Here is a 72089-nt window from a genome sequence, read left to right on the forward strand (position 1 = left end):
GTCGTAGCCTTTTCCAAGCGGTCCATCACCACTTGAGAGTTTGACTCTAAGATCACATCCCGTAGCCCATACCTCTTCCCCAGCTTGACGCCAAAGAGGACTGCCATACATTCTTCTATCTCGACAGTCCAGGCCTCTCTCACTTGTCTAGTTCCAGCAAAGATCACCTCGCCTTTTGCATTTCTTGTTACTGCCCCGAGTCCAACCCAATTCCCCTCGATAATAGTTGCGTCGCAGTTAATTTTGATCAGCTCACCTTGAGGTGGACGCCAAACCTTGCTGCTCTTCTTGCGCTTCTTGCACCTGCCTCCATATATACGAGAAGTGTACTTCTCATAATCAGAAACCAAACGCTGGACTCTCTCCAACACAATCAGGTGAGGGATTTCTTTGTTATTGAACACAAAGTCATTGCGCCTATTCCATATTTGCCATAGCAGCGCTGCCCCAATTTGTTTCTTCTTACTGTCAAGCTTTTCCCATGACAAAAACAAATCAAGGAAACTGAGTCCATCACGATGTTCTATCTGTACATTGCATCCACTCACATACCATAAATCCCGAACAGCAAAGCAGTCAAATAGAGCATGATCCACTGTTTCTTTTTCATTACACCAGGGGCATTTGTCATGATCGATCATATGACGATGTTTCAGAAGAGCTTTGACAGGGAGAGTTCCTGTGCAAACACGCCACAGGCAGTGGCGGATCCAGGATTTTCGAGATAGTGTGTCACCATCAATTATTGATCATTTGTGAAAGTACAATTTTTTTTTTCATGTCTTGTTCATAATTAATTTCAATCCAAAAATTATATATATATATATATATATATATATATATATATATATATATATATATATATATATATATATATATATATATATATATTTCACCAAATTGATTTCAATCCAAAAATAGGACACAAAAATTCATACCACAACCAAATACAGTACTTAAGAATTCAATTTTACAAGTCGAAAATACTACAAATAACATGTTATAAACAAATGGTACAATAAAATTATTATATTGAATTAACTTTATGATTTTTTAGTTAATTGATAAGCTTTATGGGGAAATATTAAAATTGGTTGTACAAATATAAGATATAAAAAGGGAAAAAAAATTATTAAAAAATTATACAAAAAAAAGTGAGATAACTTAAGAGACCAGTTATTAAATATAACTGGTCTCTTTAATGAAAAAAAAAGTAGCGCAAAAAATTGCGAAATGCAATAGCAGCATCAAAGAGACCTCTTATATAAATAACAGGTCTCTTTAATATTTAAAAAAAACCACAGCAAGTCTTTTGTAGCAATAGCAGCATTAAAGAGATTTCTTATCTTAATAAGAGGTCTCTTTGATATTGTTTGTTGTTACCAATAGCAGCATCAAAGAGACCACCTATCTATAATAAGGGGTCTCTTTGATATTTTATTTAAAAAAAAATACTGTGTCACCGGACCCACTATGACTAAAGGTGGGTCCGCCCCTGGCCACCAAATTTCCACCCACGCCTTATGGAACGCATCCAAGTCACAAGATTTCCCAATGAGATAAGCTGATTTAACAGAGTAAATTCCAACGTTAGTGAAAGCCCAAGACAGACTATCACAAGGAGCACGATTGCTAATGAGAATAGATAATATGCATTGCTTATCATACTCATTGACATTGGCGGACTTAGCCTTATGCCTGGTGGGTCAAATGACTCACCAGGGCCCAAAATATTTTTTAAGTTTTTTTTAAAAAAAAAAAAAATAAATTATTTTCTAAGTTTTTTTTTTAAAAAAAAAATACTAACTTTGAACCTTTTGTTAATGTTGTTGGGTTTTTGATGAAATGTGAACCTAATGCTTGTACAAATTTTAATCTTGTCAATTATTAGTTTGTTAATTATTAGAGAGCTAAGCTTGTCATGTTGTCAATTATTAGCTTGTTAATTATTAGTTTGTTAATTTTAGTCTTGTCAATTTTAAGCTTGTTAATTATTAGTTAGTACTGTAATCTTGTCAATTTTCTATTTGGATGATCTTTGTAAATAATTTTTCTTGGAAATTTTGGTAAATTTTTTCTTTTTACATATTTGGTTATCAATTGTGACTCACCAGTCGGAAATTCCTGGGTCCGCCACTGCTCATTGAAGGTCATATTTAGCAGCTCCATATTCCATTCATAGCAGCCAGGGAGCAGAAGATCATTGACAATAGTAATGTCATCCTTTCTAAGCGAAGTGATGAATCTTCCTTTATCTCCAACAATCCAAGGATTTTCCCACACATTAATATGAATCCCATTTCCCACTCTCCACAGCAACCCTTCCTTTACAAGCACCTTCGAACTCCAAATGCTTCTCCAAGAGTAACTACCATTCAAACCCAAAGACGACTCCAAAAAAGACGAGTGAGGAAAATACTTGCCTTTCATTACTCGGGAAAATAGAGAATCCGGCTCCTTAATTAATCTCCAAGCCTGCTTCCTCAATAGAGCTACATTAAAGACCTCCATGTCTTTGAATCCAAGACCCCCAAGACATTTCGGCTGGCACAAATGATCCCAACTTTTCCAGTGAACTTTCCCATGAGTAGTTGAATTACCCCACAAGAAATTCGAGGTGAGTGAGCGGATTTCTTTCAAAACCCCCGTAGGAATTTTATAGATGGCCATCAAGTAAGTGGGAATAGCTTGGATAACAGATTTTATCATGACCTCCTTCCCGGCTCTAGACAATAATTTCTCCTTCCACCCTTGAAGCTTCTTCCATATTCGATCCTTAAGGGCTGCAAACACTAGTTTTTTCGACCTTCCAATAATTGTGGGGACTCCAAGGTACTTACCATGCTCCTCGACTTTCCTCATATTTAACAAATTAATCAAATCTGATTGCTTCGAAGGACAAACACCTTTGCTAAAAGAGACTTCCGATTTTTCAAAATTGACTTTCTGTTCGGAAGCAGCTTCATACAAGTTGAGAATTTCAACAATTTTTGTGCATTCCTCTCGGTTGGCTCTAGCAAAGAGTAAGTTGTCATCTGCAAAAAATAAGTGAGAAATAGTCGGCCCTTTCCTACTAGCCTTAGCCCCATGTAATGTCTTCTCTTCAACTGCTCTGGAAATTAGGCTCGAAAAAGCATCCGCCACCATAATAAATAAATAGGGAGAGAGCGGATCGCCCTGTATGAGTCCCCTAGAAGGAACTACTTCTCCACAAACAGAACCATTAATGATGAACGAATAAGTGACTGTCGACACACAACCCATAATCAAATTCACCCAAGACTCGTTAAATTCCATCTTTAATAGCAGACTTTCAAGAAAGGACCACTCCACACGATCATAAGCTTTACTCATATCAAGCTTAAGAGCAATCGAACCTTTCCGGCCCTTACTCCTTTTTTTCATTATATGAAATAATTCAAGGGCAATCAGAGCATTATCCGTAATAAGTCTACCCGGAACAAAGGCAGATTGATTTTCAGAGATAACTCCCGGGAGAATAGACTTAAGCAGTAAAACAATTGCTTTCGACACCAACTTATAAATGACATTACATACTACTTGTATTAATGATGTCTTGGTGCAATGGTAAAGACCGAGTGAAATCGGTGTATAATTAGGGCCCGTTCTCTTACGTTGAAATTCAGTTCAGTTCAGTTCAATTCAGTTCAGTTCAGCTCAGTTCAGTTCAGTTCAGCTCAATTCAGTTCAGTTCAGTCAATGAGAACATGCCCTTAGAATTCGAATTTCTCCTCCTCATTTAGGGCAGGCTCTGTCAGCTTAATTTCAATTCAGTTCATTTAAGCTCTAATCAATCCAGTTCAGTTGTTTTCAGTAAATTGGAACAAATCCTAAAAATGATTTTATAACTTATTTGGAATCAAATAATGAGTTTTTTTTTTTTTTTTTTTTTTTTTAATGGTACATTCAAATTATGAGTTTATGTCATATGTATGAGTGTGCACTCCTCCTAGCAAGCTAGCAATCACAAAACCGATAGTAGCACACTAGATTTTTTGGAAATATTTTTTTTTCATCTCTTTATTATTGTCCCAATGGAATTTTGTTACTAAAAGAAAAAAGTTTTGTTTAGGTGGTGGTGAAAAAAAAAAAAAAATGAGACCGAAGCTGTGTAGGTCAAAGTGAAGTGATGGCGCCTAATGGACTTATAATACAATTATACGAATCAAACTTAAATGGAAACACAGAAAAGGAAATTAGAGTAACCTTTGAGAGATAAAGGGAATAAAAGATCAAGAGGCGCTTAGATGCAAATGCCTTATGTTAGTTGAGCTAGCAAATACATCTAGATTACAAGTTTATAACACATTACAACATTAGTTAACAAATCTACACAGTTGATCAATTTGATTAAGGGACCGTTTGTTTAGGGGTATTCAACAAAGGGAATGAGAATCAACTACCATGAATCCCTTTGTTAATGTTTGATAGACAAATTTAATCATTTCCTTTACCCCTCTCATTATCCTCTATCTTCATCCCCTCCCAAAGGGAATCACTCAAAACCCCAAACTCCTCTTCAGCCAACTACCTTGACCAATTTAAAAACACCAATTGACCACCAACACCACCACCCATCCACCAACACTTCCACCCAACCACCACCTAACCACCATAAAATCGCCGACGCCCTAACGCCATCACCTAGCCACCACCGAAACCACCTAAAACCACCATTCTCCACCGAAACCACCCAAGTCCACCTGGAAAAAAAAACTCATCTTCCCGAAACTACCCAACTCCATTCGAAATAACTCTCACCCATCACATGTCCACATTCACCATCCTTTACCCACGAAATCACCATACCCACCATGAAAACCACCCAAAACCCTAACTGTCAACAAAAAAACCCATAACCACCCATAAACAATCCTCAAACAGCCAAAAAAAATATATAACACTCTATTAACAAACACCTACTAGACCTATAAAAAAATCACTTAAAAAAGAGAGAGAAGAGGGGGGACATTGACATTTAGCAATGGAGTCGATGCAGTAGTAGACGAAGGAGGGGTGGCAGCGTTGCAGGAAAAGGGGAGTAGGTCGCCGATAGGGAGGGGTGGGAACCGACGAAGGGGGTGGGGGGGGGGGGGGCTCGGCGCCACTAGGGGGTGGGGGGAGATTGAAGTTGGTTGTTGGCAGTGTAGTTGGTACTTCCATCTTCATTCCATTCTTTTTAAGTAAAACTAACAACCTATGATAAATTAGGGAGCCGCTTTCCATTCTACCTCTTTCCCTTTATCTTAATCATTCATTTTCTCCTTTGTGAACCCAACAGCCCCTAAATATTTCAGGTTTTTGTTAATTTTTCAAACATGTATAAACTTTTGTTATTCTTCACAACTTAATGTTAGTGCATTGAAAGATCAAGACTCTGGCTAGAAATTAGGTAGTAACTGATTGATATAACTGGTTGTATTAGCTGGTTTGACTAGCTAATAGTGCGTAAGTGTCTAGTAAATACTCCGTACATGTTAATTGTTAGTTGCTTTAATATATTTAATAGCTAAAAATCTAATTGTTCAATAAACTAATTTTAAAAGGGTTTATGAACTTTTTAAGCTATTTACCAAACACACCCAAATTAGTTTTTTTAAATGGTCTAACCTTTTAATAGGACAAAATAAGGTAAAAACTCTTTAAAAAGTTCTTTACCAAATAAGGCGTAAAACCGAAACATCTAAACCTGCAAAAGGATAACATCACCACATAGTTCGACTACATAGCTACATTATTAAAAAAAAAAAAAAAAAAAAAAAAAAAAAAAAAAAAAAAAAAAAAAAAAAACAAATATGGTGGACACGTCAGCACCTTGGCAACTGATAAAATTTAATCCTCATTTTAACACACATTTTCTCTTTACCTCAAACTAGTCTATGAAACTATGAATACTCCTTCCGTCCATTTTTAAAGAACACTAACTAATTATTAACGCCAGTTAAAACTTAAAACTCATACTTACCATCCTCGTGTATAAACCAAGAACTCGACTCTATCATCATGTTAAACGAGTTGTAGCGTATCAAACAATACGAATTCATTAATTTTCGTTTTTGAAATAGCCAAAGATAATAAAGTTCAATGACAAACAAGCATGAGAGGTCACCTTCAAATTTACATTTAACTATGGCTAAAAAAAATCAGTAGACTATTCTTCAGATCTTACAAAGATATACTGAGTATAATTAAAGCAAGAACAATCAATTAAACAAATAAGAGCTTCAACTATACTCCCAACTTTTTATGCAGAACTTATCACACATGCGCAGGGTGCACACGTGCACAGTATCAACACACACGTGCAAAGATTAGAACAAAACACTGATAATGTACTTGTATGATAGCTGCTAAATCTCTGCAGATTCAATCAAATATTAAAAATTGATGATAAAACTAACATTTTATACAAATTCTAGAATATTTTGTAAGGGTACAGTCAAGTTACGTATTAAAAATACCCCGAGGTACACCTAGCTGTAGTTTTAAGGTGTAGGTATACCCGGGTGCACAATAAAGGTTTTATAACAACGTATACATCATGGACTCTTGTATAGACCACGAAGACGTATTGAGAACGACCCTATACTGTAAATCACAATCAGATGAAAATTCTCTCATGTATAGACCACAAAGAAAGCTGCTCCTTTGAGGAAAGACAGCCATTTTGTGTTAGCAATGATGGGAGAAATGGTGGTCCAATACCACACAGCTCAACAGTGGTGTTTAGGACCACAAAAACAAAGCTTTAAGATCACCACTAAGGAAACATGAAACCCTAACACGTACATGATCTACTTCAGTGAAAGCCTTCTTAATGATTCGAAAGCGATTTTTCGATCTGCCCTCAAACACCCCCCATACATACACAGAAAATTACAAACCGAAATTTTCACAAGATATATACAGTTTTTTTCTTTTGTAGTTTTGTATAACAAACTAACAAAGTGTTTACATGTGCAAGTATATTGTCGTCACGCCTATTAAGCTCCGTTTCTGGCGCTGAAAGCAATTCGGCCATTGTGTATAATTATTGAGTGGTTGTTTGGTGACAATAATGCATGAAGTGTAGCTTCTTGGGAAAAACTTTCACCAAATGATGAAGGAAGTTGCTTAACTATCGCCTTTCACGGATAGTAGAAATTCTTGTTTCCAATCAAATAAATTTTTTTGATGGAAAACCAAACAGATTTTGGCATTTCGGGAAGTGATACTTCCTATGCCTAACCAAACGACCACTAATCGAGTTTGGGAGCTACTTAAGTACAGTTTTGGAGCTGTTAAGTATATGTAAAGATTCCAACTTTCAGAAATAACCTTATTCCTTCTGATAAAAGGACAGAACAAGATCTGTATGTACAGAGAACATTTGTGTGTCGATAAATAGCTGCATACAAAAAAAAAAATCCGTAAATCAATAACCTCCCAGTACTTCACCAACGGTATGTTGATGTCAACTAGAAACCACCAAGTTAAGTTTAACAATTTCCCATTGAATCATCGAAGACTAAATTATCAAGGCCAGTGATTATGGGGACAATATTCTGATTTCTGAAACAATAAGCTATTATCTTCTTCTGCAGAAGTGTTAATGGTCCATGTTGGGCGTTATGAAGCAATGGTTGCTATTGGTTTCCCAGCAAAAGACCTTGAAAAGTAGTAGCTGGATGTGAAGAAGATAAAAAGGATCCAGCTTCAGAAATCAGAAGATATTTTGTGTTCTAAATTGTTGTTTGCCTTGATGCATAAAATTAGGAGGGCCCCAAAATGGAGCAGTTTGGCCCTCCAGGTTGGTAACACCAGACATGGTTTATGGCTGAATGGCCCGGGAAAATGAACAACTTGGATAAGGCTTGTGGTCTTTGTTCTTCTTGGACTGGGGTAGGCCAACCTAGAAATGAAACCCTCATCGAAAGGCAATTGGTATATCCTCTAATGGTTTGATTAATATGATTAATAATTTTTTAGTCTCAATGATATTGCAATCTACATGATCGATATCACATCTTCCTCCATCCCAAAGAGTTTTTCATTATTTCACAACCCCCCCCCCCCCCCCAAAAGATCTTAAATTTTCCCTGTAGCATAGACGTATTATTTCAGTTGTAAACTAAGGAGACATGTCATGGATTCACAGATAAAGGAATAGGTTTACTAGTCTTCTTGAAAGGCAAATAAATGTAATAAGGTGTCATTCAAATTCAAACTGCAGTATAATTCTGGCCTAGAGTAATGCAAAGTATACACTCGAAAGCTAGAGGAACAAACCTTCATAAAAGCTCGATCACGACTAGGAAATGAGTCGATGAAGCTCTCCTTTAGAAGAAGTGAAACCTGAGGATAAAAAAGACAATAAAATGACATCAAAATAAATATATATAGCTCAAAACTAAGTAAAAAAACAGGAAGAGAGAGAAAGAGGAGAGTTCTAACTCCAACAAGGTTACCAAGTGCATAAAACTTGGGAGTTCAAGCAAACAATCAAAGAAAAAAAACAGGAAGAATTATTCCTTTACATGGAAAATTAACCAACATTATTATCTCATCTAAAGTTCAACTTGGCAGAGAGCAATATGCCAGCACCTTATGTTGCAGATGTGTTATATGGTTCAAGATCATGAATTGATGAATATGAAAATCTTTATTAGATTAATATTCAAGTACCGGGTCAATTTACTTGCACTATTCAGTGACTGTAGAGTTTAGAGATATATATACCATTAACAAATATAATGGGATTTAAAAGAGTACTTGGTACCAGAGTAAGTATTCAAGAAATTATCAAGCCATTAAAAAAAAAAAAAAAAAAAAAAGAAAGATAAAAGATAAATAGGAGAAGTTATCTAGTCATTCGAGAAAGGAAGAGACTGGGTACTTATGCTCTAAGAGTTCAATATGACCCTAGCCTCACAACACAAAAATAAGATAAAGGACAGTGAGCCTACTTGCCTTCTGTGGTACATAGGACGGGTGCCCGAACAAGTCAGGCTAGTGCCTTAAGTGGGAAGTGGGGGTGGGGTAAAGGTCCAAATGCCTAATCACAGATCCTCCTACAGCCACGAAAATACACCGCAGGTACAAAAGACTAATTCAAAATAATCAGACTAGCAGATTCAGTCAGGCCTATCTTCTCATATACTATATCCTTAATTTTGCTAACAATGTTTTCTTTCTGGTGTGTATCTATTCGTCGTTAACTTCAATGTGCCCAAGTTTACGTATTATCAAAACACAGATTAATTTTCATGATGCAAATCTAATCATTCATTATTCACTAACTCAATAACACATGTATACCCGAACATTTTAAAACATATTTTTCATTGTTGACAATAGCAGGAGCATAAACACTTGAATTAATCAGCCAAAAAAGCACACACACACAAGTGTTCAGCCCAAATTAGACATACCTTATCGTCATTGGACTGAACATTAGTTATTGTATGAGAACGTAGATTAGAGCAAAGGGAATCTAAGTAATTCTTTAACACGTCCATGAATCCTTTGGCAGCTTCAGCCTAAAGTAGAAATGATTGGTACAACAGGTTAGAAAATAAAGAAAATATGACATAAAAACTAATCAAATAAACAGTAAGTTGGTACAGTGAGATGAAGCAAATACAGGCTACCCCCTTTCATATTATTAATAGAACAGTTTTGAAATCACTGGCTAGAACCAACATAACAGGATAATACAGATACCTGTACATCTGTATATTCATATATGGGTCGCCTTTTCCCCAAATAGCTTTCTCCAACAAGCTTAGCATGGTAGGGAGCCAACGATGCAAGTAATTCTCTTTGTTGCGGCAGTTGTTGCATCGATTGTGATTTCACCTATACTCACAAGAAATGAAATTTATAGCCAATTACTTCCAAGAAATTTACAGTGAAAATTTCATCAAGGTTTATCAAAAATACTGTAATAGTATTACACTAGCTGGAACTGAAATGTTATTAATGCAAGAGTATAACATCTTTTAAAACGTTGCATATAACAATGCAACCAAACTTGCGCATAGGGCTATCAGAATATTATACCTATACAAATCTCACATAATCGATTAACAAAGATGATGTCTCAACATGCTCATGATTCCAGTCCAAACTCAAAACTCCAAAGATAAGATTATCAAATTCAACAAAATTGAAGTTGAGCAATTTACACTTCTCAAAGTACTTTCTTCATGCAAGAAAACAAATAACCGAGGGAAGAGTCAACAGACCCTTGTACAGTATCATTTTGGAAGATGAAGAGATGGGTTAAAACAGGCTGGATTACTATCAATAAATCAGTACCATGGTCTAGCAAGGGGAAAAAAGGCTAAAGTTAAGACACTTAAATATACCTGATTCTTGCTGATGTCCACCAGGATGGCATTTGGCAACTTCGAGAGAACTTCTGAAGATTTACTCTGTACCCCAACCTACATATGCAAAGTTGCTAATTAGATGCTCATAACTGCATTATTACCAGTATGAAACAAGATATTACATGTATTAAGCATCAAAAGTGCTTGAACTTAGGGTTCAAAAGCTAAAATATGTAAAAATAACCTTACAGAATCACAACATAAGTACAAAGAAGCCCAGGTATATGACATATATCAATACGCTTTCCACAACAGACAAGCATACGGTGTAAACCCAAACAAGTCAAAAGAACTTTCCTACAGTATCACACCAGTAAAACTTGCTTCTTCCCATATACTGACTGAAACTCCTATACAAAAACTGATACTCCCTTCACTTTCTTTTGGTGTACCCATTAAAGGGTAGCAAGAAGAAAGGAAAAAAAAAAACAGTAGTAGACACAGACATAATAGCAAAAAGCTTGCCAAATAGAACAAAGAGAAAGAAAGACAAATAGAGGCTCTTTCTCTCAGGACGACAGTTGCTTAAATGTAAGAAAACACAAAAACAAAACTAAAGTCAGCTTCATTACCAAACAAAGCATAATATATAACCATAGAAAATCAAACTTACTATATATGGCACAGGGGCATCAAGAAATTCGAGCATATCATTAGGCAGAACCTGGCAATACATGACATAAGTTATCAAAAAACAAAAAAGAAAACCTCTTGGTAGCATATGTTTTTGAAAAACAATCACAGGAAAAAAAAAGGTACCGGCATCAACAAGCTTTGCCACTGATAAGGACGTATTAAAGGTATAAATGAGAGAACTGAGGCAGACAATATTCCCTGAATCAAGAAAAAAAAAAGGACCGTGGAGGTAAATAACAACATAAAATGAAAGCAAATGTGAACACATGGATCTCAGGATACATTAAACTAAATTTTATTCAGTTTCTTATAATTGGAAGACAGTTTCCCCCATCTACACAATTGAGAAAGAAACATAGAATCCTGCCCTTAAACATTGAAGATCAAAGTTCCACATGATAATCCCGAGCCTGTGCATCATTAGTAGTTGAATCACCAACTTTGTAGGAACGACGACTTAAATTTTCACAAGTTTCCTTATCAAAAGGTGGACTCAAATAAGGCTATAAAATGTGAGCTAATAAGTCTCCAAACCAAGGGATCCGTATTACACGTCTAGCTCAAGATAAGACATGGTATATAAAAGTATAGGCCTTGGCATCTCCATATCAAGTAAAAGATTCTTCTTGTTGATGCAAAGTAAACCTATCTTACGTAGTATTTACAATATGAGAGAGAGAGAGAGAGAGACCACAAAATTCATTAGCATTATACATACCAAATTAGAGCAAACGAATATGATTTGTTTCTCTAGCAGGGCTCCTGCGAACAATGTCAATATCTGCAAATATGACAAATCATTCAATCGATACCCTAAAAAATTTGTTAAAAGTCTAAGGATGCAATTAACAATAGTAAACAAAAATTATAATTAATTTACTATATGCTCCTACTATATGCGAGTTTTCAAGCCAATATAACACCGTTAGCTTTATGCCATATGAAGGCTTTACCCAACAACATCATATAACTAGTTGAGCAACTAGAAAGGCAAAGACGGGAGAGAGATAGAGACTAAAAAAAATGTTACTTCCTGGAATTTTTTATTTAAACACTGTTCAATAGGTACAATGTCTTATTTTTAGACCAAAAAGTGCAAGGGGGGGAAAAATCAAATTTCAAGCAACTCTTCTAAAGCTTGTGGTTCTTATATAATTATAACAAATGATAATAAAGAACAGGGAAAGTACGAGATTTAACTTCAATTTAGAAGAAACTTACATTCTCAAGTCTTAGATAACCACAAATACATGAAATGGTCACTACCGATAAAGATATAGCCTCCTCCTCAGCTATAAGCGCATTAAGTACCTATGAAAAGAGAACATTTTCAGATACTAAACTTGTTACGTGTACCAATCCAACAAAGAATAAGTAACCAAAAATCAAGATTCCTAATTACATAAAAATAAAAGCTTATCTCGAGTATACAAAAAGTAAATGGTAAAACATTCTATTCCTTCTGTCCTATTTTGCTCACATACCTTTTTCATCCATTCTTATTTAGTTTGTCCAATTCAAAAACAATGCCCCATTATTCTATTGTTACTTTCTCCTATTCCCACTACTAATAGTTACAGACTTAGATTCTCTCTCATTCAATAATCCACAAATAAATCATTATCTCCCTTCACAAAACCTTTTTGTGAAAGTATTTGATAGTATCATAGTGTGCTTACCTCCGTGACACATAGTTAAGAGTTTAAGGAGGTGGTGTTTAGTTTTCAATGTTATTCTGATAATAAAGCAGGATTAATGATTTAATGGGAGATAAAAAGTATATTTACCATCGAATGAGAGAGATTATCAGACCCTAGCTTCTAGTAATGGGAAAAGAGAAGTAATAAACTAGTGGACCAATGTTGAATTTAGAATTGGACAAACTTAGTTGGTAGGGATGATAAAGAAATGTGAGCATACTATATGGACAAAATGCGCCGGAAGGACTCGTGTTGGTTTGTGAGGACAGTTGTTGGCCCTTAATGCGCATTTCGTGACAATAGGCCCCTCCCTAATTTGTTTGGGGTCGGGGTGTTACAAATGGTATTGGAGCGACCCTGCGACCGCGTGCTGATCATGGATAATTAGGACCCGTTCTGTTCACCTTATTTTTGCTGAACTGAAATTATTTTTACTGAAACAAAATTATATTTGCTGAACTTCAATTATTTTTACTGTACTTAAATTAATTTTATTAAACTGAAATTATTTTTGCTGAACTGAAATTATTTTTACAGATTTTCTATTATAATTCTTTTTTAAGAAAACTGAATTTTACTGAACTGAACTTTTTTTTACTGAAAATGACTGAACTGAAATTATTTTTACTTAATATTATTTTTTTTAATGTAAAGAGAACAGGGCTTTATCCTATGTCAGTCGCCTAGCGGGGGAGAATTCTGGGGCTATTTAGCCATAACCAGACTGGATGTAACACTTTGGCTACCCAGTTGCCATTAGGCGTAATACTGGAGTCCCTAGCTTTCCAGGCACAACGAGGGCATTACCGTTCTCAAGTGGGGGTGTATGTAATACCCCTCATGATTGCTTTAAAGGAGTTTGATATACTACTCATATCAACAAGATGAATCTTCCTTTTAGAGAGCCTATATGCGAAGATACTCCATAGTTAAGTGTGCTTGGCTGGGAGTAGTCTTGAGATGGGTGACTTCCTGGGAAATTATCCCGAGGTGCACATGAGTGAGGACAAAATGCGCCGAAAGGACTCGTGTTGGTCTGTGAGGAGAGTTGTTGGCCCTTGATGCGCATTTCGTAACAATAGACCCCTCCCTAATTTGTTTGGGGTTGAGGTGTTACAAATGGTATAGGAAGAGCATATCTTTTGTAATGCCGGGAAAAATAAATCTTAACATGAAAAACAATAAATTATTACCTCAATTCTCTCAAGACTTGTCCTACATGATCTTAAATCAAGTGGGGAGCCACAAACATCTAGCGCTCTTTCACTAGGCCGATGAAACTCCAAAGGGTGCAAATAATCTAATGGATGAAAAGTAATGCTTGTACCCCTTGGCGGAAAATCCACCTTGTAATATTCACATATAATTTGCAAAGACCCGTGATTATTTGCCTGTAAGGATTTGGATCAATGCATTAGCAACAGTAATAATTACAACATAAGTTACAAGATGGATGCTAACAATTGTCCATATACGTGGGTAAATGACATACAGACCTTAGCCCATTCAAGTATGTCAATATGGCTGCTGAAATCTTCCTGGCCAGAGATAGATGTTTCTTTAATATCTGTCTCATCATTTTCACTTCTCAACTGCCTCTCTTCAGAAGGAGAACCCAGACTACATAGGGCAATTAAAACAAAGCATGCTCGAGTTTAATTCAAGGATCATGTAGCAATAATTATTATTTAATGGGAATCCTTTGCTATAGCTTTGGCAGAACTTGATTTGCATTTTACCCCTCACCACCCATTTTTCTCCTCTAAAAAAATGAAAAGAAATCAAAATAGAGATAAACACTCTCTATAACTACTATACCAAGATCTGACCCATGATTATCAACAGTAATCCATATCCACTGTCATTTCAGAGAGATGTGTTCCACTTGCTTTCCCCAATTTCTTCTTGTTGGGGTACTGTAGACAGGCATCAAAATATTTGATTACCTTTTCTTTGCTTGATTCATTTTTAATGCAGGCTTAAGGAATAGAAGTTGAAGAAATCACGACTTTGAGAGTGGAAGCGTTTAACTTTATCGGCTCATTGAACTTGGGATTTGGAATTTTTGGAGCTTTTTTTTTCCCCCCTTTTTTTTTCCAGTGTTTCATGAAGATAAATAACAGTGAGATGTGAGATGGAGAAAGAGAATCTAACAAAGTTTAACTTAATTTTATATCACTGTGTTTTTCATAAAATTTTCGTCAAATATCAATATATCATTGTCTAAACAGCCCAATCCTCTTTCCCTTAACAGCGTATAACATCCATTCATATTAAGGTCCTCCAAGATAAAAACACTTCAGGCATTAAAAGTGATGTTAACTCCGACATTATATTAGGAAATTTCGAAGACTAGTGAGTTCTTTTGTTTTTGTACTGGTTTGAGAAAATCTTTTAACGAAAAATATAAATCAAACAAGTGCGTAAGAGATTAGAATACGCCTCTTGCTCATTAAGGCACCTTCAAGGAGAGACTTTGAGCAGTTTGAGCCTTGTGCCTCAAGGGTATTTTTCGATAGAATTGATTCACTGCCTCAAAAGAAATATTTTCTGATATATTTGTGACTCTCATGTGCGACAAGAGTATACACTGCCTCAAGGGTATTTTTCGATAGAATTGATTCACTGCCTCAAAAGAAATATTTTCTGATATATTTGTGACTCTCATGTGCGACAAGAGTATACACTATACAGCATTACATTCAAAAACAAAGTAGATTAATAAATGCAGGAATCGATTCAATGTAATCAAAGGTATGTCCCAATTTAAGCACAAGAGTATGAACTAACACAAAAGTCAATTACATACCTGCACGAAGGTTCAGAACTCTCAAACTGCGGGTACCGAAGCAGTGGCCAAACAGCACCAGGTGCAGACTTTTCCATGGTTGGCTTGCTCAAAGATGAATTATCAAAATCGACATCATTTGCTTCAGAATTTTGCATGGTTACAGCTGGGTCTTTATCAGATGCAAGGGTATCTCTTTCAAAAGTTGTGGTTGTAAGAGAATCATCAGTATCATGACTATCATCCCTAAAAGAGGAGATTCCCTCGAGATCAGAGTTGGCTAGATCGCCAAGGGGACTTCCCACATCAGTCACTCTAGTAGAAACAGTAGTTCCACTAGAACTTGATTGAGGAGTTCCCACAGTTTCATTTGCCTCATCCTCTGAGACATGCTGTGTAGACATTCTTCCATTTTCTTCTAATCTTTCCATCGTTTTGATGGTATCTGGCACTTCCAGATCTAAGACACTGATACTTTTTGTTAAGCGTTCCAACCTTTCTTCCATGAATATGCTGCAGTAAAAACAAAATAAAAATACCATGATATCACTGATATGAGATCTACCAGCTGTATCTTAATCCTAACTATTACAAACAGCCAGCAGAATGTCCAAGAAACTAATACAAAAATTTCAGCATGCAGAAATCAATTGAGAGAAGGACGTGAGCTAACTATCGGTGGGTATCTCTGACAGACTTGTTGATGGCTCAAATTTCTTTCATCTTAACTAAAAGATTTAAGTTACTTAACTCCACCAGTTTACTTGGATCCCCATATCATCCATACAATGGCTCCATAAAGTTCTCAAACAGGGAAAAAAAAAGATGCCCAAGAAACGTGAAGTACATCCTACACTTTTAATAAGAGCGTTCTCGTACAAAAAATTAAAATTAAAAAAAATGTTATAATTGAAATAATTAATTTTATGAATTTCAGTATTGAGGCAGTAGTCGGAACCTGTAATAAGGCCTGGTTTAGTAGGTTGACTTTAGCAGAGCAGAATTTTTAAATGACTAATGCTATATATACTTTTATTTAGTCATTTAGATACGAAGTATATGATATTATGAACCCAACAACTAATAGGGATAGTTGACTAAGCTATCAATGTAGCCACATCATGGACCTTTTTCAACCCCAACTGCAAAAATCTGCTCCATAGATATCTGGAAACAAGTGTAATTGCTTTTTCCAGTTGTTGGACAGGGTATCTGAATGAGTGTACATGAGTTCCCATGAAAAAGTTGTAAAAGGTCAAATGGAAGGAGATTGCACTCAGTAAATACTAGACCAGGAAAACGGGTCAGTCGGGTTGGGTCTGGGTTAGGTCATTTCGGGTCAGCTAACATTCAGGTCGGGTCAATTCGGGTATGGGGTTGAGTTTGGGTCGGGTTTGTTCATGTCATGCCATTTTCGGGTCATATTCAAGTCGGTTCAAATCAGGTAGGGTCATGTTTGGGTGGTTCCATTTGTGGATCAAGCTCAAATCGATAATTTTATATTTTATTATTATTATAAAAAGAACTATCAACTCAGAGCTTGGCTATGCTTGGAGATGAACAATTTGAGTCATTTTTGTCACCAGACCTTTTTAGTTCAGTTATAAGGTAATTTTGGTTCAGAACATTTCGGGTATCAAGTATGTCGGGGTCAAACACTTCGAGTCAACTTTTGGTCGAGTCAATTTCGGTCTGGTCATTTCGGGTATTGGTTCGGGTACAATCAGGTTGGGTCAACATCAGGTCAAGTATGAGACGGGTCGGGTTGGTTTCGGGTCAATTTTGGGTTGATGTTTATGGGTCATTCGGGTCGGGTCATCGAGTCTAGTCAGGATTGCCAGGTCTAGTAAATACAGAAAATTATACAAGTGTTATAATAATAAAAGGAACAAGACAACATTAAGTGGACTACGACTTTCTAAAGAGCAGCTATTGTAAACATGACAACTAAACCAAATTTCACATAAGCCTGGACAGGGAAACACTTCCTTTAAAAAGCACCACAATGAGGAAAGAAAATACTCACTATCTCACATACTACGTATAATCTTCTGAACTAGGGATGACTTATACTTTATACAGAATAAAGGATTTACATTTCTAATTAACATGAGGATTATAGAGGTTACATTTCGTCTCATACTAGAATTATTTCCCGCTTTCAGAAAATATAGTTCTTTTTCTGCAAGGCCAGAACGTCCAATAAGTCCTAAATCATCCCCAAGAATTTGGGAAAAACATACAGACTTCTCAAACACTCATGAAAATTATACAATGAATGACCATAACTACATACTATCATGGCATATTTGGATGTAAATGCTCTTCACAAGGTCAGTGTAACGCAAGAAATAACCCTAAGTTTTACTTTTGGTCTTTGTTTTTGAGAAAGAGACATATATCAGGATGTTAAAAGGCCAGAATAACAGCACTTAATCATGTCAAGAATACCTAGAAATGCATCACTATAATTGATTAATTTCTCCTTTTACTGAAGAGTAGACACCTGCCAAGCATTCAGTTGCATACCTGATACTTCAATGATTAGTAAAGACCCAAAACACTCGTGTGTAAGGAAAAAAAATTAAGAAAAACTATATAAATCCATTATCATTCTACATCCTCTGTCAAGTTCATCCCGCTGGGGCAGCATATCCAGCAAAAAATAAGTAATAAGGAGGTCATAATGCTGGATCTTTGATACTTCATAAAGTATCATTCCATAAATAATAAAGCAGGGGTTAAGTTGTTCAATGTAAATGCAGGTGCCTTCTGTTTAAGGCTGTCACCCTACCCTACCCCTCTCCTAGTCTCCCCTCCCCCCAATACAAAAGAGAAAATTAAAACAAAAAACTCTGAATATATTTTTTTTTACCTACTTAAGTCTTCAAGTCGTCCTACTACAAGGATTTGTCAAAAATTCAAGTCACTAGGGAGATATCTATTGGAGTATCAAAAAATTCACAATTCATAGCAGGAAATTAGCCCCTCTATACACAACCGGTACAAAAGGTGCTTAAATTTAAATATGAAGTTGTGTGAGAATTGTGAAATGTTTCCATAATGGTAAAACCCAAGGCCTTACAGGTACAGCTATAGCTGGTCAAGTCGATCTAAAAAGTAAAAACCCGTAGCATATAATAAACTTCAATGAATGCAAGCAACAAAATTCATAACTCATAGTAAATTTAAGATTACATATAAACCAACCTTTTTAGTACACCAAAATGCAAGTCGAAGAAGGGTACCCGTGAAAGTATGCAATAACAGCGTTTTGTTGTAAATATATACCGTCCCAAACATGAGCTAACAGGTTGACTGTCAGAAAGCATAGAAATTAACCGTGAAGGCTTATCCACAAGTTCTTCCATCAAAATACAACATCCATACAAAGTTGAATTATCAGCACCCTGATAAACATAATCTGTGTAAGAAGCTGCCCAGCTTAAACTAATATACCAAAATACAATCTTGAATTCATTTTTGTTTATAAGAACACTTTTCTTATAGAAGGAAAAAAAAAAAAAAAAAAAAAAGAAAGAATAATTGTTTGTATCAACTATGCGAATAACATGGTCTTTAAGGTTGACAGTGAACAGATAGCTTCAATTAGTAGCTACAGAGACATTTTTGAAACCAATTTTTCTGTAAGATAAGAAACATTTGCTTAGAAAGGAAGAAATAGAATACATTTTGAAGACTAGAAGACCACATAATAGTAAACTAACTGAAAACATCACACCAAAACCTATCAAGGAAGCCTTTCTTATAACCATGAGGTCCATAGCTGTCAAAATAGATGTTCTGTTACAAGCTCTTTTTTTTTTGCTTATTTTTTTGCGTTAGAACGAACTGTTTAGCTCTACTCTAAGCAAAGGTAAACAGGAAAAATACTACTCAGTAAGAGCCTAGAATGAATAACTGCCATTTGCTATATGGTATTCCAAGGAAATATAATCTCAACCACATCACTATAACATTATATAGATTTTTTTAGCTTACTACCACCGTGATATTAGCAGGCAGCAGCTGCAAATCATCTGCATAGCTCCCCAAAACTATTCCATGACCGAATCAGAGATTTGCAGTTCTGTCATAATAATTTCCTATCCCCTTTGTACTCATGTCTCACTCTAAGTTGTACCCGTTTTTAGTGTGTAGGAACTAGGAAGAGGCTTCTTTATGGTTGTTTGCATCGAAAATGAACCAAACAGAGCATAAGAAAGTAGGCAACACATATAACATCAAATATGAATCCAATGGCAAACTACCTGCTGCAATCGAAACACAAAGGACAACTCACTTTGTTTGAGATGTTCCTGCAAAAAAAATGAATATTGTAATAACAGTTCCCCCTAAAATAACAAAATGCTTAAATCCACACACAAATGGAGATCAAAGAAAAGGAAAAATGAAAAGAAAAGAAAAGGTTGGATCTGATTTCAATTAGTAGCTACAGAGGCATTATAATCGAGCAGCTTTGCAGCTGGAAATCTTGAATGCAATGCTTTAAGTAATTCTCAGCTAAAATTAACCTCAAAGAGCTTTGATCTCGCCACATTCAAGCACAGGTGATGTGCTTTTTATTGACAACAATACTACAATGTCCCCTTTTTCTGTTGCAAAGTGGTAAACCAACCTGTATAAATTGTTTACAACCAACTAAACCCTGCCTAGCTGGAAGCCTAAAGCATTAGATTGAAGTCATTACAGGTGGATCCTCGTAAGAATCAAACAATGAAAGAGCCATTAGCAGTCATCTATATTCCATAACAACAATAAATAAAAGTTGTGGATTATAGAAAATCAAACATAAAAATAACAAGAGGAAAACCAAATTGGGCTTAATTAAAGCCAATATTGTATACAACCAAGCTTTATAAAGCTGCAGCTCCCACCGCTTTCTCTTTTCTTTCAACAATGCTCCAAATTAACCTCTAATGAGTAATGATAACAATCCCGTATAACCAAACATTACAATTGCCCAGCTCCCTCCGTGCCCATTATTTTCTTTCCAGCAGTTCTCCGCGCCCAATAAATATAGCACAGCACATTCCCCATCAGGTAGCCACTTCCCTCCACCACTCTCTCTACTCAGCTTAGCCACACGTTTCCTTTGCTCTCTTCCTAGTAAGCAAGCTCCATAACCTTTTCTTCTGTTTTCTCTTCCCTCTTCTGCCTTTCCTTCTCCCACTCTACCCCAATACCATTCAGCTCAGAAATGCATTATTTCTTAAGATTAGATCTTCACCACAACATACCCCACACCCCTGCTAGCCTTCTTCATGTACCCCCTTTTAATTTATCTCCTATTCTTATAAAACCCCATAATCCTCTTCTTATCTCTCCTATTTCCTTTCAAAGCTTTTTTAGCTATCCAAGTGCCAACTAAATCAATTAGGCGAAATATGTGCGTGCCTGATTGACCCTATAAATTTGAAAACTTGCAAAATTGCAAAACTTTGGGCAAAATGTACAAGCAGGTCACAGACTAGATATAATACTATTTATAAAACGATTTACAGAGCAAAAACTTACCATTGCCAGCATAAATGGCTGACAGCTTAAGGAGGGGATAGGGGATAGAAGAGGTACAATGGACAAAGAAGTTGCCATTAACATTTAAAAAACTCTTTACAAGAATGCCCAAATTGGCTCTCCTTTCTGATATTAAACTTGGTCCTAATTTCGTTAAAGAGAGAAAGAGCACATACTATTTCACCAAAATTGAGATCCAAGATATACACATCACAACGAAGTCAGCAAAATGACAAATACCTGTCCAAGAAGTATTTCATTTAACTCGCTCATTGAAGAACTTTTCTCAACAGCATGAACCTGTAAGCACATTCCAGAATCATGTGAAGACCCTTCCAGAGGGGACAAAAACAAAACAAAACACCGGTCATAACGACACAAATAGGAGTATGTTATTAAAAATTTGAAATAATTTCATAGGATAGGGTAGGGTTGGGGGGGAAGGGGGGGGGGGGTTGAGGCAAACATAATAAGAATTTACCGTTGTTCATTTATCAGTACCCAAAAAAAAAAAAAAAAAAAAAAAAAAAACTAAAACTTTAAGTCATGATTCCATGGTTCAAAAGCAACGAAAACAATAGAAGATAGAAATAAGTTAAGAGGCATTATGGAACTAAATCTGACACCAAAACTCTTTCACGAGGCTTCAGGTTCAGCCTGGTAAGATCTACAACAAATTGATCTCTTCAATATGAACTTTGGCACATGAAACAAGTTCTGATTACAGAAAAAACACTTATAGGACCTCAATGTACACAGAGTTCAAGATGGTTAAGGTTAGATGTTTTAAGTGACCTCCATTCTAAGTTTCTAACTTACCAAAAAACTACAACTGCCTATCTGAATCAAATTTTACAAATACGTAATTGGCTTATACACTAATAAATGTTTAGGCCTACGTATATCAATACTATAAATAAACAACATATATAATTAGCATCAAACTGTCAAATAATTTTATGTTTCCTGGTGATTACAGGGTCTACAAGAATAGGTAATAACACACTAACACAGGATAATCTTTGCACATAACGTGACACTAAAAAATTTTAGAGCACAATATGGTGGAATTATTCTTTGAGATTAAAATTAAGATTTCGCATAAAACACCAAAATTGCGGAACTTACCTCAACACCACCAGGGAAGCAAAATGATAAAAGATCCCTGTACTTGAGTGGTAACTGCTTTTCTGGAGGATAAACAAATAGAACCTGGGACCAGAGAAAATAGAAGATAAGGCAAAAGGGATGATGATCAACCACCTTTAAAGCAATTCACATGTGCGGGTATGCACCTGGGGCTCAAAGTTTGGCTCAACACGAGAATGATTATGACCACTTAAAGCAATTCGAAATTTCCCTGAACCTTCAGACTTCCTAGCAAGTAGTCTTTTTCTTAGTGACTGAGCATCAAAACTAGGAGGGAGCCCAACAACTACCATGCTCTCAAAAAGCTTTGATGGCTCTATAAAAGATCGATGATCCTGCACGTATAAACATCAAACCAGAATATTTAAAGGTTAATCATAACCAAAATTTTGATAGATGCCTTGTAATCACCTAAAGTTACTCATGAGCACCTTTTAAAATGATATTACCTAAATCATTTGAAAACATAGCCAAGAATAGGGAAATGCAAACATCACAAACGAAGGGCATGTATCAAAATGTGAGACAAAATTGCAGAACAGACACAGGAAGTCAGTAACTGATGCCCCTAGGCCCAAAACTCCAAATTAAACAAGACAAACACTTCTATAAACAAATCAAGTGGCATAATAAGCTATATATGTATGTCCTCAAGCGAATGACAAAAAAAAAAAATAAAAAAAAAAATAAATAAAAGCTACATTGATTCACAGGCTGAAGCTTAGAAGAATAGCATACCAAAGATTGCAACTGAAAGCTGGCCCATTGACGCTTTTGTTTAGTTAACACTTCTGGATTGTAAGTGAGAATTCTTTTGTCAGGGGTTTGTGATAAGCCCTTTAGTGCCTTTGATACCTGATTTTGTATTCTCTTTAATGGGGAGTTACTCCCACTATCATTTGAAGAGAACACTACAGATGGTCTTGGTGAACTGACTACAGTAGCAGCAGCTGCCACTGCTCTTGCAACATCTTCTGAAGACGGGAATGATAGTGAAGATCCCCATCCTTGGCTGCCTGAGGCTTCGGTCTCAGCCATAACAGCAATTTCCTCAGTAAATTCTTCACCTGACGATTAAAATATGAAGTAACTTCACTTAAAGCAGAAAAACATAAGATACAAGATAACATGTGTAGTCTGGACTTCAGGAGATTTAGAAAAAAGTCTGGTTGACTAAGACTGGCCACTGAATGCAAGTGATTGAAAGCTTGATTTACCCTCATAGATATAATCAACGGAAAACCTTAACAGAACAAGTAATGGATATCGGCATTTTCAAGCACTTTCAAACTAATGTCTATTACATAAGCCAAGAAGTGAGGTAGTGGTATCCATCTAGATACCTAGAATGCCCATAATTTTACTTTTTTGTGTATATAAATTCAAACAAGCTAAAGCACGCATCGCGTGCATATAGATCTAGTCTACTAATTGAAACAGCCTAAAAATATTGCATTTGCACATAAGTCACCTCGTCATAAAATTGTCTTGACAATTTCACTAGATTATTTTATATTTTCTTTGGTTAAGTACACAAGTCTTTAAGCCATAATCTAATTTTTTTTATATTTTAATTTTTTTATGTTGAGAAGAGTAACCTTACATTTTCTTCTCCAATTTTCATTTTTCTTTAACATTTTTAAACAAACTTATCCCAATGAGAACATCACACATTATATGAAAAATTTATATTTATCTTCATCTTAAAGGTTCAAAGGTTCCTCAAGGTCTTGAGAAAAGCAGCAAAATGTAAGGAATAGAAGAGCAGAGAGAGACTATAGTCCATTTCTTAGTTCTTGAATTTTTTCATGGTATTTTGAAAAGGCACAATGATGCCTTGAGGTTTCTGGTATTTTACTTCAATGTTACCCATATTATCGATTGAAGCATAAAAATCCAACCACATGAAAATTGTGCGGTGAACGATGAGACTATCCAAACAAACATTTCAAAAGCCTAGTAGCCTAAATGTTGAAGCTACTTGCATACATATATATATCTAGACCTTGTTGGGGAAGGTGAGGTGTGAAGTTCAGGGATGCTAAATCTATATATCTAATCAGACGATATATTTGAGTTGCACTTTCATGGTATAGTCTACCTAAATTCCATTGATCATAATCCAATAGAATCCTTTCCAGTATACACCCAACCGCACCCAAAAATAAGTGTATCCTCAGCAAGAATATACTGTCATTAGTCATTACAAATTTAGCACCCATTTGTAGCAATATCATCCAAGGAAGTCAGCATCCTCATTAACAATAACATCATACGGAAAAAGACAACGAGCTCAATCTAGTTGCTGTCCAGCGTCATCATATTTAGCAATACTCCAAATAAATGTTTGTCTACAACTGCAAAACTCCTAAGAACCTCAAACTAGTTCACCATAGGATAATCATGACTACTAAGTATAGCAAGAACATATTCTCTGATTCTCATAAACTTTCTCCTAAAATCAAACTTCCAAAACCAATAATAAGCTCAAATAAACTCGAATTTCACTTTTCAAGCTCCAAAGTACAAAATTCTACTAAAAGAAACAAAACATTCCATTTCCCACATGTCAAAAAGATTCAAGCTTCACAACCCAGAAATTAAAACTGTCTACATCATGAATTAATATAAGAACAAATATTCAAGATACCCACAAAAAAGCAGAAATACGCAGAAAAAGGCAGCTCATGTATATTCCAAAATTGACCCAAATTATAAAATTGATGAACAAAAACATGAAAATATGAAAACAAGTTGTTTGAAATAAAATCATCAAATTAAGAAATAATTGAAACTTATAATCATAATTATAATAGAAAGGTGGAAAATTGAATAATCACCTTGTTGTTCTTCTTCAGAACAGGGAGGGTTTTCGTGCAGCTGCTCCTCCTCAAGAGAAAGAACCACAAATGGAAAGAACATCATGATTAATGATGTCGGGATTATATATGAACACTATAATTTAATTTAATTTAATTGATTAATTTAATTTTATTAATGCCTCAATTGTCAAAGTACAAAGAAGAAATGAATTAGATTAATCCCGTCTAAAAAAAATTAATTTGATAAAAATTAATTAAATTAATCCCAAATTAATTATTGAAAAAAAAGGGGCTAAATTCGGGTGAAAAGGGTGATGTAGGGAAAAGGGGGAGAAATCCCGAAAACCTCTCTTTCTTTTTCTCTGGATATTAATTAAGATTTTGGATTAATTTTTAATTTCCAGAAATTATAAATTTTGATTTCTGAGTAAATGCTTAGCTTTTTTCTTTTTCTTTTTTTCATTAATTTTTATTTTATTGGCAACTCTTTTTTCCTTTATTGGTTTGATTTTACCTATGAAAAAAGGGCAGTAAGTTGGCAAACATTAGCTGTTGGATTTAGTTTAAGACTAAATTAGACATGGCATGGTTTGGTGGAATTTGAATTACTCCCTCCGTCCCTTAATACAATGCCTCTTTTTAGCATTTATTCTTAACGCCTTGAGAGTATGGGTCGCTCATTAGCAAGATCCATAGTATAGTATATATACATACATAGTTTATCCATCTCGCATGTCAATTTTCCTGTAAACCATGGTAAAGTTGGTATACAGTTGTTTGGTTAAGTTGAGTTCTATTTGAATGGATGGTCATCTTTAGCTAATTGCCTAATTAATTAGATTTTTTTTTTCTTTATGTTTCTAGAGTTACAAAAGGAAATAGGAATATGTAACTAAGCTAATTGGCCACATGTTTCAATCATTATATCAGCTAATCTATATATAGGTCATATTCAGGTGATACACATAGTACTTTTTATTAAAGATGTTTTTGGTTGTTAGTTTGAGTCTAAATGATTTGTAGAAAGTTGCGAAGATTAGTGAAATAGACATAATTAAGCTTAGTCAAAGTTAAACATTATTAATTGAGATTTCACTCTGTTCACCCTAATTACTTATTTTATGTATTAAAAAGTTAAAATAGAGTATAGGTTAATAAGTTCAGAAACCTATTCACAAAAAATGAGAAAAATCATTTTATAAGATTTAAAATAAAAAATTTAAATAAGATATTGAGCATAAAAATATAGTCTAATATACCTCTCCAGCATAATCCTTATTATTGGGGCAATATTTTTGGTCGATGATAATTGGATTTCGAGCATTCTCCATTGTGAGATGATGAAACACAACATCGCTAACAAATCCATCATTTGGTATTCCCCAAAACTTAATTCTCACTCCATTCTCCGTATTGGTTTGTACCGTGACATTGTGAGCTTTTGCCTCATGTAACGTTTTTCCTAAACTCCCAATACTTATACCATGACCGGGACCACATGTGATATCTTGAATCCACAAATTTTTAGTTCCCGGTCCAATTGAGATACAATCATCTCTTGTAGCAATGTTTGAACTCGATATTGTAACATCAATTGATGATTGTACATGAATACCATCGGTATTAGGACTATAGCCCGAGGCAGAAATCGTAACCCCTTGCACTTTCACGTTTTGACAATCATCAATAACAATATATAACAATATGGTACAATTGACTGTCTAACAAGGTTATACCATTTATTTCAATTTTTTGGGAATTTACAAAACCTAAGCTCTGCAATTAAAAAAAAAAATCGTTGTATTAATATAAAAAAAACAGATTAATATATTCTATAGATTAATAAAAATAAATAAATCAGTTTCATGTTTTGAAGCATGTGATAATAAAATGAAAGATAAAAAAGGTTATTTTTCATTAAAATATATTGGGTTATGTTAAACAGATTAAATATTAAATTGCCAAAAATAATCCCAACTTTGCTCTGTCCGCTCAAAATAATCCCAACTTTTAAGTATTTTTTAATAATCCCAACTTTGTACTCCATCCGCCCAAATCAGTCCCAACCGGTCATTCAACTTGTTATTACAAGTTAACGGACACATGTCATCCTACGATTGGTTAAAATATAAAAAAAAATTAAAAAAGAAAAAATAAAAACTGAAAAATTAACCACCAGCCTTCAACCCAGCAACCCACACTGTCACACACACCCAGCCCACCACCATGCCTCCCACACGTGAGCCGCCACCCAGTCACCCTCTCCTGGCGCCGGCGTCGGCGCCGCCCTGACTACCGTCCCCCTTCACCTTAAACAACCTAAAAAAATTGTATTAAAAATTAAAAGAACTTTATGTTTTGGAAGATGAAGTTCGAAGGTAAGGAGATCAAAATCATCAATCTGAAATTCATAATCAATATCATCAAAGCAATCTTAATTTCTTTAAGGCAATAATCTAGAAAAAATGGTGAAGAGTGAACAAGATCCCACCAGACCCATTAGATACGATTTCATCGGGACGAAGATCGAAGCGTTAGGATGCAGTCTCAATGACGCTAACAATCTTGGTGTTGATAGATTAACCATAAGATATCAGTTTTTAAAGGGGAAGGGAGGGTAGGGGCGGCGACGACCGTGGTTGCTGGATCTGGTGTCGGCAAAGGGAGGGGAAGGGTGGCGCTAGCCGGAGAGGAGGGTCAGGGGCGGTACGCGCAGGGGTGATGGTGGTGGCTTTTTCTTAATTTTAATTTTTATTAATAAGTTAATAATAATACTAATATTAATAATAATTCTTTTTTTACCAATCTCGTAGTGATATGTGTATTTTATAACTAAGCAAAAAAATATTTACCTGTTTAATAGATCACCGGTCACTTGGGACCATTTTGGGCAAATGAAGTATAAAGTTGGGATTATTAAAAAATAATCAAAAGTTGGGATTATTTTGAGCGAATGGAGTAAAGTTGGGATTATTTTAGGCAATTTTCCCAAAAATAAATTCATAATCACAAGCTCTTTAGAATAAGTTAATAAGACAACATTAACACAATGAAATACCACGGAGTACAGTATATAATGAGATATATCATATATTCTTGAGATATATCATATATTGTATTTTAGGAAGATATTCATTCCCTAATATTAATATTTTAGGAGATCTTAGGATTCTAGGTTAAGGAAAGTTTGTAATGCTTATATATTTGGGGCTATGATTAATGAGAGGCAAGCTATTCTATTTCAATAAATTTCTAATTCTCTCTAATTTATCATGGTATCAAGAGCCGGTTGATTTTTTTAAAAACTTTTTTTTTATAGCCATGGAGCAGACTTCAAATCTGCAATTAAATTTCATCACCGAACACTCGAAGGTGCTTTCGGGTTTTGTGGGTAATGATAAATTTGATGATTCCTGTTGGATTATTGATACCGGAGCAACCCATCATGTTACCGGTAATAGTTCATGGTTGTTTGACACACAAATCATTGAATGTCCGGTTAGCTTACCGAACGGTGAACGTGTATTTGCTACCTTGGAGGGTTCCGTTTGTTTGTCCGATACAATCACAATCAATGGAGTTCTTTTTGTGCCTCATCTTCATTGCAATTTAATCTCTGTTACTCAACTTAGTGATCAATTAAATGTTGTTGTCCAATTTAACTCATATATGTGTGCTATACAAGATCGATTGAAGCAGCTGATTGGAATGGGACTTCGGCGGGACGAACTATATTATTTTAGCAAACTGGATAATATGCAACGTGTGTCTGTGGTTGAAGCTACATCAGAATTAGAGCTCTGGCATAGAAGAATGGGGCATCCTTCATAGAAAGTAGTTAAGTTGCTTCCTCATATTAGCAATAATAAAAGTGGTTTATCTAAGGGGTGTGAAGTATGTTTTCATGCTCAACAACCTAGAGACAAATTTCCTCTAAGTGAAAATAATTCTACTAGAATTTTTGAAAAAAATACATTGTGATTTGTGGGGTTCATATATATAGTCATGTTTCTTCGTGTGGTGCTCATCGTTATTTTTTTACTATTGTTGATGATTATTCTCGGGCTGTTTGGATTTATTTGATGCTTGATAAGACAGAAGTTTTTCAGATGTTTATGGCGTTTGTTGCTATGGTCAATAGGCAATTTAATCAAACAATTAAAATTGTGCAAAGTGATAATGGAACATAATTTAATTGTTTGAAGGATTATTTTGTTGCAACTGGTATTTTGTTTCTAACCTCGTGTGTAGGGACTCCTCAACAAAACGGGAGAGTAGAGAGAAAACACAAACACATACTAAATGTTGGTAGAGCCTTGAGATTCCAAGCCAAACTACCTATCTATTTTTGGGGTGAGTGCGTTTTAGCCACGACTCACTTGATTAATCAGACTCCTACTCCACTTCTTCAAAATAAAACTCCTTTCGAAATTCTCTTTAATAAACCTCCATCTTTGGTGCTATTCGTACTTTTGGTTGTTTGTGTTTTGCACACACTCAAAAGACGAGGGGGGATAAGTTTGCTAGTAGGAGTCGTAAATGTGTTTTTATGGGGTATCCCTTCAGTATAAAGGGGTGGAAGCTATTTGATCTCGAAACAAATGAATTTTTTGTCTCCCGTGATGTGAAATTTGTTGAAGATGTGTTCCTTATAGTTGCCCGGAGGTCGTTAATATTGATACTCCTATGGGTGATGCGGAGGATATTATTCATATGGATTTTGCTGATTATGATTTGAGTGATGATTTGGCTGCTAATCACTAGTAGAAAATATCAAAAAGGCACCCCCTAATTGGCACCGGTTAAGTCCAAACCGGTGCCAAAAATGGCCTACAAAATTGATGGGAAGCTGAACCAGAGTAAAAGGCACCGGTTCACTTCAAACCGGTGCCAAAAACATAAAAGCCACTGGTTTGAACCGGTGCCTTTTTGAACCAGAGCCATAAAAAAATTGAAAAAAAAACTGTTCCATTTAAATCCACGGATCCACCCCAACCCTAAAACTACTCCTCTCAGTACCTTTCTCTCTCCTCTCATCCTCTTTCTCTCTCCTCCTCTTTCTCCATTCTCGATCTCCTTCTCCTCCTTCTATAGTTCTATTTCTATTTATCTTTCTCGATCTCTTTCTTCTCCTTCTAATTCTCTTTAATTTTTCGATCTCCTTCTCTCTCACAACCACGAAGAACACATGCAACACCACTCCTCTCGATTTTCTGAGTTTTTGAAGACCACATGCAACACCGATTTCAATCGAATTTATGGGTTTTGTTTTAATTTTCTGGGTTTTTGTTTTAATTGATTTTTTGATCGATTTTTTTTTAAAATTTTAATCGATTTAAATTCTTTTTTTTTTGGGTTATTGGTTTGATCGATTTCAATCGAATTTCTGGGTTATTGTTTTGATTTCAATCGAATTTTCGGGCTTTTTTTTTTAAAAAAAATTTAATCGATTTTAATTTGAATCGAATTTTTAATCTATTTTTTTAATTTTAATCAAATTTTTAATTAATTTCGAATTTGATTTTTTTTCTCAGATTTTAATCGGATTTTTTTTCAATTTCAATTTTTTTTTGTTTTCTGGGGTTTTTCGAACACTGGGGTTTTTTCGATTTTAATTTTTTTTCGATTTCTAATTTTTTCTGGGTTTTTTCGATTTAAATTTTTTTCAATTTATGGGTTTATTCGAATACTGGATTTAAATGGATTTCAAATTTTTTTTTCTGGGTTTTTTTTATTTCAATTTTTTTTCGTTTTCTGGGTTTATTCGAATACTGGTTTTTTTCGATTTCAAGTTTTTTTTTCTGGGTTTTTTCGATTTCAATTTTTTCTGGGTTTGAATTTTTTTACAATTTTTGGGATTAACTTTCTGGGCTTTTTCTTTCGAAGTTTAGTTATATTAATCGATTTTTTTTTTTGTTTTAATTGGTGCAGGTATGTTATTTAGATCTGAAATCGAAGAAGCAAGATACAAGCAAGAATGAATGAGTTTTTTTTTATTTATTTATATTATAATTTTTTTTTAAAAAATTTATATTTTAATTTTTTTTTATTTATATGCTGTAATCAAAGTTTCTAGATGTTGTAATTTTTTTTGATCATATATATATGTTGTATTTATATGCTGTAATCAAAGTTTTTTTATATTGCAAATTTTCGATGATGATTGATATTCGCTTTATGTTTTGGTGTTGTCATTTATTTGTAGTCTATTTAATTTTTAGGTGGAATAAACCAAAAAATTGTATTTTTGGGCATTTTTGGCACCGGTTAACCGGTGCCAAAAACAACAAAATAATTTTTGTTGGCCATTTTTGGCCCCGGTTTGAACCGGTGCCTTATTAAACCACTTTTGGCACCCCCCACATTGACACCGGTTCAAACCGGTGCCTTAGGCCGGGTTTAAACCGGTGCCAATTTCATATTTTCACGTAGTGAATGAAGTTGAAAGGAAGCACATGAAGTGCCTTTACTCCATGATAACACGGAGGCAGCACACTCCACAGGCACCTTGCGGCAAAATGTTGCTGGCAGTAGGTGGGCTGCGGAGTCCCCTGCCCAGCAGTGCACCAAGCAGCAGCAAGCTGCCACTGCCTAGCACTCAGAGCAGCAACAAGCTGCCACTGCCCAGCAGCACACCGAGTGTAACACCCCCAAATCTCCCTCTACGGAAATACCAGTATAATACGCATAATTATACCGTAGAGATAGAGTTAGGCGTATTACCGCCGCGTTATTACGCAACGCTACTAAACTTACTAAACAAAACAATACTTTGCAGCGAAAACTTCAAAACTCATCTTATTAATAATAACTATAAATAGTAACCAATGTTATGAGTACTCAAAATAGATACAAAGACCATGATTCCTAATTTAGTGAAACCAAATCCCGAGACTCCAATGCATCATTTTATTCACTTCACCTGAAATAACACTGCTTACCATTACGGTAAACAGGGCAAACCAAAACAAATAAGAAGTACGGGTTAGAAAAATATGCTAAGTACGGTAAGTGCAAGATAATTAAACTCAATTTATTTGCAAACATGCTTTTAAACCAATTTCCAATAATTCCAAAGTCATGATTTAAAACCAATTCTCAATATTCCAATAACCAATAAAACCAATGCCAATTATTTAAAACCATTTCCTCATATTAAAAACCAATTCCTCATAATAAACCAATAAAACCAATTCCTCTCCTAAGTGTGCACACCCCCAAGCTAGTCTCCTTATGTTAAAAGGCTATTCTTGAGGAAAGACCCGGTCATACAAAGTCCAAGGCCTTATCAATAAACCAAATCCGCATAGTGGGATTACTAACATGCTTATAAAGCATAATAATAAATCAATGATTCAATAAATCCTCCTTTAAATCCAATAATTCAACCTTTAATGAAAACAATCCAAACTCCTTTTCAATAAATCCAACTTGCTTTCAAAATCAATCCTTTTTAAACATAAATAATAAATTAATTAATCAAAACATGTTATAAAAATCAATACTCCAATTTAAATATTAAAACCAATCCTTCAAACATACTTTTATTTCATAAACCATAATTCAATTCAATTTAATTCAAGCAACATAAATCGTTCAAACATTTTCATTCAAATCGATCACTTTCAAGGTATCTAGCCACCTAACGTACCTTGATCTTCGCTTAGCCAACAACACTTCAAAAGAACTCTCAAGTAGCTTGATCAAAAACACCCTACAAATAAATATAACCTTAATTAATATAACGTTATCAAATAATCATAAACAATTAAATTAAACCCTCCCAACTATATGTACATGAACTTTTTAAATTAATTCCACATAACATCATTAAAATATGATTTTATACAATTAAAACTTCTCATAATAATTTTATATTAATCTCCCATAATAATAATAATAATTGAATAAGAGAAAAGGAGAAGAAAGATAAGAAACCAAGGAGAAAGAAGAATTGGATTTTCGTTGGAAAAAGTAGGCATAACTTGCAGAGGCTATAACTCCTTTGTTATAACTCCGAATTGGGTGATTCTTGAGCCTAACATCAAGTATTTTTTCGAGAGGAATAATTTTCTGTGAAACGTTAATACCCCAAAACTAACCAGAAGTGCTCGAAAACTGGCTTCAAAATAATTTGTGTAAAATTGAGGAGAAGAAAAGAAGAGAATTGGTGTGAAGAATGTGAGAGGTATGAAGGGGTATTTATAGGCTATCTCATGCAAGAATTATGGTAGGAAAATATAGGAAGAAGTATGGTAAGTAGGGTTTAAGGGATTACTTGGAGAAGTGAATAAAGATTTAAGGAAAGTTTTAATATTGAAGAGATTGTGTATAATTGAATATGGAAGGTATGTATGTCATGAAAAATATTAAGAAAATTGGAATTACTTGGGGAATAATTAAGAAAAATGAATGGAAAGAAAATATAATGATTGGATATTAAAAAGATGGAGAATTAGAATTAAGGAAAATAAGAGATTTTAAGGAGATAATTAAAAATACAAATTACCAAAATATTTTTCCCAAAATCTACATGGGATGGCCGAAATTTTTGAGCTTTCCTAAGTTCATATTTTCAGCCCTCCTATTTAGTATTTAGGAAATTATTTTGCTAGTTTTATGGAATTAAAATAATTGTGTAAATAATATTTATTGTATAAAATAATTAAATGATAAAATATCAAATATTCACCAAATAATTTAACTAATAAAATCAGATTTTCACATAGGAAAACCCAAAATTTATTAGTCAAATAAATGGGATTTTTGGACTTATTAAAATAATAATAAAATATAGCTTTTGCCTTATTTAAAATATCCGAAATATCTAAATAATCCGGTTTTTAAAATAGGATAAATGGATAATAAATCTTATCCAAAATAATAATTTGTTTTTAAAATACTTTTTGCGCCAAAATTCAAATATCATTTTGGCTCCAAGATTAAAATAGTAAGTTGAATTACTAAAATACCATTTTTAGAAAATAATAATTAATTAATTAATTAGGAAAATACGGGGTATTACACCGAGCAGCAGCAAGCTGCCACTGCCCAACACACCGAGCAGCAGCAAGCTGCCACTGCCCAGCAACACACCGAGCAGCAGGCCGAGGCTGCCACTGCTGGGCAGTTCGAGTAGTTTCCTCCTATGGTACAACGAGATCAACATAACTTGGGTCGTGGTTTCTGTGATAAATATCCCTCAGTTTTACTTCGAGATTATGTAACACGCAGTTTTTGCTAAAAGTCCGTCTCCACCATCCAATCAGTCTTTAGGTACTCCGTATCCCTTAGCAATTATATACATTGTGACAAATTTTCTGTGAATTATCGGAAGTTTATTTCAGTTGTTGTTCAAAGGAAAGATCCGACAAGTTTCAAAGAAGCTATGCAATCTGAAGGATGGTGTAAGTCAATGAATGAAGAAATTTGGGCTTAGAGAACAATGGTACATGAACTTTGGAGCCTCTTCCCCCGGGTAAAAATGCTCTAGGAAGTCAATGGGTCTATAAGGCCAAGTTTCTTTCTAATGGAGAGATTGAGCGCCTCAAATCTCGTTTGGTGGTATTTGGGAATCATCAGAAAGCAAGTGTAGATTATGATGAGACATTTGCTCCAGTTGGTAAGATGACAACGGTTCGCACTGTTCTTGCTATTGTGGCCGCCAAGAATTGGGAAATTCATCAAATGGATGTGCACAACGCATTCCTTCACGGTGACTTAGATGAAGAAGTCTACATGAAATTACCTCCTAGTTTTCAGAGTTCGGATCCCTTCATTGGTTTGCAGATTGAGAAAGTCACTCTATGGTTTGAAGCAAGCACCTCGATGTTGGTTTGCTAAACTAACCACAACCTTAAAACAGTATGGTTTCAAACAATCTTATTCTGATTATTCCTTATTCACTCATACCACTCGTGATACTTAAATTACTGTTTTAGTATATGTTGATGATTTGATTATTTCTGGGAACGATTCCGCTACATTGACTGTTTTTAAGGCTTATTTGTGTGACTGTTTCAAGATGAAGGATCTCGGTCCTTTAAAATATTTTTTGGGGATTGAGGTGGCTCATAGCTCTGCAGGTTTATTCTTGTGTCAACGAAAATATACTCTGGATATTATTTCTGAGACAGGTTTGTTAGGCGCCGAGCCTAGTGGTTTTCCCATGGAGCAAAACCACAAGTTGGGTTTAGCCACAAGCACATTTCTCTCTGATGCGGAGTCTTACAGACGACTTGTTGGTCGTCTGATTTATCTTACTGTCATGCGCCCTGACTTGGCGTATTCGGTTCATATTCTGTCTCAGTTTATGCAGCAACCACGTAGTGAACACTAGGATGCAGCATTAAGGGTGGTTCGATACTTGAAAGGGACTCCCAGAAAAGGTATTTTATTGAGCTCTAATTGTGACTTATATCTGTAGGGTTGGTGTGATTCAGATTGGGCGGCTTGCCCCCTGACTCGACGATCTTTATCTGGTTGGCTAGTTTTTCTTGGTAAATCACCTATTTCGTGGAAAACCAAGAAGCAACCAACGATTTCTTTTTCTTCTTCAGAGGCCGAATATAGGTCTATTTCTTCGTGCTCTAAAGAGCTGAAATGGGTGAAGGGCTTGTTGTTAAGCCTTGGAGTTCAACATCCAAAGGCAATTAAGTTGTTTTGTGATAATCAATCGACTTTGCCTATTGCAAATAATCCGGTTTTTCATGAACGAACACAGCACATTGAGATTGATTGTCACTTTGTTCGTGATGCAATTACTGAGGGATGGATATCTTCATCTCACGTTTTGACATCTTCACAGCTTGCAGATATTTTTACAAAGGCTCTTGGAAAAACACAATTTGATTATCTTCTTTCCAAGTTGGGCACTTTTGATCCGAGCGCTCCAACTTGAGGGGGGGGGGGGTATTGAGATATATCTTATATTCTTGAGATATATCATATATTGTATTTCAGGAAGATATTCATTCCCTAATATTGTCTTGTGTATTCCTTAATATTCTAGGAGATATTAGGATTCTAGGTTAAGGAAAGTTTGTAATGCTTATATATTTGGGGCTATGATTAATGAGAGGCAAGCTATTCTATTCCAATTAATTTCTAATTCTCTCTAATTTATCAGTATATGACTATAAATCAGAATAACAACCCCAAATCCTAATAATGCTAGAAGGTAAAAGATTAAATAAAACTAATTAAATTTTTTTAATATAATTCTTTAATATTAAATATTAATTTGTGTGACCCTAACGTCTTTTTAATTTAAGTACGTTTTGAGTACTATGTCGAGTTACATAATAATTTTAGGACCGAGATCAAATAACATATAAAGATCTTTAATGTAAAAATAATAATAATAGGTACGTACTAGTTAAATTAGAGCATTACTTTATGTAAAAAATAAATAACTTACTTCCACACCACGAGGACATGCTTCTTTTCCAGATCGCTTACAATTCCATAACTTAGCTCCTGCTGCGTCAAACACTCCACCAGAAAGTGTAAGGCCATTGACATGCTCAAATAACACCCATGTTTTTGAGTTTTAAAGCACTCAAAAATTACTAGGGGCTTTAAGGGTTTCATTAATAACAAAATTAATCTTACTACTTTGACATCCCTTTCCAGAAAACTTAAGGGATTTTGGAACAAAGTACTCTCCTTCAGGAATATGAATTGTCGACTCGCCCGTTGAATTACAAGCTATATTCCAAGCCGCCTCCAACGCCTTAGAAGAGTCCGAATTCGAATTGGGTCTTGCCCCAAGAGTTACCACATCATAATAATTATAAGTTGCGGTAACAGACTTTAGGTTAAGGATCACCAAAATTATTGACAATGTACAATTATGATCTTCATAATTTTTATTATGTAACAAACAACGATTGAATGTGTAAAATTTAGGTGCGCTACTGTATAATTATTAAGAGAAAGAATATGTGAAATTTTGGAGGTTGAATTATTAATTTATAGATGTTGGATACTAGTTCCATAAGCATACAAATACGTACAATGTATGATTATGGATAAAATTGTTTTTAGTCTGGATGATTTGATAAATTTTCATAAGATTCTAATTATAATACGAAGTACTAGTTTTCCTATAAATTGATAAGATAAAAGATTAAAAAAAACATTTAACTTATTTATATCTAGAGCTACAATTACAAGTGATAAATTTGATGTAACTATTTTAAATTTTAATCATTATGTGTGAAGTATTAAAACTATGTCATAACTCAAATAGAGTTTTAGGAGAACTGACAATACCCGTTCAAAAAAAAAAAAAAAAAAAAATAAAATAAAATAAAGGAGAATTGACAAGAAACAAGGCTGAGAAGTAAAAAAGATTTAATAAACCTATTCACTTCTATTTGGTTATCATGCCCTATATTCGGAATTGGCTAATTTATGTAGGAATTGGCTAATTTATGTATATTGTTGAACTATCTGAGTACTAAGAAATTTGCTAGTGCGGCCACAATTGCTACATATATGTATATACAACAGTGACTGCACAAGCTAAGTAGTCTATTGAATTTAATTAAGAAGATATCAAAGTTATACATCTTTTGTTTCAGGGGATTTGTTTGTTTAGTCTGCTATTAGTGATCGATCGAGAACAAATTTGATGGCAATTGATCAATCTGTAGTATGCAATTAACAAACCCATTTGATCGAGAGCTTTATTTGATGCTTGGAAATCGCTAAGTTTTCGTGCCTTTTTTCTTCCTGGCATATCATATTGATTAAAAACATAGTAATCTACTTTGGTATTTCATGCAGAATTATATTTTTATAGTTAAGATATGAGCAACTGTATTAGAAAAGATAAACACATCATTAGTTATTTGATTTGCATAGTACTCCATCTATTTCAAAATACACCGATTTAATTGGCATATTTGCTAATGCAGAACTTTGACCAATGATATCTTTATTTAATTATTAACTCGAGAATGCCTCGGGCGATGCACCGGATATAATGGACGTTGGACTTCGGCCGGAGACATAATTACTTGTCTATTTTAATTAGATACTTTATTACTCCCTCTATTTTTTTATAAGCTAGAGTCAAATTTATACATTGTCGAGACATAAATTTGACTATCAATATTTTTTTAATAAAAGATTAGTAAAAATTAAAAATTATGAAAAAAGTAATTTATAAAAGTAGACCTTATGACAAATCCAATAATATATTATATGATAATTTTTTATATGATGGAAAATGATAAACATAGCCCATGTATAAGAAGCTAAAAATGGAAATATTGAGAAAAAATTGACATTAATAACACCGATCTGCGCGTGATTTTGTCGTCAATTCCCAACTTAATTCCATTTTGGGCAGTATATTTAATACTTATACATAGCCCTAAGAGCTACATATATCATTAGCCTTACATTATATACTATATGAAGCCCGTGCAATGCATGATTTGTTTGATTTTTTAAATATATATATATATATGCTAAAATTTCTTATATATTTAGATAAAATTCTTGATATCAAAAGATAATATTTTATATTTAATTTATTTAAACTAAAAAATCTCATTGGCCAATTTTGCTTACGTTTCATTAAAAATTATTTAATTCTAAAAGAAATTAATAATCTCGTATCTAATTTTCTACCACTAAAATTTATTATCCTACATGGCGTGCTGAATAAAAATTAAATCTTACGCGGATTTCTAAAAACTCGGTAAAAAACTCCACTTTATATATATACTAGTTTTGTGCCTGTGCGATGCTCGGGGTGTTTATTGAATTTTAAGATAAATTTTTAATCTATATGTCAAATTTAAAATATACCATTGATACGTTTATTGATGTGCTTTTGTGACGATTTGCTATCTATTAGGCATGTAATGATTAATACTAATGTTAGTGGAAGTGTTCGATTTAATACATTAAAAAAAAGCAAATAATAAATTAAATAAGATAAATGTTCAAAGCCCGTTGGGTTGACTCAAACCCAAAACTTTGGGTAAGGGTTGAACATTTCTTGACTCGTAACCTAAAGTGACCGAATCCGAGATGACTCATAACCCGACCCTAATTGACAGGTCTCTGTAGTAATAAAATTCTATTAGTTGTGAAGTATATTATTTAAACCAATTAGTATACATTATAAATAGATGTTTTACGCTTTAAACTAATTCTTTCGTTCCAAAAAAATATTATGACATAAAAAAAATTTATATGATAATTTTTAGAATTATAATCTAATAATTTTTAAGAATAAAATTATAATTCAATTTGTTTTCCAAAAATAAAATTCTAAACTTTAAATTTTATCCTAAAATTCTATCCAAATGGAATTCTAAATTAACTTTTTTTTAATCTTATGAAGTCTATTTAATTCTATCCACCGTGACGCGACACTTGGTGAAAAGTTGGAACGCCAAGTGTCGCATATATATATATATATATATATATTTTAGATTGGTAAAAACTTAGTCAATGACGACATATGAATAGTGAAAAATTTAAACTCTAGCTTATGAAAAAAGCGGAGAGAGTTTTTTTTTAAACTAAATATTTTGTATGGGGATAAAGAAACATTAATTAATTATGTCATTGTTGTTATTAATGTATCATGTTCGTATCCTTCCCGAAGAGTTAAGGTCTGTTCACATTTACTGAGCTGAACTGATTGAAACTGAAGTGAATAGGCCCTTAACACTTGAAAAAGAGATGATAACCTTTTGTAGCACGTCACCTGAAAAAACCTAACTCTTTGTGGCTTAATATTGTTAGGATCTCATGTACCAATATACGAAAAATATTTAAGGCTTAACGTTTTTGTTACGGGCTTTGTAATTAACTTTGAAAGTTAGCCCATACGAAACAAAGTTATATCTTTTATTTTTAAGGAGAAAGACCCTGATCAAACCTCAATCCTCACATTTTTTTTATATGTTATTGCAGGTCAAAAACTTTGAGAGTAAGGGGGGAAGGGTAAAGGATCCCTATCCTCAAAATGTCTCTATTGGGGATTCGGGATTGAACCCCCAACCTCAAGGTTAGAAGGTGCAATTTTTCTCACTACACCTACCTTATCTTGGTATGAAATAAAGTTATACGTTGTTGTAGACACCCATTTGTGACTCTCCAAAACCAAACCCAGTGATGAGTACCTTTCACGTCGAATCATAATCGAATGAAGTGAAAGTGTGGAAAGTTTAGTGTTGCGGGTAGTTTTAATTTTTTTTCTTTTCTCTCTGTTTTTGAAAACTTATTTTAAGAAAACAGCCAATCCAGTTTGGTTGGTCCATGATATGGGTCCAATAGTAGTGTAGTTGGATGGGGCTTGACAAGAGCTTTCCAACGATATATTATAAGCTCAATTCCGATGAATATTGAGGAAGTTATGGCCAAATTACTGAACTGGGCCCGGTTTGAGCCTTATATGCGGCCCAATGATCTAGGAGAGGGCCTAATATAGATTTATTATTCCTAATGCAATTAGGAATGGTTTTAGTCTTCTAGATTCTTCTAGAAGGTTGTTTTCATTCCTAATTCAATTAGCATTGATAAATTGACTTTTGTTGACTTTTCAGAGTTTTAATTAAAATCAAAGAGTATTTTTGAGGAAAAATACGATTTTATCCTCCTGTACGGCAATTTCTATCTGATTTAAGAAAACGCGTGAATTTCCAGATCAGCGCCAAACGCCAGCTGTAGCGCCTGGCGCTAGCATTGGCGCCTGGCGCTAATGTTGGCGCCTGGCGCCAATAGCCAGCGTTGGCGCCAATTCAGTTTGATGTGCGCCAGAACTCTGTTTTGATATTTTATCTTTTTGGCTGATTTTCTCTATAAATAACGTATTAAAAACTCCGTTTTCATTCACGAATTCTCATTAATTCTTATTCTCTCTTTCACCAACTCTCATCAAGATTCTCTTGATTACTCTCTCTCTCTTCTTTTCTAAACTAGCCATATTCGAAGTTGCCTTCGCCCTAGACGTGAAAGGTTTAATTTCTGAGGGTTTGGTCCCAAATCTCTCTTTCAATTATTTAATTGTAATTTTATTATTGTTTTCCTTGAAGTTACTAACGTGTGTATTTTGTTATTAGAAAGAGATACGAGGCATCAAAGTAAGTACTTTAATGGTTTTTATAGGTTGTTATTATGATATTCCTAGTATCATGTCTAGGGTAATTTTAATATCAAGTATGATTAAAAGTATGATGCCTTCTTATGTTCTTCCTAATATTCATGTTAGTATCATGTTAGGGTTAAAGCTTTGATTTTTATTGCTTAGTGACATGCTAGGGTTTGTTATTAATCTTGTTAGTGTCATGCCTAGGATATTGCCATTATTATGCTTTAACATGATTATGTTAATTATGATTATAATTGTTATAATTTATTATCGTGATTATTTTAATTATTATTTATGATGATAATTATATTGCTTGATTTTTATTGTTATCGCTTGATCACACCTTTTATGCATGTTTAAAGGTGTAGGCGTCGCTCGAAGTGCGCCTACGTTAAAAGCATGTGTGAATATGCTTGACACTCTTAGGAAGTAGGAATTGACATATACGATTAGGACAAGGAAAGTAGGGAGCCGCCAACAAGTTTTTAAGGAACTTGTAAACCGTTCACGGATCATTTAAGGCAACCACGAATAAAGGGACAACGATAGGCAACAACAATTGACCCGTGAAGGTTACACCCCATTCATAATCCATGAGATTACTAACTCCATATGGTTTGGAACCATGAAAGGAGAATCGGGGATGATGGTACGAAGTGAGTCATGGAGTCACATTCGCCCGTATTGGCCTCTACTCGATTCTTATAGTGAAAAGTGATCCATGCGATCTCAAAGGCATACAAACAGAGATTCAATTTGCTCCAAACTATTATTAGGCTAAATTGGTTGAATATTAATGCAACACATAATTCTAAAATATTGTGATCACTTGATTAAATAGCAAGATTAAAAAGGAACCTAAACCGGTTGTCCAAATTATCTTATTAGTCGTGATTTTCAATTACATATTCCCATTAACATGAAATATGGTGATCATAACAAATATAATAGAGTAACATCAATATTGGAAGCAATTTAACAATAATAGTGTTAGTCAAATCAAATATAAAATAACCTAATCATGATACTAGCAATATAAAATAAAATAAGAGTAATTAAATTAATTAATTACTCACATTTCGCGCGTTCCTTTAAATTGATACATCATGAATAAACTGTTAGTAATTTAAATAAAAATATAAATCAAATGGAAATTAAATTAAATAAAAAGTAGAGTTGATTTGGTCCAAACCCTCAGTTATTTGTACCTTTCACGCCTTGGTTTAAGGACGGAACCTCGGGTTAAGTATAGACTCCTTGGAGTGCTTAGGGGAGTTATTATGGAAGAATAAGGAGGTTAGAAATTAGGTTAAAGAGAGAGAAGAGAATTATTTTTGGTGTAAGGTGAGAGAGAATGATTATTAGTGCCCCGAACTACAGAAAGGGGGGTCCTATTTATAGGGAAAATGAGCAGAGGGAACACGCGGAACCCTAAAAAGATAAAAACCCTAAAAAATAATACCGTGTCATGGCAAAGAGCATCGTGAAATGGTGACAGGCACCGTTAGACGGGGGAAGATCCCGTGACACGGGGAAAAACTGAGTGACGCGGGAAATAATTAGGTTACGGGAAGTGAAAACGCGTTTAGGGATTACGCGGAGAAAACACGGAGCAATCCCGTAGCACGGGATGTGCGCCGTGACACGGGAAGAAATGCCGTGACACGGCATTGTCCACCGTGGCACAGTTCAGTATGCCGTGTCACGGTGTAAAAAGTACACGGAAATTACACGGAATATTCCTGTGTCATGGAATGGGCACCGTGACACGGGAAATTGCACCGTGACACGGTGCAAAATCCCGTGACATGGAGGAAAATTGTGCAGAATTACAAAGATGGGCACCGTGTCACGGGAATAAGCCCCGTGACACGTCAGCTTTTGCCGCGTCGCGACATTTTTGCTGTTGCGCGGTAATTTTAGTTTTTTTACCCGTTTTTTAAAATAATCATAACTTTTGATCCATAACTCGGAATAAGGAATATAATATATCATTGGAAATCTTATCAAGTCTTATTTTATAACCTAATTGGAATCAAGTCAAAATAATATGTATATTTTGAGATATGGCTGTTTTAGTGGAAGGGTGTCGGTTTTAGGCCGAGTTTAGTGTTTTGGTCATATCTTTTTCATTATAGCTCCGAATTAGGCTTATGATATATGGTTGGAAAGCTTATTTAAAGGCCTATCCAACAAAATAATAATTGGATCAAAATTGTATAGCCATAAAATCAGTTTCTCTCAGTTTTGCGATGTGGACACGAAAAGTGGAAAATAAGTTATGGTTTAGGGAAATGAGCTAGAAATTGGATTGGTTCATGAAATATATTGGATAGAACATGGATTTAAGCACTCCAAAGATTAAATACTCAACTCGACCAATAATGGCGGTGAAAGTTGTTCATCAACGGGTTTGGTTTTGGGGAGACATTTTTAGGTGTCTACAAAAGGGAATTGGTACTTGTAATCACGCTTAATAAGATAATTGATAATCTTATTTAGGGTTAATTTGATTATAATTCAAGTGATCGCTAATAGTTTATTTGTGCATTAATATTCAACCAACATAGATAAACAGGTTTAGGGTTAATCCTATTGATTGTATGTTAATCAGAAAGCGCACATGAATACGATCAGAATAAAGTAGAGGCCTATTATTAGGGCAGGTTCAATCTCTTTTAGGTTGGATTTGTACCTTCATCCCGAACCCTATTTTGGTTCAAGACCTTATGGAGTTGACGATCTCTTGGATCGTTAAGGGGTGTAACCTTCACCTCGTGAACGGTTTACAAGTTCCTAAAAAAAACTTGTTGGCGACTCTTTTGCTCTATCTTCTTTCCCTTTGGACGCCACCGTACTTTAGTGTATGATCACAGTGGGGTTCAAGATAGGGGATTAACGCTTGAAATATTCCCTACAGTTGTATATACTATACACAGTACACTATACCCTAACATGTCTTTTTTAAAACATTTGTTTGGACCTGTTCTAATTTTAATAATTGGACCCTAATAAAAAAAGTTGCCATTTTAACTCGTCTACTAGAAGTTTTTTAAGACTGTAATTAATACTACAATTGAACAAATAAAAAGAAAACTGTGAAACAAAAATAATTAAACAATAGTGCATTGCACCTAGAACACACAAATGAAATAATGAACAAATTACAAACATTATCAATTGTTCAAATTCCAAATATTAAAATCCCCATTGCCACTAATCGCAGTTACAAGTTAATACTCCATCTGTCTCTTTTTTTTGTCCCATTAGATTCGTACGGACTCCAAGACACATCTTGTAACATAAATTACTTTTTTTTTCTATCCATGTAAAGTTATAAAAATTTGATCTTAATTAATGAAATATATAATGAGACGAATCCAACAAGACCCCATATGACTATATTACCTCTTATTAATTAATGGAAATTTATAGTCAAAGTTTTTGAAGCTTGACCCCATTATTTGCAAGGAAAACTTTTGTATACACTCGGTTTGCAGTAATATTAGTATACATCGAACAGTATAAGGGTAACTTTTATCTAATTTTAAGGTAACTTTTTGTCTTTTTTGGGTAACTTTAAACATAATACAATTTTATATAAATAGACAACAAGATAAGTTTTATAAAGGTAATTTAATTACATTCAATCACTAATAACTGATTTTTAGTCATAAATAGGGACAGAGGGAGTAGTGTGTTATCGATTTCTTTTACTTACCCCTTAAAAAAATATGTAGGGGGACACTTCACCTTATTTTTGCTGAACCAAAATTATTTTTGCTGAACTAAAATTATTTTTGCTTAACTTAATTTTTTTATTGAACTTAAATGTTTTTACTGAACTCAAAATTATTTTTCGATTATCTGTTATATTTCTTCGTTATAGTTACTAATTTTTACTGAATTGAAATTAATTTTACTAAACTAAAATTAATTAAACTGAACTGAAATTATTTTTATGAATTGAACTTACTTATACCTACGTTTTTCGACGTATTTTTTCCGTCGAAAAACGCAGTTTTCTAGTAGTGCAACCCTGACCGAACCCACACTCAAACCCACCCACCTAACAACCCTCAACAGGGAAGACCACCACCACCAAACCCAAACCCACTTAACCCAAACCATGACCGAACCCTCACCAAACCCCACCAAACCCAGATCTACCCTCCTAAACACCCAACCCTGACCGAACCCACACTCCAACCTACCCACCTAAAACCCTTAACACGTAAGACCACCACCACCACCACCGAACCGACAATCAAACCCGCCAACCTAAAACCATCCTAAAATTAAATTAAAAAAATCAAAAACACAAAATAAAAACATTAAAACGCACCTTAAAAATCAAAAAGCTTTGAATTTCCCTCGAACTTGGTTTAACAAGGCCAAATTCGACCATGAAAAAAACTATATCTAGCATTTTCATGATCGAATTTGACCTTAAAAACCATTAATTTGTTTTAAACCATCACCATAAATGAAAGAGCGTCAGAAGAGAAAGGGGAGGAGGAGAGGATATAGAAAGAGAAGATGAGAGGAAGAGAGGGGAGAAGGAGAGGAGATAAGGGGCGTCAGAAAAGAGGGGAGGAGGAAAGGAGAGAGAAAGAGAAGATAAGAGGAAGAGAGGAGACAAGAGAGGCGGAGGAGAGAGAGAGAAAGGTGAAATGAAACGGGCCGGGGAAGGGGGAGGCCCGCCGTTATAATTAGGTTTTGGGTTTTTTTTTGTTTTTTTTATTTAACTATATTCCGTCGAAAAGGGGGTTAAATTATGTCGTAAATTTCCGACGGAATTAATTTCGGTCGGAAATTTCAAAAGGATTTTAATCCGTTGGAAAATATACCATTTAGTCGTAAATGGTATATTTTCCAACGGATTAAAAATTCGTCGGAAATTTCCTATGGATTTGAAAATTCATCGGAAATTTCGTACTTTCCGACGAATTTCCGTATCAATCGGAACAGTTCTGTCAAAATTGGCCTGTTTTCTAGTCAGTGAATTGGGACACAACAAACTCACTTGCAAGAATGAAGCTTTAGGTGATCCAAGAAGTTGACAAAGGTGGCAGACCACCTTTAGGCACACCTTGGGTTAAAGAGCAGAGGAAGAAGAGACAAGTCAGGGCAACCAGTAAGGTAAGTTATTACAACTGAATTTGTGAAGGATTTAATTTACTGCCTTTATCACTGTCTGACTTTGTTTATATCTTCTGTGACAGGTGGTTGCAGGTGGAACCCAACAAGCTGCTTCTTCTTCTCAGCCTCCATCAAAGTCTATTGCTGACCACCCACTTCAATCCACACAACAAAGTCAAAACCAACCTCCACAACATAATCAAACACCAAGCAGGGCTAGGGAGAAGATTCCTGTTAGAAAGGGGAAAACAAATACTATAGGTAGCCTTTATATGTAGTATTAGTGTATATTTGAACAAGTGATGTAACTATGTGGTCTGTATTTTTTTGGGATTGATGGTTAAAGCAGCACATGTTCGCTTTTTTGAACTATGGTCTGCTTTTGGGAATGATATTTTGTTGTATAAAAATATGACTAGGTTAACATGATTAATGAAAGTACCAATCATGGTTTTTATGCCCAAATTCTTTGTGTTATATTGCACATACAATGTAAACATTATACTTTGTACAAAAAGTGAATGAAAGTGTCAATTACTCATTAAAGGATCCAAAAGGTACATTTGTGTTCATTCAATCTATCACACTTCATTCTAGGCAACAAATTGCTTCATTCTAAGCTAATTCAACAAATGGAATTCACCAACAAGGTTTCACCAACATCTAAACTAATCTAAACTAATCTAAACTACCTAAACATAATAACAACAACAACCACAAACATAGCAGACAACAAAATGCAGGGAGCATGAGTCCATGCTTTTTCATCATTGTCAATTGAGCCTTGAATGCTTCATTCTCAAGTTCAAGGCAGCCTTTTTCAACTTTTACATCAGCCAACTCCTTCTAAATCATCCTCAACTCAATCTTTTGCATGTTCACATTAGCCATTAGTGAATTAGTCACATCCTTTTGCCATTAAGTCATTTCAATGTCCACCCATTTGAAATAGTCATAACCCCTGCGATTAGTGTCTTGCTCGTAAAATTGGCAAGCTTGAAATATTTTCCCTGGATTCTGCTTAGTCCATCAAGTGAGATTGGAAGCTGGATATCCACACTTGCAAATGTGAAATTGTGTCTGCAAAAATCAAACATTTACCAAGCGATAACTACTTGTAAGTTAGAGAACAAGGTGATGATGCATAATTTGCTGTTAATTACTTCACTAATTAAATAGCCTGACCCCTAATTTGAATTGCAAAACCCTAATTTCAACTACAGTTTTTTAATCCCCAAATTGAAAATCATAAACCCTAACACGAATTGAAACCCCCTAAATTAAGATGAAGAACATACCTTTCTTCGTGGAATCGTTGTCATGTTGCAGCAACACCGTACCAATTCTTGTTCCTTAATTTTGGTTTGGAGAACTGATTTGCAGTGTTTGTGATTTTGTTGAGCGAAAAATTGGAAAAATTAAGACAAGGGAGATGAAAATCGAGTGAGATAAAAGAAAATGGGAGGGAAAAAGGGAGGGAAGGTAAAAAGTGGGGCCCACATGACGTCATAAGGTGGTTGGGAGACAATTAGGTGAGAACTTTGGGTGTTTTAGAAAAGAGTAGGTGATAATTTTTTTTTAAAAAAATAATAGTAGGTGGCCCAAATGATCATGTTTGATTTAACACAAAATACAGACATTCAACTGCCGCATTTGACGAAATTAAAATTAGTCTTAATTATATTGTTGGCGTCCCTCATCAGTTTTTGGGAATTTATTTAGGTCTTGTCAACGTTTTATTGATGCAAAATTGATATTATGGGTGACGGATATTGATTTTTGATTTCTCTTTTGATGTCTATACAGTAGTTTGTTTTATGCTTAAAATCACTTCTATAAGAGATTGATGTGTATCAGTGCTTAAAACCTTGTTGTTTATTCATTTGTTTGGTTATTTGTTTGGTTATTTTTCAATTATAGTAATAATTAAAAAAGTATCTTGAAGTAATAGGTGAAACAAAACAAAGGAGAAAGATCAAAGTTAGAAATAAGCTCAGAACCAACAATGTATGTAAAGAAGCTCAAGCTAGTATGGCAGGAATATAAATTTAGTGAAGCCTTTTTCAAGCTTCCAAACAGTGGCGGACCCAGCGTTGTTCATGCTGGGTCACGTGACCTAGGAAGTTTTAGGGAAATGCTTTGAGTGGAGTCTTTATTAGGTAGGCAGGGGATCAAATCCCACCACATTGTTTCTACTTTAATAAAAGAATATGTATATTTTTAATTTTTAATTTTTTTTAAAAAACTTTTATACATTTTGTTTGACTATTTTGTTTTTACTTCACAATTTATATACTAGCCTATTAATTTCTAAAAACAATTTCTTCATTTCATTTTTATGACTGTATATTTTTTTTCATTTTAATTTTTATTACATGTATTCAATAAATTCTTATGCAATGTTCGATAACTCCGAAAATCTAAACCCATAATGGATATTTTTTAATCCGTCGCCACTGCTTTTATCTATTTAATCCTAGCTATGTAGTCCATAATAGTAACCTACTCCGTATATTATATGAGTAATATCAATTAATCTCATTAAAATTGTAACTTGATTTTTAGAATGAAAGGAAAAATACAAGGAAAAATACATGTGATATATCAAGTTTTATTAGTCTTAAAATTCATCCTCTTCCTCCACAAAATCACCCTTCATAAAATCCATTTTTTGGATTGATGGATAATAGTGACCTAGCACCCATAAAATCCTGGATCCGTCACTGCTTTCAAATTTAGATGTTTTGTTTTTCCAGTGAGTATGAACATTAGCACTTAAGCCATATGCTATACAATCATCTCTTTCTTAACTACTACTATTAATTAATTAAAAGAACTGTTTTTGTTAAGTTTTGAACTCCCTAGAATATCTTGTTATAGTGTATTTTATTTAAATGTTAATCACATAATCCTGGTGATCCAATGTTGGTACATATAACATACAGAACTATACTTCTACAAGTATAATTTAGTGACAGATCAACAGTATTAGTAAAAGATAACACATCATTTGTCATTAACTAGTCAATTGATTACACATAGTACAGAGTATAAAATAATGAGTCAATGGCGTTTCCATGTTGAATATAATGAGTAAGGTGTACGGTTACCATGTTGTTTCCATGTACAGACACCTTACTCTCGATATTGTTGGTTTCCATGTTGAATATAATAATGAGTCAATTACAAAGTACACCCGTGTATATATAATACTTTCTATTATATCTTACCCATAAAGCTTGTATTGGAAATAGATGGAGAGCACTTTGCCGGTCGTCCTTTAAATTTTTTTTTTTTTTTTGGGATTTTAACACTTCGTATTTTATGTACTACTAGTACTTCGAGAAATACAAGTTAGTCTTAATGTTTATTTAAGACCTAAATGTTTGTCTAATGGGCTGGTGTAATTAACTTTGTAAGTTAGCCCATGTGAAAACTTCAAGTTGTATAGCTAAAATTGGATATTTGATTAAATCTATTGGATTTATCTTTCAAATATCTTAAATTAATTATTTGAATGGTTTAGAATGTTTAAGTTATACTTGTAATTTTCGAAATAAAAAAAATATGCAACTCATAGTCTGATATATAGTTGTACCTGAATGATGTACCCAGCCTCACCCTTAGCCCCGATTCGAATCGGTTTTTGGGTACAGGTTAGGGTTCAGGTGAGGGCGAATTTTGGGTTGGTGTTGGTTAGAGTTTCGACGTCGACTTTGGGCAGGGGAGAGGAGTTCAGCGACGCTGAGATAGGTGGTGGTGGTGTGATGTTGCTGGTAGGAGAGTTTGGCAGCGTGGGTGGTTTTCGGATTTGGTGGTAGGAGTTTGGCGGTGTGGCTTGGTTTACGAGAAAGGGTAAGGAAAATTCCGGTAACGTGGCTTAAATTTCGGGGAGGGGGAAAGCAAATCACCGTGGCGTGGCTTGGTTTTCGGGGAGGGGGAAGGCAAATTCCGGCGACAAGGGATGGTTTCGGCGGTTGAATCTTGATGGCGCCGGTGGTGGACTGGTGGGCTGGGTTGGGAAATTCTAGGCCTCAACTAATTATAGTCCAAGAAGGACTCAACTAAGGGTATTTTCATAATTTAACAAAAAGACAAAAAAATACCTTATCTGTGAGTACCAACGATAGATATATAGCCAATACCATCCTAAGTAGTATCGAAATACCATTCTTCTACACGTTGGTATCATCATAATATTGCGGTTGGTATCATAAATTAGTAAATAATATTGTTGGTATCAAATCACGTCTAGTTGGTGTAGGGAATATTTCAAGCATTAACCCCCTAGATTGAACCCCACTGTGATCATACACTAAAGCATGGTGGCGTCCAAAGGGAAAGAATATAGAGCAAAAGAGTCGCCAACAAGTTTTTTTTAGGAACTCGTAAACCGTTCACGAGGTGAAGGTTACACCCCTTAACGATCCAAGAGATCGTCAACTCCATAAGGTCTTGAACCAAATAGGGTTCGGGGATGAAGGTACAAATCCAACCTAAAAGAGATTGAACCTGCCCTAATAATAAGCCTCTACTTTATTCTGATCGTATTCATGTGCGCTTTCTGAATAACATACAATCAATAGGTTTACCCTAAACCTGTTTATCTATGTTGGTTGAATATTAATACACAAATAAATCTATTATTGGTGATCACTTGAATTATAATCGAATTAACCCTAAACAAGATTATTAATTATCTTATTAAGCGTGATTACAAGTACCAAATTCCCTTTAAACATGCATAAAAGGCGTGATCAAGCAATACCAAATATAAATAATCAAGCAACATAATAATCATAAAAATAATTATAAAAATCATAACAATTATAAAAATAATCATAATAATAATTATAATCAATAATCATGTTAAAGCATAATAATAACAGCAAGATCCTATGCATGATACTAACAAGATTAATAACAAACCCTAGCATGTCACTAAACAATAAAAATCAAAGCTTTAACCCTAACATGATAATATTAGGGAAGACAATAAAAGACATCATAGAAATTATAATTGACATTATATTCTTTACCCTAAACATGATACTAGGAATTTATTGTTGTCATTCAAAACATCAAGCATCCTAACATGATACTAGGAATCATAATAATAACCTAGACATAATTTCTATATCATAATAACAATTCAAACAATTAAAGCACTTACTTGGATGTCTCGTATCTCTTTCTAATAACAAAATACACACGTTAGTAACTTCAAGGAAAATAATAAATCAAAACAATTAAATCAAATAATTGAAATAGGGATTTGGGACCAAACCCTCAGAAATTAAAACCTTTCACGTCTAGGGAGAAGGCGACTTCAAATTATGCTAGGTGTTTCTAGTGCTAATGAATGCGGAATTTTGTTTGTAAAAGGCTAGGGTTAGAAAGAGAGAGAGTAATCAAGAAAATCTTGATGAGAGTTGGTGTATGAAAACGGAGTTTTTAGAACGCTATTTATAGAGAAAATCAGCCAAAAAGATAGAAAATTGTAAACACCCATTTGTGTCTCCCCAAAACCAAACCCGGTGATGAGTACCTTTCACGTCGAATCATAATCGAATGAAGTGAAAGTGTGGAAAGTTTAGTGTTGCAAAAAGTTTTATTTTGTTTTCTCTTCTCTCTGTTTTTGAAAACTTATTTTAAGAAAATAGCCATTCCAGTTTGGTTGGTCCATGATGTGGGTCCAATAATAGTGTTGTTGGATGGGGCTTGCCAAGAGCTTTCCAACGATATATTATAAGCCCAATTCCGATGAATATTGAGGAAGTTATGGCCAATTTACTAAACTAGGCCCGGTTTGAGCCTTATATACGGCCCAATGAACTAGGGGAGGGCCTAACATGATATATCATTCCTAATGCAATTAGGAATGGTTTTAGTCTTCTAGATTCTTCTAGAAGATTCTTTTCATTCCTACTTCAATTAGCATTGATAAATTGACTTTTGTTGACTTTTCAGAGTTTTAATTAAAATCAAAAAGCATTTTTGAGGAAAAGATACGATTTTATCCTCTAGTACGACAAATTTATCTGATTTTCGAAAACGCGTTAAAAACAGGACTAGCGCCTGACGCCAGGAATTGGCGCCTGGCACTAGGCCCAAGCGCCTGGCGCTGGCATTGGCGCCTGGCGCCAATGAGCTGGTGCTGGCGCCTGCTCTGTTTCACGTGCGCCAATACTATGTTTTGTTAATTTTATCTTTTGGCTGATTTTCTCTATAAATAATGACGTAAAAACTCCGTTTTCATTCACCTCCAATCAGTTTTGAATTCTCATTCTCTTCTAATTCATTCATCTCTCTTTCTTTCTCTTTAACCTTGCTTTTACATACAAAATTCCGCATTCACAAGATCTAGAAACACCTAGCCATATTCGAAGTTGCCTTCGCTCTAGACGTGAAAGGTTTAATTTCTGAGGGTTTGGTCCCAAATCTCTCTTTCAATTACTTAATTTAATTGTTTTTTTATTATCTTCCTTGAAGTTACTAACGTGTGTATTTTGTTATTAGAAAGAGGTACGAGGCATCAAAGTAAGTACTTTAATTGTTTTTATTGATGTTATGATGTAGAAATCATGTTTACATTGTTATTATGATATTCCTAGTATCATCTCTAGGGTAATTTTAATATCAAGTATGATTAAAAGTACGATGCTTCCTATGTTCTTCCTAATATTTATGATTGCTAGTATCATGTTAGTGTTAAAGATTTGATTTTTATTGCTTAGTGACATGCTAGGGTTTGTTATTAATCTTGTTAGTATCATGCCTAGGATCTTGCTATTTTTTATTATGCTTTAACATGATTTATGATTATTTTTATAATTTTTATGATTATGATTATAATTTTATTATTGCCATGATTATTATTATGATTAATATGATTGTTATTATGATGATTATAATTTTATGTTCATGATATTTATTATTTTTATTATTATGTTGCTTGATTATTTATTGTTATTGCCTGATCACATCTTTTTATGCATGTTTAAAGGGAATTGGTACTTGTAATCATGCTTAATAAGATAATTAATAATCTTGTTAGGGTTAATGTGATTATAATTCAAGTGATCGCCAATAATAGTTTTGTTTGTGCATTAATATTCAACCAACATAGATTAAACAGGTTTAGGGTTAATCCTATTGATTGCATGTTAATTAGAAAGCGCACATGAATACGATCTGAATAAAGTAGAGGCCTATTATTAGGGCAGGTTCGATCTCTTTTAGGTTGGATTTGTACCTTCATCCCCGAACCCTTATTTGGTTCAAGACCTTATGGAGTTGACGATCTCTTGGATCGTTAAGGGGTGTAACCTTCACCCTGTGAATGGTTTACAAGTTCCTAAAACTTGTTGGCGACTCTTTTGCTCTATCTTCTTCCCTTTTGGACGCCACCGTACTTTAGTGTATGATCATAGTGGGGTTCAAGCTAGGGGTTAACGCTTGAAATTTATTCCCCATAAAAATAAAAAAAACAGAGTTCTGACGCGGAAAACCAGGTTAGCGCCAGACGCTGACATTAGCGCCAGGCGCCAAGCGTAGCGCTAGGCGCTACAGTACAGCTGGCGTTTGACGCTGACTAATAAATTGACGCGTTTTCTTAAAATCAGATAGAAATTGCCGTACAGGAGGATAAAATCAAAAACGTTCTTTTATTCTGATTAAAACTCTAAAAGTCAACAAAAGTCAATTTATCAATGCTAATTGAATTAGGAATGAAAAGAACCTTCTAGAAGAATCTAGAAGACTAAAACCATTCCTAATCGCATTAGGAATGATAAATCCATATTAGGCCCTCCTCTAGATCATTGGGCCGCATATAAGACTCAAACCAGGCCAAGTTCAGTAAATTGGCCATAACTTTCTCAATATTCATCGGAATTGGGCGTATAATATATCGTCGGAAAGGTCTTTTCAAGACCTATCCAACTACACTATTATTGGACTGATATCATGAACCAACCATACTGGATTGGATGTTTCCTTAAAATAGATTTTCAAAAACAGAGAGAAGAGAAAATAAATTAAAACTTTCCGCAACACTAAACTTTCCACACTTTTACTTCATTCGATTATGATTCAACATGAAAGGTACTCATCACTGGGTTTGGTTTTGGGGAGACACAAATGGGTGTCTACAATTGGTATCTTAACTATAGCTTTGTTGGTATTAAGCTGCGTTCGATTGGTATTAGAGCCATACGGTTAAAAGCTAAATTAAGTTATTAATAATTAAGTAAAACTGGAGAATACTAGGCCATCTACTGAGTGTAAGAAACCTGATTTTAAGCATTATTATCATATTCCTGAAAATACTAGTAATTTTGGCCCAGTACTTAATTATATAGTAGATTAAATTGGCGAATTAAGATCGGAAGTTGATAACATGCATGCTCATTGTATTAATATCGAAAATAAGATATCAGTAACCACAACAGATATTAATAAAAAAGTAAGCGATCTAAACGAACAGGTTAAACAAGTTCAACTTCCTTTAACAAACGAAGTTAGACATCAATTTGGAAAAGAAGCATCACCTAATAAAGATAAAATCGTCCCATATAAATATAAATATCCTTTTCAAAACCTAGATAAAAATAAAAAGTTTACTGTAACACTTCTTAAAAGACCTACTAGTAACCAAGAAAATAATAAAGAAACTAAACATGAGCCCTCATCTTCAGGAGAAAACAATAAATGAATTACAAGTTCTATTCGACAAAGAAGAAGACCCTAATAAGCTTAACGAAATCATGAATTTGATTTCTAAAAAAGGGATTGCTTCTGATAATGAAATAGAGGGAAATAATTATGCTACTTTAGAGGAAGATTTATATCAACAAATGGGATTAATGAAGTTAAATGATCTAAACTTTCTACCCATAAAAGTTGTTCAACAAAAGATCGAAAACAAACTAGGTAAAAGAGTAATGAATAATAATGATGTTGGAGAAGAAATTATTAATGAAAATATTAATGTAAACAATGTTATCCAAAGACCTAGGTATCAAGGAGAAGGAAGTTGCACACGACCAAGATACATACCAAGGAAGACTACCCGATATAGTGTCAAGGTTATGCCTACTCATATACCTAAACAAGAGGAAGTGACTCTTGAACCCATAAGTCAAACTGGTTATAAACTTAAATTAGACGGTGTAAGAGATAGTAAAGATGTCTTAGATCAATGAAAGAAGAGTATGAGTAGTGTACTTAATTTAAATACTGAGTGGACTTCAGAAAATTTCTTAAATTACATTGAACATAATCTCTACGGCTGTGTAGAAGATTGGTACGATGGAATAGATGAAGAAGTAAAGACTGCATTAAGAGCTAGTGAATCACCTACTAGCTTAGAATGTTTAGGCAGTTATGTCAATATATTGAGTCAGAGTTCATTGGTCCTAGAGCCGATCCTAATGAGAAACGAATGGAATATCAAAGAAAGTTAAGTAACTTGTCCATCTATAATATGAGATATGTTGATGATTATATTATGGAATTTGAAACATATTATTATAAAATTGGTGAAAATGAAACAAATCTTGGAATGTTCTATGACAAATTACCCAGTCCTCTTAATGAAGAAATTAGTGAAAAATATCAAGAATGGAGAGAGAAATTTTTATCTAGGGATGCCCTAGGTAACAGAATTGCTTTCCTTAGAAAGTGGATTGAAAAGAAGTGTAGAGAGGTTGCAAGAACTCAACAAATGAAGAGACAATTTCTCACTTGTTGGGATTTCCCAAATAACTATGGATGTGAAAGAAAAAACTATAATAAATTAAAGAGCTATAAGAAAAATGAATTTAACCGATCAAGAGGAGAAACCTATAAGAAGAAGTATTATAAACATAAATATAGAAAGCCAAGTAGGTTTTTCAGAAAGGCAACATATTGTCCTGAGAAAAAGAAGACGTGCAAGTGTTGGTCTTGTGGAGAACTAGGACATTATGCTAATGAATGTAAGAAAGCTAATCATAAACTAATGGAAGCCTTAGGAAGTTGGGATTACATAGAAATACCAGAAGACGAGGCTTTAGAATTGGCTTTAAGTAATAATAAAGGAATAGTAGAAATCATAGAAGAGTAAAATGAGTATAATGAAGAACCTGAAGTGAGTGATGAGTTTGAAGATGAAAATTATGAAGAAATAAATAACATGATGGAAGGAGAAGAATTAGAAAATTCAGAATAAGATGACAATGAGGAAGATAAAAGCAAAATGAAAATAGGTCAACTAAAAAGAGTTGAGAATTCATTTGAAGATAATGACCTAGATCAAGTAAACAAAGAAAGCTGGAATTTTCCCCAGATTACTAAAGATAAAATATTTAAAACTTCTTTCTTTAAAACTAGGACTAAATATGTATGTGAAGAAATGGAAGGAAGCATAGTAATCGAAGATTGTGAACAAAAGGCAGCCAAAATTAATATCATAAACTGGAAAAGTATTAAAAAACATAAAGAAAAAGGAAATTATAGCTATATTTGTATTGGTGCAGTACAAGTATACATAACTCCTTTGCAAGATTTTGGCAAGGATGTTAAATGCTTGAGTTTTATATGTGATATTAGACATAAAGAATTTTATGGTCAAATAATTAGTGGTATCACATGTAACTTAAGTCAAGGAACGGTAAGTTATATATGTGAACCTAGATATTATGTGAGCTTAGAGGATTCCTTTGCGTCAAAGTTTTTAGCTATTAAGTTATTAACAGAAGGAGTGAAAATGTAAAGGAACACGACCCATACAACTAAGATGGAAGGTGATTTATAAGTTGGTAAACACTATAGACTCATCTTTTAAGAAACAAATAGTCGATGCTCAGAAATATGAGCAAGGAGGAGGTCCTAAGAAGAAAATTACACATATAAAGGTAAATCCTAATGAAATTGAAATTGAAAAAACTTGGGAGGAATTCTTTATGAACCCTGCAGTTAGTAATAGATCAAGTAAGATGTTAATTGATGAATCAAGATTACTTCATATTAGAATGAATACAAAACCTAAAATACAGAGAAATGTGAGTCTTAGAACACCAAGTCTAAGTAGACAAAATTCAACAATAATAAGAATGAAAAAACAAGGAGATGAAAAGCCAGAAGAGGATGAATAAGAAGTATTAGTTCTACTAAAGAAACTAAACAAAAAATATGAAAGTAAAAAGGTCTTAAAACAACCAGCAAGACATAGCATTGAAATGGGATCATGTTCTAATTTCGAGTTAAATGAAGATCCAAATAATCCTATTGATAAAAGGAAGGTAATTGGATATAAGACCAAAACTGTGAGTGAACCAATATATGAGGATGAAGTTAATATGCAAATGGAAGCTCATAATGAAATATCCAGTACTAATCCAAATAGTATTTATATACCAATTGATATATGCATTGAAGATTATAATAAATATAAATTATGTGCATATATTGATAGTGGTTGTTCTACATGTTTTGGAAAAAGATCATTATTTTTAGAATTCTTGTGGAAAAAAGCCAAAAATCCTATGCAAGTTAGAATTGCTAATAATAGTGTCATGATGCATACGGAGATATTTGAAGATTTAAAAATAGAAATTGGAGGAGTTCAATGTGTTACTCCTATTTTATGGGCAACTGATCAGCCTAGTCATGATATGATAATAGGAAATAATTTTCAAAGGTTATAATCTCCATGCACTCAAACTATTGATCAAATAATCTTTACTATTAATGGCATTCTGTTCCAATACAGATCATAATGAAGGCTTATACTCATCAGACAATGGAATTTACGCGTAGCCAGCGTGGTGATAGGGTTACTCCTACACAACGAGAGGTTGCACTTAGAATTTCTGAGTGTGATTCATCATTAATAAATCAAATAAATAAGCAACAAGAAAAATTATGCGAAAAATTATTCAGCAAATCCTTTAGAACATTGGGAAAAGGATAAAGCATTTGCTAAGATAACTCTAACAAATCCTATTAACATTATTAGAGTGAGACAAATGGTTTATACCTACCAAGATATTTAGGAGTTTGATGAACAAATAAAGGAATTGCTTAATAAAAAGCTAATTAGGAATAGCAAAAGTCCTCATAATAGTCCAGCATTCATGGTAAGAAATCATGCAGAAGAAAAAAGAGGTAAAGCTAGAATGGTTATTAATTATAAACAACTAAATGATAATACTGTTTTTGATGGCTATTATATTCCTAATAAAACTGTGTTATTTAATAGAATACAAGGAGCCACATGGTTTTCTAAAATGGATTGTAAAAGTGGCTACTGGCAAATTAAAATGGAAGAAGAAAGCATTCCATTAACTGCATTTAGTGCCCCTCAAGGGCATTATGAATGGCTAGTAATTAATGCCTTTTGGATTAAAAAATGCTCCACAAAAATTTCAGAGAAGAATGGATAAATTTTTAGAGAACTTAATCATTGTTGTTTGGTCTATATAGATGATATTCTAATATTCTCAAAAGATTTAGAACAACATAAGAATGATCTTAAAGCAGTAACTCAAAAATGTGCAGAGCATGGTATAATCCTTGGAAGAGATAAATGTGTTTATGCTAAACAAGAAATTGAGTTTCTAGGATTGGAAATTAAAGCAGGACAAATAATATTGCAAAAACATAATCTAGAAAAGATTGAAAAATTTCCCAATAAAATTGAAGATAGAAAACAGCTGGAAAGATTTCTAGGATGTTTAACCTATGCTTCTGATTTTATAGAAAATCTTGCTTTATTAAGAAAGCCATTACAACAAAAACTCAAGAAAGAAATAACTTGGAACCGGAAGGAAAGTGATTCCAAAATTGTTCAAGATTTAAAAGCTATGTGTAAAGATCTTCCTGTACTAACACTACCTACTAGTGAAGATAGTTTAATCCTTGAAACAGATGCTAGTAATAAGCACTGGAGTGCTGTGTTAAAAATAAAAGAAGGAGAAAGACTTTACAGATATAGCAGTGGAAGTTTTAACAAAGCCGAGTTAAACTATCCTACAATGCAAAAGGAAATCCTTGCAGTTATTAGAGGGATCGAAAAGTATTTAATCTTCTTAGCCCCTAAACAGTTCTTAATAAGAACAGATTGCAAAGGCATACTCGATTTTGTTAAAAAGAATTTGTCTAACATGCAAGCGCAAGGGAGACTCCTGCGTTGGCAATTATGGCTTAACCAATTCTCTTTTGTTGTTGAACATATACAGGGAACAAAGAATTCATTGGCAGACAGCTTGACCAGAGAATTAGCTAATGTCGTCCAAGAAGCTCAAGACTACACAAAATCCTCCTGCATACCAACTTCAAAAGATGGATGTAGAGAGGAAAACTTTCATTGATGAGACCGAAAAGGTAATGGAGCAGGTTTCACCCTCCAGTTGGGCCTTAATGGAAGGCTTGATCATATCAGCAAAACAACGTTTGCGAGATGGTTTAATTAAGGGTTGCCATCGGGCAGTCCAAAGGTTATTGATGTTCGAAATAACAATTATGTTATTTCAGCTCATTCCTGACGTACGAAATACAATATTAAACAAAATAAGAGATAATGATTTTAGAACATGGTACGAGTTGGTGGTTACAAAATCCAGCAAGTTCTTTGATCTTCGAGATCTATGGGGAGAAAGAATAGAGTTTCCCAAAAACTCTAAAGTTGCATCATTGCGAATCTACCCATATCCTCTTGATAAGAATGCTCCATTCATTAGTATACATTACAAGGCTTGGGATTATGGAATGGTACATGATTTCTATGAATTCCCTACTCCTAATGACTCTTTCTTTCCAAGACTTACAAAGTTCCAGCAGTACGCATTCAATAAGGTTCAAAAATATTGTGATGACAAAAAAGACGAATTTCAGTTAAGAGTAAAGGTACAATGTGCTAATATCGAAGTTAAAGAAGGAAAAGTTAGTCCCCCGCATTACTTGATAATATTTGGAGAGGTTAGGTGTTGCAACGATCCCATACTAATTCGTCAGAAGACTGTTAGAAATCCAACTGAAGCAAGAGCACTGGGATTTTTCTACATTTCACAATACCTTAACGATTTTATAAAAAGGAAAGAAATTCCTCTTATCATGTTTCATGTTGGTAACACAACAATTGTGGCACCTAACGAGATGGAAGAATATTTAGTAGATGGCATAAACAACACTGAGTCAATCTACAAATATTTAAAAGATATCGAAAGTGGAAAGTTTATGTCATTTGAAGGCTACGAGTATCTATTTGAAGCATTCATGAGTTGGGATGAAGAGTATGCAGCCAGATGTGTTGCAGACCTTTGTAGAGAGAATCCTATGTACGAAGACAGTAAAGATAGTGATGGAGGCCTACAAGAGATGATGATGGATGAAATTATGAATTCTTGAGCCCACACCAGCAATAATTTAAGGCATCTTTACTGTAGCCACGTTTTATTAATTGTTTCTGTCTTAAAGTATTTTTGTAAAAAGCAATGGTGTAGAATTGCTTGCTGAGTCAGGATAAGGATCCTATGTAACTTTGCTTCCCTATATAAAGGGACTTAGGCCAAGAAGTGAAGGCAGAGTTAGAAGATTTAGCTAGAGAATTACTGTGGAATATTTAGAGAGTCCTCTAGAGAAAAATACTCACCTTAAGAGAAAGATTGGTTCTCCATCTCTCTTAAAGTAGAGAAAACTCTAGTTCAGCTTATGTCTGTTTAAGCTTTCAATTTGTGTGTGTGTGTGTGTGTTGTAATATATGAGTGTTGTAATCTTTTCAAATTAAATAAAATTTTCGTTCAAGAAGGGAACGTTATCCCCTTGAACCTTATATATCAAATGAGTTATCTTTCTATTTAAAAATTTCCATCCCAAACACAGTAAGGATTGTTTCATTAGAGACTACGGTCTAAGGTAGGAAATGAATTAGATCTGTGCTAAGCCTAATCTAAGGAAGACAAGGTTGGGGTTAGCTACCTTGGTAAAGCCGGAAGCTCAGAACGCCGGAGGTTCCATTGTCGACTAAGTTCAGGTATTGGTCAAAACTCTCTAGTTAAAGAATTATTTTTGCGAAGCATGGTGGGCTGTTAAACTGCTTAAATAATTTATTTTAATGTATAAGTAGTAGAGTTGTGATAACTAGTACCGATAAAAGTCATTAATTAAGAAACAAGTAAACAAAAAATTAATAATAGTATATAAACAGGTTCGTTGGTATCAAAGAGGTGTTCGATAGTATCACAAGAAATATCATCTAAGAGATAGTTGGTATCAGAGAAGAGTACCATCTAAGCTTAACTTGGTTGTTGTTGGTATACCATCCACATTAAAAACAATACCAAACAAAAAAGACAAAAGGGTTAGTCGAATACTTCTAAAAGGGTAGGTAAATAGAGGCCAAGAGGACTCTACTTAGTAGAGACCAAGAAAACCCCGGGCTGGGTTAGGGGATTGGCTTTTTTTTTTATTAATTTAATTTTTTTGAACAAATATACTCTTCACACGTGTCAATTATGGTTCCACTAACAGATTTCATCTAAAAATCCGTTAAGTGGTGGTAAAATCAAAATTTTGGGTTTTTATGTGGTGTTATGATAAAAGTTTTTTTTTTTTTTGGGTATTATAATCAAATTTTTGATTTTTTTTGTGGTGTTATTTTCTAAAAATCCAAATTAAAAATATGCAAAATGATATATAGTTGTACAATATGGGGGTGTTTGTTTAGAGGGATACAAGAGGGAGAATAGGATAAAAGATGAGGGATTAAACAAGTCTTTTGTTTGTTTAGAGGGATAGGGATTAAAAGGGGGTTGAGGATAGGGATTATTTATCCTTGTCCCACCTATCAATTCCCTACCGTTATCTTCCTTCCTTATCCCTCGTTTTCCTGTTCTGAATCTTTATCATTCAAATTTAAAAACATTGAAGTTAGAGGTTTGAAGTTTGAGCCTGACGGCGGGTGTTGATTTGATGATATCTATTGATGCACAATTCTTATCAATAACAACTATCTTAAAAAAACTCCAAAATATATTAGACTAGATGAAGCCCGTGCAATGCACGGTTTGTTTGAATTTTTTTTAATTTATGTGCTAAAATTGGTTATATATTTAGATAAAATTCCTAATGTCTAAAAAAAAATTTATATTTAATTAATTTAAATTTAAAAATCTCATTCGCCAATTTTGCTTACGTGCATGGCTCACTAAGAAATTAGATCTAAAATGGCTCTCTAAAAACTCGGGAAAAAACTCCCCTTTATATATATACTAGTTTTGTGCCCCGTGCGATGCGCGGGTTGTTTATAGACTTTTAAGATAAAAGTATATTATGATTCAATTTAATTGAAAATAGAATTCTAAATTAACTTTTTTTTTGCTACAAAGTCTATCTATGTTTATCCAACGTGGTACGACACTTGTGTGTGAAAAATTAAAACACTAAATGATGTTATATTGTGGCCTAATTATAAGTTTATTATTTGGTATTTTATCGAAAATAAAATTCTAAACTAACAATCTTATTCTAAATTAACTTTTTATCTTATGAAGTCTATCCAAATATATCCAAGATGGTGCGACACTTGGCGATTTTTATGTATGAAGTCTATTAAAATCTATCAAAGGTGGCTTGGCAAAAAGTTGGAATGCCAAGTGTCGCTATTTCGTGACTTGGTTAAAAGTTTAGCTTTATATATTAGTTATATGATATTAGATTCTTATCAATTTTGTACTTGTTCATCGGTAAAACTTTTACTTCGTATTGTTACTTGAATTTTTTTTTTTTTTTTTTTTTTTTTTGTGTATATCCTAGCGAGTCACTGTTGGTGTTTTCATGCAGAATTATACTTCTAGAATTTAGTATGGGCAGCTGTACCGTTTTAGTAAAAGATAAACACTATCTCCATTTTTTCAAATTATTATGACCTAGTGTCTTTACCGTAATTGCCTATGTTTATTGTATGGTAGTCAATAATTTAAAGTCAATAATTTTATAGTAATTTTTTTTAATAGATTTTATAGTAATATTATGTTGAATAATTCTTAATTTTTCTTAAGTATTAACACTAGGTCATAAGGTGCAGTTTAAAGGACACAATTACCTAACCCCCGATTATATAATACGTAGTACGAAATAGAGATGTTGGAGAATTTAGAAGAAACAAAGGAGTGAAATTGAGTTCTCATGTTCTCTTCCTGATGATATCCTGGCCAATATACAATAAACCTCTCAGACACTGCATGTTTTCATAAAATTTAATGTGAAACAGGCCCTTTCATTTTTCGTTTTTTGATACTAGCTATATTATATAGAGTCAACACTAATAAATAATTACTCTAAACCTTATTAAATAAGTTATGATGGAGCTCTTACAAATTATGTCATATGAAAAAGTATTCTTTGGGTAAGGTAAGAGTTCATAAAAACTAGTGGAGTATGTATTCAACTTTGAGGTTTAAACTTTATAATCTAAACGTATTTTTCACAATATTCATTAAAGGTATACACAAACTAAATATTTTTTTGTATTATAAACTGTTTATAAAAATCAATTGAAACAACTTTTAGGTTGAACATTTCCAAAAGTTGATCCCTCACAATTGTTACAAAAAGAAGAAGCTTGCTTGTTCTTGTGAGTCAACTTTATATTCTTCAATTTTATTCCCAAACAACGATGCTTTGGGCTACAATCAAATTTCACAGCAATTGACGTTGTTGATGATCCATGGATATCGTCATATGTTACGTTACTTATTCTTACTCCAGAAACCTATTCACAAAAAATAAGAAAAATCATTTTATAAGATTTAAAATAAAAAATTTAAATAAGATTTTGAACATAAAAATATAGTCTAATATACCTCTCCAGGACAATCCTTATGATTGGAGCAATATTTTTGGTCGATGATAATTGGATTTTGAGCATTCTCCATTGTGAGATGCTGAAACACAACATCACTGACAAATCCATCACTTGGTCTTCCCCAAGACTTAATTCTCACTCCATTATCTATATTAATAAAAGTTGACGTTTGTACCGTGACATTGTGAACTTTTGCCTCATGTAACGTTTTTCCTAAACTCCCAATACTTATACAATGACCGGGACCACATGTGATATCTTGAATCCACAAATATTTAGTTCCCGATCCAATTGAGATATAATCATCTCCTGCAGCAATGTTCGAACTCGATATTGTAATATCAATTGATGATTGTACATGAATACCATCGGTGTTAGGACTATGGCCCGAGGCAAAAATCGTAACCCCTTGCACTTTCACGTTTTGACAATCATCAATAACAATATGGTACAATTGACTGTCTAATGAGTTTATACCATTTATTTCAATATTTTGGGAATTGTTATTTCGGATGATATACTACAAGAGGGGGGGTGAATTGTAGTATGTTCCTAGTGCCTACTTTTCGCAGAATATAAAACTGATTGCTGTTAGGAACTTAGACAATGCAAAGCGGATTTTACGAGGAAACCATCCAGGGCCCAACTGGAAGTAAAACCTCGACCTACCTTAGGGATTTCAAACACAAACTACTTCACTATAATAGGGAAAAAACCAAGTTACAACCTATTAAACACGGACCTTTATTTTACAAGTTCCTTACTGGACTTGCTACTTGATAGGACCCTATCCTACCCAATCTAAGTACCACACTTAGATTCACTCGTACCACCAACGTACTACACGTACTGCCAAAGTACAAAATACTTGTACCACCTAAGTACAAAACTCACAGCTTCACCTAGAAGCTTACAAATTGCACTCTTACAATTATAACGAGAATCCTCACGAACTCTCACACCCCAATACATAAAACACTCAAAACCCTTTTCCCCAATTACAAGCTCTCAAAGAATAACTCTAAATACATACCAATGAATAAAGAGATAAAACTAATATGCTGGACACTTCAAGATATGTCTGGAACTTACTGGACGAACTGTAACTGGAACTTGACTGGAACTTTGACCTGGAGGTTTGACTTAGCTTTGTGGTGAAGGATGAAACCATTAAGCACGACCACTAAGCTTCATCAGCCTCAACTTTGAATGAATACATATGAGCATATTTATAGTACACCAAAATTATTCTTTTCGTAAAAGATAAGTTTTATTAAAAGATAGAAATAAAAGATATTTTCCAAAAATAAGTTTTCCAAAAATATATCTTTTGTTAAGAATATATTCAATCAATAATAATAAGATATATTTACCATAAAATCAGATTTTATCTAAATCTTATATTTTCCAAATATACTAATATATCTTACCATATCTTTTTACAAAAGATATAATCACCATATCATTTAACAAAAGATATAATTGCCATAAAATTAGATTTTATTTAAAACTTATTTTGCTGAAAATATTTTCCAAAAATAACTTATCTTTTTCCAGAAGGATTTATTAGAAAATAAATATCTTTATTCTGTATAACCAAATCCTTAAAAGATATGCACGTGGTAGATAAATATATATCATTAAATTCGACCTGCGACCTTTAACGACGTGCAGACGTAAGTTCCAATTAGGTTTTGGAACTCTAACAGTCTCTGAGTTCCTGACAAGTCAGTAACTCTAATTTCATTGACTATCATCAGTTCACCTTGGTTCTTTAGACTTGTTATAGACTGACTTTTATGTCCAACATACTTACATGAATCCTAGAGTGATATACTTCAATTTCTTCGTCTTCATGTTGTTTCTTTGAAACTCTTGTTCTGAAATCTTGTAGTATTGATGTATTCTAGTTCTCGGGGCAAGTTCCTGTTAGGGAACTTAGATAGTTCTTGTTAGAGAACTAAGTTCCTGTTAGGGAACATGCTCCAGCTTTCGTGGGAAAGCCTGCCGAAAGTTCCTTCTAGATCTTGTTAGAGAATACCTTCAGGTTCCTTCGTGGTTTGGCTCTCATGGGAGAACCTGCTTTAGGTTCATTCATTCTCTCTTGTTCCTCTTGAGGTCTTCTATGTTCCAACCCATTGACTTCACCTAAGTTAGTTCCTGTCTTCACATAAACACTTAAGAGAAACATTAGATTGAAGTTTGTTTGTCATAAACAAACTTCAAGTGAGAGAACTAATTAAACTTAAATCTTATGTAAATACTCCTACACATATATAGCTCATGTATGCATAGTGTACTTACCTCATGAAGCTAACTTATGCAAACACCTATTTACATAGTTACCTTCATGGTTCCTTAGCCATCATCATGCTTATAAACCATAACACTCATCATTGTTCTTGTTCTTCTATTGCTTATCATATACTGCTTAAGTTCCTTATATACTTGTCATTGCTCAGGTTCCTTGTATCATGTTCCAAGTATAACTTGTTCTTTCTATGCACAACTTAACAAACACGTTAGATAGATAATCATCATTAGTTTACAATCATCAAAACCTAATTACTCAACAAGAATTTACAAAACCTAAACTCTGCAATTCGAAAAAAAAAAAATCGTTGTATTAATATAAAAAAACACAGATTAATATATTCTATAGATTGATAAAAATTAATAAATCAGTTTAATATTTTAAAGCATGTAATAATAAAATGAAAGATAAAAAGGTTATTTTTCATTAAAATAGATAGGGTTATGTTTAACTAATTAAATATTAATTTGCGGAAAAAAATAAATTCATAATCACAAGCTCTTTAGAATAAGTTAATAAGACAACATTAACACAATAAAATACCACGGAGTACAGTATATGACTATTTATCGGAATAACAACCCCAAATCCTAATAATTCTAGAAGGTAAAAGATAAAATAAAACTAATTAAATTTTTTTAATATAATTCTTTTAAATTTAAATATTAATTTGTGTGGCCCTAACGTCTTTTTAATTTAAGTACATTTTGAGTACTATGTCGAGTTACATAATAATAGGTACGTACTAGTTAAATTTGAGCATTACTTTATGTAGAAAATAAATAACTTACTTCCACACCACGAGGACATGCTTCTTTTCCAGATCGCTTACAATTCCATAACTTAGCTCCTGCTGCGTCAAACACTCCACCAGAAAGTGTAAGGCCATTGACGTTTTGAGTACTATGTCGAGTTACATAATATAGATGTTGGATACTAGTTACATAAGCATACAAACACATATGAAGTACAATTTATGATTATGGATAATATTATTTTTAGTATAGATGATTTGATAAATTTCCATAAGATTCTAATCATATATCCTTTTTTTTTTAATCAGTAATCTAGTTTTCCTATAAAATGATAAGAAATATATATATATATATATATATATATAGGGGAGGGATCCGGTAAGAACCCCTCCTTATATAAGAACCTAGTATATATAAGAACCAATCTAATCCGTAGGATTAGATTGTAATAGACGCTCCAGATTAAAGGAATGTTAGTAATGGCATTATAGTAAATATGAAAACAGACCACCACCATATATAAACCCCAAATTTTCTCTCTCCTCAACCATAACCCACACTTTATAAAGTTTCTACTTACTACCTCACTCTCTCTCCTAAAACCCCCAAATTCTCTCCAAAAATCACGAAATTCTGATTTGATTTTTGTGATTTTTCTGATTTTAGCATGATTTCAAGTCGATTTTTTATTTTTCTCATTTGATTTTCATTAATTTTCGGCGATTTTAGTGTTCAAATTTCAGTGATTTTAGGGCTGGAATTTTTAGCGGAGTTAGGGTTCGAATTTTAGCAATTTTAGTGTTCGAATTTCAGCGATATTAGGTAATTTCAGCACTACTTGATTATTTCTTGTTTGTTTTTTTTTTTTTGCTGCGATTCTTTTTGGTTTTTTTGGCTTCATTTTAGTAGTATTTCGATTATATTGCTACCTCTGTATTCAATCTTTTATTGAATAGTCTATGTTTTCAGTTTTTTTGATGACTTATTGTATGTCTATTATGTTTTGCAACTAATTATGTAATTTCGGAATTTCTAAATGAATTAATTGACTTTTGTGAATTGTAAATTAGCTTAGGATGTTCTAAACTCTATCTCATAATGTTCTAAACTCTTTTTCCTTATGTTCTAAGTTAGTGATACCTCTTATTGCGTTCTTAATTGTTAGTGATATCATTGGTTGGTTGGCCTTTAGATGGATGAATTAGTGCTTTCGTTAGATTGATTGATTGACATATATTATCTTTGAGGGAAAACTTGGGGACTGAGGAGAAAGAGAGAGGGAAGGAGGGGTGGGAGGATTATGCTGGCTAGCTGGGCATTATTAATGAGTTCAAAGGCTTAAAATAGGTGGATGAACTTATAGTCTTATACCATGCTTATGAGTTATGAATTTATGATGTTGCAAACTTAACTGTCTCAAGATGAATTGTAGATGTCTGGCAAGTTAGGATGGTTTTGTATACATGATGGGGGCAATTTAACTTGATACAATGTGGCCATATCAATGCCAATGTAGCTTTCTAGTATGATAATTATCGATTTTAAAGTAGAAGTAGCTGTTGTCAAAATTAGTGGAGTATTGGGTGGGCCCCCTTTGGTTTGAGAAATTGTAAAATGTGAAGGGAGGAACACAGGCAAAGCTTTAGAACATAGGAAAAATAGTTTAATTTAGAACATGAGAGAAAATTTTAGAACATAGGCAAAAAAATTTAGAACATAAAAAAAGGTTTAGAACATAAGAAAGATAGTTTCGAACATGAGAGAAAATTTTAGAACATAGGCAAAAAAAAATTAGAACATAAGAAAGGGTTTAGAACGAACATAGGTAAAATAATTTAGAATATGAGAGAAAAATTTAGAACATAGGCAAAAAAATTTAGAACATAAGAAAAGGTTTAGAACATAGAAAGATAGTTTAGAGCATGAGAGAAAATTTCACAAGAAAAATTTTAGAACATAAGAAAAGGTTTAGAACATAGAAAGATACTTTAGAACACAAGAAAAAAATTAGAACATAGGGTAAATAATTTAGAACATTAGAAAACTAATTTAGAACATAAGGAGATTACTTTTACTGATTTAGAACATAGGCAGAAAACTTTACTGCTAGTGAGGGATGTGGATTGGAGATGCGGTGTAGGATAAGAGAGGGAGTGGTGAAGGTTAAGTGGCTGAGCAGCAGGGTAGAACATAGGTAAAAGAGTGGTGAAGGAGCAAATGTTTTGAACATAGGAAAAAATTTAAAGCACATGTTTAGAACATAGGTAAAACAAAATTTTAGAACACAGGCTTTAAAAAATTTAAAACATAGAAAAAAAATTAGAGTACAGGTTTAGATTATAGGAAAAAATTTAAAGCACATGTTTTAAATACAGGAAAACATTTAGAACATAGACAATAAATTAATTTAGAACATTGAAAATTTAGAGCACTAGTTTAGAACATAGGCAGTAGGAAATTTAGAACATAGGAAAAATAATTAGATCATAGACAAAAGAATTTAGAACATAGGAAAATAAACTTTAGAACATAGGTAGAAAAAATTTAGAAAAAAAAAAAAAACTTTAGAACATAAATAGACTAAATTTAGAACATAGGAAAAAAAAACTTTAGAATATAAATGGACTAAATTTAGAACATAGGATTAGCCAAAAAAAAAAAATTAGAACATACTTCGTATATGATTATACGAATCTATTTTATATTCTCAGTCATGGTTATTGTATCTAGCAATTTTTAGTTAACTTTACTACTTATAAATCATAAAAATCATTGATAGAAACATGAAAGACAACAAGGTCAAGGAAATTTAGAAAATTCTGAAAAATATCAGCAAAAAATAACAATTTATTATTATTACTAAAGAAGAAAAAGGCAATTTAGAACATAGGAAAACTCTCAAAACATAGATTTAGAACATTAGGGAATTTTTTTTTTAAGAAAATATTCTGAACATTTTTTAGAAAATTGAAAAAAAGCTTAGAACATAGGGTTGAATTACAGTACATTATTTAATCGTTGGGCATGCTAAAACCTATTAGCTCAAGTGGTAGAGCACTATGCAAATGCATAGAGATGTAGGTTCGATTCCTACATAGGTTATCAGCGTCATGCGATAATTCCACCGAAAGTTAAAATTTTTGGTTGGCGCGTTCTTCACAATGGGGTGCCTGTTCGGAGCTATTTAGCTAAACGGGGTATATGTAGTGATGATATTTGTCAAGTTTGTGGTGATGCTCTTGATTCTCTTATGTTAGACATGGTCTTACAATTGTTGTTGAGGCAGGCTTGTAGAATATTGAACTTGAAACTGATTTGCTGAAGTTGTACTCCCACCTGCAGAACAACATCGGAGAAATTTCGCCCTTTGGTCTGAATGTGAACGATATTTTGTGCATTGCTAATTCTTGTTCTTCTTTTTCTGTCAGCCATGTAGGGAGGGAAGGGAATAGGGTGGCACATAAGCTTGCCCAATCTAGTAATGAGTTTGATTGTACGAGAGTCTGGATTCAGGAGCTCCCTGCGATTTTCCTCTGTCAAACTGGTGTAATTTACTTGATAATACTTCCTAGTAGTAGTTGTGTTGGGTAATTTGTTAGCATGTGTTGGGTAATTTGTGAGCTATGGTGGTTGTTGTAGTAATAATGGAGGCATTTGAGTTTCTACATGTGATTGTTTTCCTCTACTTCTATGGGAGGGCGTTGATCTATATCAAAAACCTATTAGCTCAAGTGGTAGAGCACTATGCAAATGCATAGATGATGTAGGTTCGAATCCTACATAGGCTATATTTATAAATAACTATATTAAAAAAAACTTTAGAACATAGGAAAAAAAAACATTAGAACATAAGTAGACTGAATTTAGAATATAGGTAGTAAAAATTTAGAACATAGGAAAAAAAAACATTAGAACATAAGTAGACTGAATTAGGCAAAAGAATTTATAATATAGATAGAAAAAATTTGAACATAGGAAAAAAAAAACTTTAGAACATAACTAGACTGAATTTAGAACATAGGCAAAAGAATTTAGAACATAGGTAAACGAATATTTAGAACATAGGAAAAAAAAAACTCTAGAACATAAGTAGAAAAAATTAGAACATAGGTTGAAAAAGTTTAGAATATAGGAAAAAAAAACTTTAGAACATAAGTAGACTAAATTTAGAACATAGGAAAAAAAAATTTAGAACATAGGTAAAAGAATATTTAGAACATTAAAAAAAAAAACTTTAAAACATAGGTAGTAAAAATTTAGAACATAGGGAAAAAAAAACTTTAGAACATAAGGGATCATAAGAGTCTTAGAAGTGGTTGAGGAAATATAAGTTGACTTTGATAGAAGAAATTGGATTTAAATACATTGAGAAAAGAGAATGGAGGAAATAGATCATGGATGATGATCAGTACTTCAGTAAAATGAAATCTCGGTTCATGTAGCTGACTCGTTTTTTTTCCTTATGTTCTAAATTTTTTCCTATGTTTTAAATTTGTTTTTCCTATGTTCTAAATTTTTTATTTATGTTCTAAAGTTTTCCTATGTTTTAAAATTTTTTTCTGCTTATGTTCTAAATTTTTTGCTATGTTCTAAATCTTCTCATGTGTTTTAAAATTTTAAGCTTATTTTCTAAATTTTTTCAGCTTATGTTCTAAATTTTCTTTTTTTCTGCTTATGTTCTAAATTTTTTGTTTTTGCTTATGTTTAAAATTTTCTTTTTCTGCTTATGTTCTAAATTAAATATTTTTCCTATGTTCTATATTTTTTTCAAGCTTATGTTCTAAAGTTTTTCCTATATTCTAAATGTTTTTCCTTTGTTCTAAACTTTTTTTTTGCTTATGTTCTAAAGTTTTTCCATGTTCTAAATATTTTTTTTCTTTGTT

The 72089-nt window shown here is 33.6% G+C and overlaps 2 protein-coding genes and 1 pseudogene across 2 annotated transcripts in view; all 3 read right to left on the minus strand.

Moving 5' to 3' along the window:
• Nucleotides 1-6625: 6625 nt before the first annotated feature.
• LOC110715972 lies at nt 6626-25450 on the minus strand. The gene is made up of 19 exons (XM_021894591.1): nt 25046-25450; nt 22944-23272; nt 22352-22540; nt 22185-22268; nt 21297-21356; nt 19790-19837; nt 18729-18928; nt 15540-16031; nt 14227-14350; nt 13924-14121; nt 12252-12341; nt 11749-11811; nt 11154-11228; nt 11008-11058; nt 10371-10448; nt 9724-9858; nt 9432-9539; nt 8290-8355; nt 6626-7408 (listed from the first exon to the last, which is right to left on the minus strand). The coding sequence occupies exons 1-19, from the start codon at nt 25128-25130 to the stop codon at nt 7340-7342; spliced, it is 2544 nt and encodes an 847-aa protein (XP_021750283.1). The 5' UTR covers nt 25131-25450; the 3' UTR covers nt 6626-7339.
• An 11-nt stretch (nt 25451-25461) lies between these two features.
• On the minus strand, nt 25462-37706 carry LOC110715871 (annotated as a pseudogene).
• Nucleotides 37707-63822: 26116 nt separating this feature from the next.
• LOC110715872 (polygalacturonase-like) overlaps nt 63823-72089 on the minus strand; it is an 8627-nt gene continuing 360 nt past the window's right edge. The window contains exons 2-4 of the mRNA XM_021894494.1: nt 67243-67387; nt 64136-64657; nt 63823-64044 (exon numbers count right to left, since the gene is read on the minus strand). Of these exons, the coding sequence (XP_021750186.1) occupies nt 63823-64044; nt 64136-64657; nt 67243-67387 (889 nt within the window). The remainder of the gene's footprint in view (nt 64045-64135; nt 64658-67242; nt 67388-72089) is intronic.

Source organism: Chenopodium quinoa, unplaced genomic scaffold (assembly GCF_001683475.1).
Source record: "Chenopodium quinoa cultivar QQ74 unplaced genomic scaffold, ASM168347v1, whole genome shotgun sequence".
Classification (NCBI taxonomy): domain Eukaryota; kingdom Viridiplantae; phylum Streptophyta; class Magnoliopsida; order Caryophyllales; family Amaranthaceae; genus Chenopodium; species Chenopodium quinoa.

Bases quoted from the DNA above. Each gene is read 5' to 3' on its own strand.
- LOC110715972 (XM_021894591.1), bottom strand. From the start codon at position 25,130: ATGATGTTCTTTCCATTTGTGGTTCTTTCTCTTGAGGAGGAGCAGCTG. The intron at 22,269-22,351 runs GTGCATACCCGC...CTCTGGTCCCAG, and splicing joins AGCCAAACTTTGAGCCCCAG to GTTCTATTTGTTTATCCTCC. The intron at 14,122-14,226 runs GTCTGTATGTCA...AAATCCTTACAG, and splicing joins ACATACTTGAATGGGCTAAG to GCAAATAATCACGGGTCTTT.